Raw genomic sequence first — 72,089 nt, forward strand, 5'->3', positions numbered from 1 at the left:
CCGTTTGAGAACTTTAGACGGAAAGGACTAACGTGGACTAAAGATAAGTGACCGGAATGAAATCTAAAAGACCATAAAGGATATTTAGCCTAAATGAATTTATTTTGTATCACAAACTAAACATGTTAGTTTAATACAAATATTATCTCTTTTAATAATTTTATTATATTTAATCTGTCAGCAAAAGTCTTAAACTAAAATCATTTTGCAAAGTTAAGAGTATTTAAACAACAGAAGCAATCAAAAGAAAGTCAAAACAAGCAAGCACATACAGAGAAAGAGAGACTCGTCAATCAATCAAAAGAGAGATGCCGGAATCCGGAAACCTCGGCGTAGTAGTAGTCGCAGTAGACGGCAGCGAAGAGAGCATGAACGCTCTCCGCTGGGCGTTACAAAATCTCAAGCTCCGATCACCTACACCCGATTCCACCAACGCCGGTTCTTTCATCATCTTCCATGTTCAATCTCCACCGTCGATCGCCACCGGTCTTAATCCCGGTTCCATCCCTTTCGGTGGCCCCAGTTCAGTACATTTTCTTACTTCCGTTTTCAATTTTCATTGTTCAAACTTTTTTGTTACTGGAATTTTGGTTTCGTCAGGTGATCTCGAAGTTCCCGCGTTCGCTGCTGCGATCGAAGCTCATCAGAAGCGTATTACTGATTCTATACTGGATCACGCTTTGGGAATTTGTTCACAATTCAATGTAATGTAACTCTAGGCTTTCTTTTTCTTTCTTTTTTTTTTTTTTCTCATTTTTTAAAATTTAAATTATTATGTGATCTCATTTGCAATCGCTGGAATATGTGAAAAATGTTGTTAGCCTATGTTTGGTAACACTATCAGTAACACTTTTAAGCTATTTTCACAGTGATTTTGAGAAGCTGGAATGTGTAGCTTCTATTCAGCCGTGATTTTCCATAGTGATTTTCATAACACATTTAATTGATCCAGAAATATTTAAAAACTGGAATATGTATAAAGTTTAATTGGCATGAAACAGTTTAAAATTTTACACTTGCATGCATTCAATCACATGTTCACATATTAACAATTGTTTAGGTAATTTAAAAACAAACATTTGCTTTTAATTAATTATTTGGCTTTTTCCTAATTTTTTTGCAAGCTTACATGAGGAAAGTGACATACAAATTAGTTCATAATAAGATAAAGGAAAATGGTTAATTATTTTGTTTTTTTATTCTATCTAATTTTTATTTGAGGTTTTTATTTAAAGAAAATTTTGGTCCCCCTATTTTATGTTATGTAGTCTATAGGATTTTAATCTCATATTTTTAATTTTGCAATTTTGATCAACTAATATTTAGACTTATGAAATGGATCTCACAACCAATTGTTTTCATGATGTGGCAAATTTTAATTTTACTTGGCAATACTATTATGTTTATATGGCTTTGATCAATATGTTAATACTTAATTTATAACTTATTTTTATCTTAAAATGGTTTAGTGCCAAAATAATTTCAATTTAGTGTAAGCCAAAATTATTTCATTTTAGTGTGTAAAAATTGGTTTAATTAACTGTTAAGCCAAAATAATTGCAATTGACTTTTCTTTATCTATAGCAGACTAAGGTCAGGACCCATGTTGTTGTTGGTGAGCCAAAGGAGAAGATTTGTGAAACTGTACAGGATTTGCATGCTGATGTGCTTGTGATGGGGTCACGAGCTTTTGGCCCTATTAAGAGGTACAAATTGGCTGCTGACAAGTTTTGATAAATACAAGAAAATTAAACCAGCAATTGACATGATTTATGGTATTTTTGAGCCTGATTAGGACATTACATATATAACAAAATGCCTAAACCTTCTGGATAACTTTTTATCCTTTATATATGATGATGTTGACAAGTGGTTAGACACTATGGTCCTAGAGTGATACTAGGGAAGAAATTGGAAAATTTCAAACTGATATGTATTAGGAGGGAAAACCAGAGTCCAATATTGGCTTGATATATTATAATCCAAAATTTAAATTGAGTTTATTAAGCTTAGGCAATTCTAACTTGTAAGTTGGTTTTGCGGTGTTACAAATTTAAAATAGACTCAAAATCAAAATCTAAGAAGTAGTGTGTTTGGTTTGGCGTTGAAGCCTCCAAACGCACGGCAAGTTGTCTTCTGGACGTGATTTTTCAGAAGCTACAACATGGAGCTTCTACGCAAACGTGGAAATTTGACGTGATTTTTTAGCAAACGTGAAAAAGCTGACGCCAATCCAAACACACTAAAGGTGTAGTTATGTTGATTTCTAATTTCCTTTGCAATATGATACAAGTAAATAGTAGTTAACAGCCATAGCAGAGTGGTAAGCAGAAGAGGTCTCCTTATAAATGGCAAAGTAGTAATTAACAGCCATTAATTTGTTTTCTTTATCCTGTCATTTATCTGCAGATTCCATTTAAACTTTGGACATTAGGCCAAATGCTCTAAATTTTACATCAATATCCTGTAATTTTTCATATTTTATTGTTTTAATGAATTTGAACTTTAAATATGTCTACCATATGGATTCGCCACTAATAAAGCTTCTTTCTATTTTGATTGCAGGATGTTCCTGGGAAGTGTTAGCAACTACTGTGCCCACCATGCTCATTGTCCAGTCATTATCATCAAGGGAAAGGAGAGCGTCAATAAGGGAAACTAATACACTTCTACCATGATATATTAATTAATTTTATATGAGTAAGTCTCACCATACTTTTATGTTGTCTCTCTCTTATAGTCTTTATTTGTTGAATATATTGTCTCTCTTATAGTCTTTTATTTGTTGAATATATTGTCTCCCTTATAAAAGGGAAACAATATATTTTGATTCTGCCATTTATTCTTTTAGGTCAACCACCTAGAATTTACCATTCTTTTATGTAAGACACTTTCTAGAAATGGATTTATTTCAAGGAATAATTTGAATTAATATGGGATTTCTATCCAATATATAAGCATGTCAAGTCAACATAATCCATAACGGCTAGGAATCACCCGAATCTGCACCGACTTTGACAAGGAAACCCCACTTTGACCTGGTGTTATGCGGGTTTGTGTTTTTCCCAATAATCAAAGCTGGGGGTGGGGATGGGAAAAACCAATCTCTGTCGCGAGTGGGGGAGACAAAACCAGCTCCGGTCCACCTCATTGTCATACCTAATAAGAAGGTTTCTATATCAGTTTTTCTCAATAGAAATAGTTTTCTTCTGATTTTCCTAGTTTTAATGCTATATAACTGAATTTCTATATAACTTGATTTTTTATCTGTTTTTTTTCATCATTTCAGTTGGATGTTTCTTTTGCGTGCTATAGAACTTACATCATAACAAATACAATCCCATAAATAACTTATGAATATCCTCATATATAGATCAAACGGGTTTCCCCCCTAAAAATGGTAAAATTGAATGCTGAATATCCAAGTGCTACTATTTTAATAATTAGAGCCTAGATTGGACCGTGATCCAATTTGGTATTAGAATGGTAAACCATCTTACTCCTGATATTCTCATGGGAATCAACAATCATAAGGACTAGATTAAAAGGTTTTAAACTACATGAATCTAATTGATTATTTGGTGAAACTGTAAGGACATACTAATTAATTTATAATTGCTTTTGCATCTTAGTGGAACTCTTCTGTTACAGACGATCAGCTGAATCTCTCTATCACTTACAATTATCAATGTTGAGGTTCTGAAATAGGTTTGGTTTCATTGTTATGGCTTCTTTTAGGCAAGTTGCCACATTTCAGGTGCTGATTCTGCGCTTTTCCAATTGATCATGTCGAAAGCTTTTTCATACTCTGGATTTTGCATGTCTTTTGCTAGTCATGTGCCGTAGCTAAGCTTTGAAGTTCGGGTTGCCAATGCTAGTCAGGTCCCGTTACAAGTACAGTTTTTCTCCGATTATAGATAATAGTGGCGTTAAGCGTGTGAAATTCTTGCAGTAAGAGTGATTTTCACCATTGCTATTTATATATTTGGTTGTTGTCGCAAGTGATTCAAAGAGAATCGTGACTACTGAAAGTTTGTATTGTTTTTGAATTTGTACAATGTTGTAAACAAATGTTGGATTAGTTTAGCTGTTAGAATTGCTATTCTTTTTAAGCATTTATCTTTCATTAATGTATAAAACATTGATTGAATTGTATGTCAGATGGGTCATGAAATATCTATCGTGTGAGAAATGAATATTGAATAACAGATGGTGAGTGTGTTTGAATAATGTAGCATATACTTGAATAGATCTATGATGGGTGGAACTATTACACTGTTATGAAAATAGTATGGTTTGACTGTTTGAGGATATGCGGCTCCTCATGAAAGGGCATGATGAACAATTGTTAATCTGGAAAGAAAAGGTACTTCCCGTCTCCACTTTTCATGTAATTATATGTTGTGTCAATTAATTTGTTTCTCTTCAAGTGTGTCCTTGAGTAATTTATTTCTATCCTTCTCATTTCTTTTTATATTATTTTTTTCCATTTGTTTTATTTGAAGGAGATGAAATGATGGAAGGAGAGGATCCCGTCCGGGTCTAAACACCCATCACATGGAGAATTGAGGTTTGAATCTTTGTTAAGAAGTGCGATGGGTGTTTAGACCTAGACGAGATCCACTCCCGACTAATCTGGAGAACTAATCTCATCGCCCACTAGCAATGGTTCAATTTAATAAAGAACAAAGTAAATATTCATTGTTAATTGTAGGAATTGTTGTAGGAATTGTGGTTTAAATTCTTAACCTGCTATACATTGTTCCACAGGATGGTTTAGAGCAAAAAGTAAGTCTCCTAAAGAGAAATTTGACCCGCTTTAAGTGAAGAAGAAATAATATTCTGAAAGGAAACATCAGCATGCTACAAGTGCAGGTATGTAATATTGTTGAATATTTTATATTGCAAAAACCTAAGAGAAGTATTATATTTTACTATTTTTAGCTAGCATTATCCTTAGTTTCCTCATCACTATCTTTCAACTAAACCATAAAAACCAAACACTATATTCATTTTTTATTTTACTTATAGACCATAATAATTTATATTAATTTAAATTTCATTGGACACAAAGTGAGGAGCTCAATTTACACATTTCAAAATAGAGATAGAAATAAATAATACTATTAAGAGTCCCACATCGGATAATATATGGCCTGAACGCCGGTTTTGTAGGGTTGAGTTAGGTCCAACCACATTTCTTAACATGATATCAGAGTCTCGTTTAAGATCCGATAGGGCACCTACTATTAGGTTTCTGCTATCGGGCCACCCACCATTTATTTCCACGCTCCAGTTGTCTAGTCCTGGGCGTGAGGGTTTATTTTTTTTGTTTTTTGCATTAATTAAGGCCAACGAGATCCACTGCCATCTCTCTAACTCTCTCAAGCCTTTAAACTTGGAATTTTTGTCTCCATATTCACATCAATCTCTCTCAAAACACAAATCCAATTCAACACTATCACTCACTCGTGCAATGTTCAAAACAATAGTACTTGCATGAGCACAATGTCCATCTGTAAAAATGCATGAATTTTTTAATAGGTTATTATGAATTATTAGGTACAGTTTGTTGAGAATCTCATGCAATAATAAATTAATTACTTCTACCAAAAGCAATCAATTGATTTATCAATTAATTAATTAACCCCACCACTGATGAACTGCTACTCCTTCATCTCTCAACTTTCCATACAAAGCCAAACATTCCCAATAAGCCCTTCTACCTCTAGTCCCTTGTTTCAAATTCAAACCATGTGGCTTGCACTCCAAGAAAAGTTCATCCACCAACATGATAGCCTTACTCCTCATCATTTCTTCAACAACTTCGGCTTCGGCTTTCATCACCACGTACTCTTCGGGTTTTACGTTCTTCGTCAACCAATCTGACATCTCAATATGACCTGCGCTTGTACCCTCAGCGACGGTCTCTATTTTATACATCTCAAAATTCTTGTTCCTTGTTGGATAATTCTTTGAAAACCAATGTGTTCCACTACCTCCGTCTTTTTGTGGCAACCCTACGTCGATGAAAACTCGACGAGGGTAGTTTTCAAGGGTGTCACCCATTAAATCGGGTAAAAACTTTGTACGCTTCAAATACACTCTTGATTTCCCAGAGGCAGCACGTGGAGGCTCGAGGAGAACATCCTCAAGTTTCTGAAGTGCTGCTTTCTTTGCCTCGGTTGCATAGCCGAATAACTTTCGCTGCCCGCCAACTTTCAAATCTGTTTCGGTAATTGGTGAAGTTGGTACCTTCTTCATTGCCATTACTACTTTCTCAAACCTTCTCATGTATGCCACTTTATAGTTTGAGGGTTTGTGAAACGCGGCGGCATTTAGAATCACCACTGCTGCAATGCCATTTACTTTTAGAGCTCTGTCAATGAATTTTGATGAAGTGGGGAAGTCCGACGTGAAGATAAAATCAACAGTTTTATCGGGAATCAATTTCTGTTTCTTCACATCGTTCAACGGAATGTATTCCATTTTGTATTGATCTTTGAGACTCAGAAACTGATGAAACCCTTGTTCTTGATCTCCAAGAAAAACCATTTTGTGTTGTTTCGAATTCTTCACAAGGCCCTCGTTCGATAGGTCGCTGAAGAGGAGTGATAAAAGTTGCTCCATGTTGATGGGATGATCAAATCCACTTACTTTTTGTTGTTGTGGAAGAATCTTCATGTTTGAGGTTGAATCATCATGACTACTAGGATTTCTTGAAACAAATGAAGAACTAATCAATGGCAATGAAGCCACAAACAATGCCAAAATAACCAAACGGTAAAAAATCTTCCATGTTCCTGATTTAGGGAACTTAATTACAAGATAATAGGCTTTTGGGTTGAAAGAAAATGCACTAGCATTTTTGTTTCTGTTGTAAAGAGAACCTTTTGTTCCAAAGGAAGAAGCAGCTAGATCAAATCCCATGGTGATGTAATATTAGAAAATAATAAGGCAGAAGAAGAATGTATAACAAAATCTAAAAGAGATATGATGAAAATGTTAAGGTAATTATAAAAGGGTGCGAAAGAAAAGAGGAGGTGTGGATAGAAACTAGGTAAAGTTTTTAGCGAGAGCAGAATCTAGCTGCAGTGTGATTACCACCAACAAGGCCAACTCGGTTATTTTTGAATGCTAACAAGAGTGATAACAACTCTCTCATACGTTGCATCTCCATTTTGTGATCAATCTCTTATGATAATCCAGGTCGATGATGGTGTTTGAGGGTTGATTAATTGTATATTTTAGTTTAGGAACTCGTCTCTCTCTCATTCACCTTCATCGATCAAGAATACAAGGAAAATGTGAGAGGGGGAGACACTTTTTTTGAGAGGCTTTGTTGATGATAATAATAATGATTAATGATTAATAATTGAAGGTTGTGATTATTTGGTTTTAGTATTTGAATTGGGAGAAGGATACGGATTTGTTTGAGGATAATTATGTGGTAGAGATTGGTTTGTGAAATGGTTGGTGATGCGAAAATTGTGTGATGCCATTCATTATAATTTTCTTCTCTTTTATGTCTTATGATATGTTTGTTTTTTAAGATTAGTTAAATTAATGCATGAGTGTAGGGTGAATTTATCCTATTATGGGTGTGTGTATAGGTTGGTATTTAGTTTTGCTACTCAAAGATAATGATGTGCTATTAATGGAAAACTAATTATCATAATTAAAGGTTAAACAGGTCGCATGTGTCTATCATTTGCGAAGCTGTCCCAAATTACTATTGGATATTAGTATTTTTTTTGGTGAAGTCTAAAGTGAGGGCTCAACTAAATGCCTCACCGGTGAAGCACGTGAAAATTACCGTTAGATTTAATCAACAGTCTAGATTAATTAAAAATAAAAATGAAAACAAATATTCATATCCACATACAATACTTGCCTAATATAATTTTTTTTATAAAACACATCATTTACCATTTAACCCATCCCCAATTTATTAAAATTCTACTGAAATCAAAATTGAGATGTTAAGGGTAAACAAAATCAAATATGTAATGTTAATGAGCGTAAGTAACAATGTACATATCATAATAAGATTGAATGAAGACAGTGACTCAACTATTTTCTTTTTGTTTTGCCTGGTTTACATTGAATCAACTTTTTAAATCAAAGAGCAATGTATTTCAAAAGTCAAAAAGCAACACCTAAAATTGTATCAAATTAAAATTTAATGCTAGTTTTTTGTGATTCAATATTGAATTCTTTAAATTAAATTCTTAATAGTACTTGTAAAAGAACAAATTTACCATCTTTAAATGCAAACAAAATTAAAAATGATAAGAAACACATCTAATTCCAATCCAAAAAAGTGAATTTCCTAGACACCATCTTTTATGTTGTGATTAATTCATCTTCATTGCAAGAACTTTTATTTACCTTCCTAGTTAATGCTACATTTAATCATTAACCTGTGCTTTGTTGTCATGCTAAGTTAAATTATAGAATAAAACAAAATAAAATTGTTAACTAGTAACCTCCATTGAATATTTCTTCTAACTTTTCTTTTATAATAACATCTCAAGTTTAAAACTTTGAAGGAACAGTTTGAGAGAATAATAATTATCAAACATTTGAACTCAAATCACATTAAATTAGTCAATAGTTTACAGTATAATACTAATATTGGTGATGGGTAGTTATTGTTGAGAAGAAAAACTGTTTCCACGATTGTTTATACCGAGATAAGTGGTACAAGATCTTGTGTGTCAATATACAAATGTTCTCATTTTTATTTTCAAGGTATCCACACCATTAATTAAAGGGTTAAATATGCCAGGGGTCCCTATAAATATGCGACCCTGCAATTTTAGTCCCTCTAAAATTTTTCTTCAATAAATGGCCCTCACAAACTTCTCCGTCCCCAACATTGGTCGACCCTCCCGTTAGTTTCCACTAACGGAGGCTGACGTGGCACGCCACGTGGAAGATAGATTGACAAAAGTCTGAAAACATTTGAAATTGAGGGGGTTTTAAACCTCCTGTAAACTAACAAAAAAAAACAAAAATCTTGGTTCTGAACTTTTATCAAACACCTTGCAAACAAGTTCAGAAACAAGATTTTGTGAAACACACTCAATCATGTGAAACTGCAAAGCACATCAGTGAACAACACAGATTCTCCAACTGTGACCACTCTCTCTTCTCTATCTTCGTTTCTTTCTCTCTCTCTATTATCTATCTTAAATTTCCTCTGCAAATTGCTTATTATTCCAACCCAAATAACAACCTAATCATCAAAATCGAACAAAAAACATTCCAAACAAACTAAAAAGGAACAAGAAAAGACCACAATTATGAGCTAAAAAAAAGAGTTATGAGCTAAAATTGTTAGTGGAACTTTGAAATCAAGCAATTATAAGCTAAAAAAAAGAGTTATGGATGTATACAGAACATCTTCACAACGTAGTTTAAGGGGAATCAATATAGTTGTGACTTTGTCCCTAATAATTGATGTATAAACTTGTGAAAGTCAAGAACGATGGCTCAAAGACATTGATACCGAGAGTGAAAGATTTGTCCTTCCAACTAGTGTGAAGTTTCTCCAAGACATTAATTTATATTGACTTTGATGAATAGAATGATTGTTTTGTCCTTTTAGTTTGTCTTTAACAATGGTGTGCATTTTCCATTCAAGCATCTATCACTCTTATGCTTCTTCCAATTATTGATGCTAGTTGTTGTGATACTATGTGAAATCAATCATCTACAGAAACTACACAATCAGATTAGTTGATCCCGGAATTGTAGATGGTGATTGCTCCACCATTCCCCGGTATTTCTTAACCGCAACCAATCTTGACTACCAGCGTGATCCATATGAAGTCGTGGATGGTCAAACTAATTCTGGGCATGTAATATACTTGAACTATAGCAAGCCAGTGAAGAACGATCCTATTTACGTGGATACATCTTCCTGTTTCAAATGGCATTCCAAAGGCCATGTATATGCTATCGCTGCGGACATTAGCACTGGGAGGTTAAATGTTGGTTGTGACGTGAAACTTGTTGCTATGTCATCAGCTTCTCCTTTTATGTCGTATTTCTAGGATGATACAACAAGCCCTCAAAAATATTTTTCATACAAGGAAATTTATGGAATGCTAAACTATGGATTTGATCTTTCATGGATTGGACATAACGTTTTGGAACAACGAATTTAGGAAGACGAGCTTGTCCTTTGAATTCATCCATCTTTGAACACAGATTGATAATTCGAAATGGCAAGTTATATAAATTGTTCAAATTGTTCTAACAGTCACACTTTTTCAAATTATTTGGAATCAGTTATCTTACACTTTATTTCATTTTAGCCTGAAACCTTGCAAGCAATTCTTCCTGATTGTGGACACTTACATCACTGAAGCCTAGCAAATTCAGCCAAACATTTGTACCACTCGTAAGAGATACTTGCCGCTCTGATGTGTCACTTCCAAAAATGACAAACACTTTTCGATCTCCTTCACAGTGGGGAAATGGCTTATTAATCTCTAAAGATTTTGATCTTCTTGGAATCTGACCTGATATACTACTGGCTGATATACTATGGCGAAAGTTTGTAACGGATGGGGAGAGACGAAACTTATGTGTGGTCAAATTTGCTTTTTTTTTTGGGTTCATTTAGAAGGGGTTTAAAACCCCCGCAATTTCAAATATTTTTCAGATTTTTGCCAAGCTGTCTTCCACGTGGCGTGCCACCTCAGCCTCCGTTAATGAAAACTAACGGGAGGGACCAATGTTAGGGACGTAAAAGTTTGTGAGGACTATTAATTGAAGAAAAATTTTAAAAGGACTAAAATTGCAGGGTCGCATATTTATAGGGACTAAAAACGTATTTAACCCTTAATTAAATCTAATGGTATTATTTTGTGGTTCACCGGTGAGGGACTTAATTGAATCCTCACCCTAGATGCTACCTTTTTTTTTTTTTATATATAATGACATATAATGTTTTAAAAGAGTGTTCACAATATACTAATATAATGCTAACTAGTCGTCCGCACGTGTGAAACACGGACATGTATTATTGAATAAATATTCAAAACAAAAATTACATAAAATTAATGTATAAATTTAAGAATTTAATTGGTATGCACCGACAGTGTAAAGTAGTTTTACACCGTCACTAAATCGTGATCGTTAAATGTTTATTAAAATTTAATTTTTATTTTAATTATTTATAAAATAATATTTATGAATGGTTGTGATGCACTGACTATGTAAAAAAATTTATGCTTCTCTTTTTTTCGTTAAAATTTTAAATAAATTTTTCTCGTGTCAACTATAATATATGTATATAAACCTTCCTATCAATATTTGAATTACACTACCTTCTCAAAAATATTACTCCTATTTCAACTTATAGTTCCAATTCTAGATTTAGAAGATCGAAAACAGTAATCTTATTAAAAAAAAAAAGTAGTGTCTACATAGATAATTAAGTTTTTTTTTTTAATATCAAATAATCCTAAATATATTGAAGGACAATTTTAAGGTAATTGTTTTATTAGATTAATTAAATTGATTTATTATTATTGAGATGTTATTGAGAGTGTTTGAAATTGAGAAATAATAGAGTTAAAGTTTAAAAGTACTTCTGATATCCCTAATAGAGTTAAAATTATTAATTTGTAAAAGAAAATTGAAAAAGAATTGCAATGAAGTTCTCATTGGGTGTTCTATTTATGGGGGATTTTTTTTTGTGTAAGCAATATGGAATTAAAACGAGAACAAAGGGTTCTCGAAACCTGTTTACACAGAAGAGCAGGAATAAAACAAAAAACCTGCTAACAAAGAGAAATTACAAACCAACTAGAGTTATGAGAGGTAAAACAAAGGCTCTTTGCTAAACTCATAAAAACTATAAATTGGGTGCGTAATTTCTCCAAAAAAAGACCACTTCCACAATAAGGACTTGATATTCCAATCACATTATCAACAACCCATCCTTCATTCCGGAAGCAAAACCCGTTTCTAGTTAGCCAAAAAGTCCACAAAATAGCTAACCAAACCAAACCACTTTTTCCCTCTTTAACTTTCTTTTTTTTACAAAAAATATACCAATCCATAAAACTATGAAGACACTCTTCTTCCATATTCCCCACCGGTTTACCAATCCACACGGCTATTTCCCTCCACACCCCCCTCACCAAAGAACACTTGAAGAAAGAATGATCACAACTTTTCGGAAAAATCCCACAAAAAACACACTTTAAATTTTCTTCCGACAAAGGAACACCCCTAAAAGATAGTAAATCCTTTGTTGGGAGCCTATTTACAAAAGTCCTCCAAGCAAATGCCTTAATCTTAAAGGGCACTTGAATCTTCCAAATTAAATCAAAAGCCATATCATATCTACCCAACGGACCAAACGGCAAGCGGGAAGAAACCATCGACTCATAACAAGAAGCAACGGAAAAAATACCTTCCGCCGAACCGGACCACGAAACTTTATCCCTTCCCTCCATCAAAGGCTCACGGCCAACCAACAAATTACGAAGCGAAACATCCTCCGCCACTACAATCGGATCAGAATCAATATGTAACACAACCCCAAAATTCCCCCACTCCCATTCACCATTTAACCATCCTCCCATACTAGCCACCGCCACCCGTTTCAACAAAGAAGCCGCGTATAAATTAGGGAACTCCTCCTTTAAACAAATATTTCCCACCCACCTAGCCTCCCAAAAAGGTGTGATAAAACCATTCCCCAAAACAAACCGACAATTAAAACCCAACGGATCTACTCCTTTAACTTTACCAAGAGTAATAATATCCTTCCACCACACCGAGGCTAAAGAAAGAGAAGAAGGAGAGAGAGAAGATAAAGGATTAGAAGACATACCTCCACAAAAGGACTCCATTGTAAAATCCCCATAACGAGCTTTTAACAAATTGAACCAAAGAGCTTCTTCACCTTTTAATATCCTCCACCGCCATTTATTAAGGAGAGCACGGTTGAAATCACCCACTTCTTTAATACCAATTCCTCCCTTTATATACGGTAAGCAAACTTGTTTCCAACTCACCCAATGAATCTTCCTTTTCTCCTCCAAACCCCCTCCCCACAAAAAATTACTTTGAAGCCTAGCCACCTCCTTAGCCACCGTAATCGGCATCCTATAAAACGACATAGTGAAAATAGCAAGAGAGCTAAGGCAAGATATCAAAAGAGTTATCCTTCCTCCCAAACTTAGAAAACGATTTTTCCAACCCGATAAACGGTTCTTAATCTTTGTTAAAAGAGGAGTCCAAGATGAAGTTTTCCTCGGATCACAACCCACTCTAATACCAAGAAAAAGAAAATTGCTTCCTTCAACTTTACAAGATAAAACATAAGCGGCCGCCTCCAAGAAATTTGCACTTACATTAATACCAATCAATTTACTCTTGTGATAATTAATCCCAAGGCCCGACACTAATTCGAAAGCTTTTAAAACCGCTTTGATAGCCCAGTCCATAAATTAATTTTAGATTTCAGTTTGGTTCCTCCATTCCGTTAATTTGGCTGTAAAAACGTTTTTACTGGACTGAGCACAAGGATTATAATACATTTGTGACTCGGCATGACATTATATTGCAAGTTCATTGTTTCTTCAATAACCATTTTCATCTATTAAAATGATAGGTGGTTACTATTTTTTTTAATTTACAATTTAATAATAATTTAAAACATGATGGCAGTGGGAAGTTTTAAATGAAATTAATAATTATTGTATTTATTATTAATTAATTAAAGAAAAAGATTTTGGCGGGTAATTTTTTATGGAAATTATAATTAAGTATGATGATATATATTCAAGAGCTTTAGAACTAAGGGTTAATGGTGTTTTTCAATTTAATAAGAGGTTCTTTATTCAATTTAACCCTATGATTAGTTTTATTTTATGGGTTCCTTAACAATTTCTTTAGTACACAAATTTAAGTTAATATTCTTTATTTAGTACTAAAGTCCATAAATTAATTTTAGATTTCAGTTTGGTTCCTCCATTCCGTTAATTTGGCTGTAAAAACGTTTTTACTGGACTGAGCACAAGGATTATAATACATTTGTGACTCAGCATGACATTATATTGCAAGTTCATTGTTTCTTCAATAACCATTTTCATCTTCTTTGCATAAATTAGGGTTAATATTCATCTTCTCCTTCATCCTTCTTCTTCCAAATTTGTGAGAAAATCATATTCATCTAAACCGTTTTCGTCATAAATTATGCTAATATGTTAATAAATTCTAGTAATTATTCAAAATCAAACAATCAAAGTTGTGGGTCATTTGGATATGTGGTGATAAGAAACAAAAGGATGGATTGTTGGTGCCAAGAAGAGTGTATAATGCGTACTGTTACAAATTTGAACAGTGTCAATGTTGGTAAAAAGTTTTGGGGTTGTAGGAATTACCTAAATGAATTTGAGAAGGGATGCAATTTTTTTAAATGGGTAGGTGATGAAGTTGTTGATGGAAGGGATTTGAAGATCGAAAGGCAACGGAAGAAAATATTCAAGTTGAAGAATGAGGTTTTGAGCATAAGAGGAACGTTGAAAAATGCAATAGTGTTTGACATTATTAGTTTAAGGTTTAATTTAGTGTTTGTAACCACATATTTAAGATAGATTTGTGGGCAACACAACATGTAATTTTCTGTTATAAAACTATGTAATGGATTCATTGTTTTAAATTCAATAAACTGTTTTGCCATTTCAGTACTGCTATAGTTTAGTAGTCTGTAATATTGTAGAAGATTGATTTAAGCGAATGAAATATATTAAATAAGGTACTTAAATGGAACAATGCAATAAAATAGGGATTGTGTTATTTATCTAGTTCCATGTTATTTATCTTCGTTTGCAGTTTTATCAAATATCGCAAAAGTTTTAACTGGAACAATGCAAATAAGAACACGATGATGAATATTGCTTTCTCAAAACATATTGCATTATAAAAACATGTGTTCATTGACATTAATACCAAAAGGCCATAATTGTAGGTTCATTATCACTAAGACAAATGGCCATATTTTGTGTTCATTGATGCTAATACAAAAAAAAACTAATTTAGTTCATTAATACTGATACAAAAAATTCTAATTATGTGTTCATTGATACTAAGTTACACAAACGGTAAAACATAGAATTGGTAGGTGATCAGGCTGCAGTTCCTTTAGGATTGGTAGATACAATCTGACTTGGTCCAAGCTGAGTTGCGCTTCATGCTGACTTGGTCCAGGATGAGTTGCATCATGCTGAGTTGGTCTAGGCTAACTTGCTTCAGGCTAACTTGGACCATATTGACTTGGTACACGTTGAGTGGTCTGAGTTAGTGCTAGAAGTTTGTAGGTTGCTTTGTTGTACCCCCATCACGTGGCATCTACTGCACAAGGTTTCAAAGTTAACTCGCTCTAGTTGTGTCTCATTTGTTATACTCTCTGATGCATTTGTAGTCCTCTTCTTCTTTGGCCTTCCTGGTTGCCATTTGATTGGTGGTGGTTGTAATTTAACATACTCTTTTTTCTCCCATAGAGTTTCCCCATTCACTGGAAAAATGAAAGGTGCATAGCATGCCTCATACAGTTGTCTTTTGTAGCAATCAGGCACATAATTATCAATCTCCAATTGTTGAAATTCCATGCAAGATATTGCATGACAACATGGTAAACCTGTCAACATCCATCTCCTACAAGAACACTCCTTGGTGGACAGATTCACAGTATACTTTTCTCCATTATATGAGATGTGTCTTACCTCATAATCATACTCGCCTGCACGCCTGGGTAACATATAAAAATTTAGACACACATCTTAATGAACAAATGTAAAACACACATCTTAATGAACAAATACCTCACAATCCAACTGTTTATTTTTTTCAGATTCTTTTGCAATCATTTTCTTGATATTGGGTAGAATATCACCTTTAAAATTGGCAATTTTCTGTCTGTTTCACTTCCACCATTGCATGAGGTACACTTTGATCTCTTCAATCATTATTATGACTGATTCGCCCTAGATGTCACAAAAACATAGTTGAAAGCCTCTGACATGTTCACCGGGGTATCACATAAAGGATTGGTCTTGAAGAAAGCCTTGCTCCAAAACTTTGGTGGTAGCTTTATCAAATGCTTGAAAGCATCTGTAACAACCTTCATTTCCAGCATGGATTTTTCAAAGGCATTCACATAACTGGTTGTAGCATTTTTTCACATCAACTCCTCGAGTTTAATTCCTGGATATTTCTTCCTAAAGTTGATGTATAGATAGATGCCTTCATTTACAAAGCAATAATGAACATTCATTTCAAAAATATGCCTAAATAAAAAATGAACAATGAGTTAGTTTTAAACTAGGATTCTCCCTCAAATTGTTCTGAATCTTACTCATGAGCCATTTGGATGTGAGAAAATTCACCTTATAAACACTATTACACGTGTATTTATCAAAAACCTTCATGAGCTGCCATGTATCTTCATTTTTAATTTTGGCATAATATGCCTTCCATGGACAACTTTTTTTAAAATATCACCCTCATCCATGTCTTGTCATTTTCCTTGAACTTCAAGTTTCCACCATTGTGTATGGAGTATGTCCTAATACCATCCTTGAAATCTTGGTTAGAAGCAAAGTATGTCCCAAATTCCCACTTATTGTCATCCATACTTTTAGGCATTTTGAAAGTTTGCCAAAATTCCTATCCAACACATTCATCTTCACTATAATACTCTTCAAATCCATCCTCACTATTTTCATCCTCAATGTCACTAAAACCCTTCAAATTTAAAGTTGTTTCTTCTTCATCTACATCACAATCTTCCAAAATACTTATTTCACCCAATGCTTCAGACTTATTTAGTTTCTTAGGTGGTCAACTTTACCTTTTTCCTTCCCCTTTCCCTTCCCCTTCCCTTTACCCTTACCTACCCCTTTCTCTTTCCCCTTACCTTTACCTTTACCTTTCTCCTTCTCCTTCTCCTTACCTTTACCTTTCCCCTTTTTATTCCCTTTTTTAGATATTTGTTCTTCAATCACATCATCTTCAGAAACTTCATTTTCAGTAATTGCAATGTCTTCACTTATAACCACATCATCATCAGAATCTTCAAAATTTATCTCCAATGCACTGTCATCACTGCCACCTTCTATTCCCTCATCCACCTCTATGTTACAGTTCATTCCCTTGTCTACCTTTATGTTACAGTTCATACCCTCATCATGTCCAACTTCAGTGGTCCCCTCATCATGTTCAACTTAAGTGGTCCCCTTGTCATTTATGTCTTCTTGTTTCACATCATGTGCAACATCTGTGGTCCCCTTGTCATTTATGTCTCCTTCTTCCACACCAGCTTCAACTTCAATGCCTCATTCATCCATAACATTCTCAACTTCAGTGGACCCCTTATCAGTAATGTCTCCTTCATCCATAAATTCTCAATTTCAATGGCCCCTTTATCCACAATGTCTCCATCATTCTTTACATTCTCAACACATGTGGTTCCCTCAATATTATTCTCACCCAAATCAGTTTCAGTGGCACCTACCTCCACATTGTATTCAAGTGATAGTATTGGTTCCTCTATTACATCAATTTGTAGTATAGGATGCATATCATATAAATGCATTTTCCCAGTCAACTCAGCAATTGTATGCATCCTCTTATTTCCATTGTCATCATTCAACAAAACTATGCTATTGCACTCCATTTGATCATAAAACCAAAGGCTCTCTACAGTTGGATAACCTAAATCCTTTAACCCACCCAACACTTTGAAATAACTCCAAAAATCGGGATCAACATCCCAAGTTTCCTCTAAGCCTTTATAATCTAATTTCGTGAACTCAACAAACTCACCCCCATGATGAACAATGCACCGAAAGCGACTATTCATGACTTAGATAAAGTATCTGAATGAGAAATATAAACCAGGAAAAGGAAAAACCCTAAAAAATTGTGTTTTTATAGACAAATGTTTGATTATTTGTACCTTATAACAATATATGGACAAAGTTCTTCTTCCTATCTGTATTGTAAGAAGTATCAATAAGGAAGATTCCACAAATCCTAAAAATGAAGATTAACGAAGTTCTGGGTCATTTGGAAGGCGAACAAAGATGTATGATACGAACAAACCAAAAAAAGGAGGTAGATTAACATACCTTTGTGAGCGTAAGAGAGCAATGAAGATGGTGTGAAGATAGTTTCGTTAGGATTTTCTCACAGAGCTCAAGTGAACTCAAAATGAAACAAGTGAGCTTAAATGAAACGTTTCAAAATAATTTAATTTTCATTCAAAATGTATTAGCATAAATCTATGTCAGCTAAAAAAAGCCCAAGTGGACTCCCACCCTTGCAAAAACTAACGGAAGTATATAACTTTTAACTGAAAGGGACCTAAAATAAATGTTTACTACATAAGGGACTTAACTGAAATCTTAAATTAAGTTAAGGGACCAAATGATGCATTAAGCCTATCGTTTTTTATCCCTGCAATATGGGCGCAGACTCAATTTTAGTCCTTGACTACAATCTATCAAGTGTATTAGACCATGACAGGTATTATGAAATATTGAATACAAATATTGAAATGTGAAGTATATTAAACCATCGCAAGTACCATGAAATATTGTACACAAACATTGAAATTAGTGTTCTCGGTTAAATAATTTTATTTGTCTGTTTTGTCATTCTTATTTTAGAAACAAATGCGCATAACACACCATACTCGAGTCGCACGAGTAATCAGACTAAAATACGTGCAAGCGTACGAGTTATTAAATTTTTATACAATAAAATAAAATATATTTAAAATAATATATGAATCCAAACACTAAAAAACTGTGTCGATTTTAAATTATTTACCTTACTAATATTTTTATCTTAAAATTATTTTTAATTTAAGATATAATATTTTTTAAGATAATAAATGAAAAAGTAAATTATTTACCTTACTAATATTTTTATCTTAAAATTATTTTTAATTTAAGATATAATATTTTTTAAGATAATAAATGAAAAAGTAAACTACATACTAATGATGTTATCATTTTATTGATATATGTTATTAATAGCAAATTTTATTTTAAAATTAATGAGTAAATCTTAAAAAAAAAAATTGTAAATGAGAACAATTTTTTTCAAATATTTAAATAAGTAATATCAAAATAAAAATAATATTACATACTAGAAAATATCTTGATTATCAAAATATTTTTATATATAAAAAAATTATATTTATGATCTATATAAACGCTTTTTGTAAATCAAATTTTAATTTTTTATATTTTTATTATTTTAAAATCAAATGCGCGTAACGCACCAGTATCCGTGTTAACGCAGATATCCCACAATTTTAACTTTTTAAACTTTTACTTTATCAAACTTTTTTTTTATTGATGTACTACGTTGATTAATTTTTAAAATGTCTGAAAACAAATTACTATATGTATCCTCATAGATCCTATGGTACCCCCAACTGATACCATAGAACATGTCATTCATGCAATCTTAAATTTGTACCCTATGATTTCAGACTTATATGCAGATGCCAGCTTAGGCCATACAAGCTAGACTTATATGCAGATGCCAGCTTAGGCCATACAAGCTATAAAGCACCGACACCTCTAAAATCAGGCGTGTCCGTGTCCGTGTCGATGACGGACACCTGCACCGACACTTACAATTACGTTTAATTTATTTATTTTTTTAAATTATTAACGGTGTCGCCGTGTCGGTGTCGGGGTCGTTTTAGAGGTGTTGTGCTTCATAGCATACAAGTCACTAATGCAGTTTTAACGTAATAATAAAATAAAACCATCATACTCATCAAGGAGCCAGAAAAAATCAGCAGCATATTATGTAATAAATTATTTAGCTTATGTAATGGGGATGGTTGAACTGTGCCCTATACATCCTATATTTTGGGCACATAGAATGCTTCTTTGAATATAGGCCTTCTTTGGGTATTTCATAAACCACACAAAACATTGTTGAAGGCATAATGCTCTGGTTGGACAAAAACAATGCTGAACAACTGCAGTGGTTTCCTATCATCTGGAATTTGCTGTGCAACAAAATATATGACCTTAATCAACATTATGAGTCGGGTAATGCCTTGCCGACCTTCCTCTTTTTAAGTATTGTTGTGAAAATTCATTCTGAATATCTGAGTGATATGGCTGGCAATCTGATTTTCTCGGTTTCTCTGAATATCGAAGTGAATTATCCTCATTGCCTCTAACATTCTCAGAGATTGATGGAAAATGATATGGCTGGCTATCTGATTTTCTTGGTTTCTCTGAATATCGAAGTGAATGATCTTCATTGACTCTAAATTTCTCAGAGATTGATGGAGAATGACAAAGCTGGCTATCCGATTTCCTCGGTTTCTCTGAATATCGAAGTAAATGATCTTCATTGCCTCTAACTTTCTCAGAGATTGATGGAAAATGATTTTCAGATCCTCGAGACCTACCAGGAGATATAAGAGGTATGTAAAAATCACACCCTCGAGATTTATTGGGGGATAGATGTGGCGACTGACGTTCGTTTCCTCGAGACCTTGGGGATCGAAGTGGTATGTGAAAGTCAAATCCTCGAGACTTGTTTGGAGATGGAGGTGGTAGCTGAAGTTCGAATCCTTTTCCTTTATTCATGTTTTGGAGATCATTTGTAAACTGACTACGGCGATCCTTCAAAAAGTTTAGTTTGGATGTCAGTCTTGTCATTGCAGAAGTAGGGGAGTTTGTTCCCTGCTGTGAAAGAATTTAATGAATAAGTTAGTTTAACTAAGCAAAATTTCAATATAATATGGTTATTTCTGTCAAAAGCATATGTCTAATTATCGACGTGCTGCCAAAAACTTAGCTGCTTTCAGGAAACACCTTTGGTTTATTGTGTGTTTAGATCAGATTTTGCAAATTCTGTTTGCTTGAACTTGATTTTCATAACCCTGCTTATTAGAAGTGATTCTTGTCGACTAACTTTTATTTAGAAAGTGATTTTGGTCAAATACTGTTTGAATTATGATGAAAATCACGGTATTTGTATAGTTATTAATAAGGGTATCTTAACGGAATAATATACTATTAACTTCAGAAATATTTGTCAATATAATATACATACAAGTTTTCTGTTTGTGGTTAGGCATCAAAACCATGGCATGGATGGTTTTAATGTAAATTTGATTTTGTTCCTAACCAACACCGAAATGTTCACACTAATTCAAGACCATTTTTTTACTTTTTAGAGTCAAATGTATCTCATGGCTTGCATATCATTATCTACCACCGTAACTACTAAAATCATGATGATGTATCACGGATAAATATAAAATGTATACAGAGTAATTAAGATTCCATTTATATTAACTAAGCAATGAACTTTTTTCTCTACAACAAAATTATTGGTGCTGATTTCACAATTTAAAGAAAACTTTTATTTTCATCTAGATTCATAATATAGTCTACGAACCTTACCTCAACTCTTGCACCAGATTTCTTGGAACTAGGTGGATGTTTGTTTGGTAAAAGTGTTGACTCTGGTTTTCTCTCATTCTCATTTTCTGCTCCACCAAAATGATTGTCCTGCTGTAAAATTGTAAAATACCAGATTCAGATGATAGTTCATTCCAAAGGGGGAATGCCTTTAATTTTGGCATCAGAATGATGATAATTAATGGATTAAAGGTAGAGATATGCTGTAAATGAACCAATTCATCAGTCTTGTTCATCCAAAACTGACAGCATAATCTCCAGGCATCAAGCTGACTGTGACATTTGTAACTGGCAAACACTAAAGCATTAATTCTTAACTGAAATATTAGATATACCTTACTTATTGATCTATCATATTCTGAAATGGCTGCAACTTCTGGATCTGGCTTACTCTTCCTGCCAAATAGATTCCCCATGTGGAAGATAAAAATTTATCATCAATACATAAATATTTTATGTGCCCAAAAGACCTACAGAATTTTTTTTCTTCATGAAACTATATGGATTGAGTCTAATATTGCAAAAGTAGGAACCAAATGGTATGCAGTGTTTCTCTGAAGTAATGATTAACATACAAATTTCTTTCATGGCCTGATATTCGTTGGGTTTGATCGCAGAAATTCGGCATGGAACCATAATTTCGTTCAAGTAGTGCACTAAGCCGTGTCCCAAGCTCATTAACCTTCAATTCTAAGTTGGCAAGATCTACTTCTATCGTCATTAATTCCTCAAAATCTGTCTTGGTCTGTGGAAAGTGGGCAGATTACGATTTTGCTGCATAATGAAAACAAATTATGAACAATATATGAATGAGATAGACTAACCTGTTCATCAATATCAAATAATTCAGATAATGTCCCTGGAAGAAACTTAAGTCCAGCTTCAAGAGTTTCCCTAAGGTTTTTCTCCTTTAGCAACTGTTCCTGTAACTTGTCCACCTGCAAGGACATGCTAGTTAACAGACTGTCAATTTACATGAGTATGGAGCAAGAGGGGCACAGGGAGTTGGTATGTTCTCTCATAATGAGCTTACATCTCGCTCAAGAACCAGACGGCGCTCTTGCAAGGCTTCCTTTCGTGTTTCTACATAAGATTGCAGCTTTGCATTTACTTTGGCTTCCTTCCGCGTTTCTACATAAGATTGCAGCTTTGCATTTACTTTTCCCTGAAAGGGAAATTGAAAATGTATAATTGATTCTAGCAGATTGACAAGGCTAAATTGAGAAAATCAAATTTTAACCTCCGCTGCAATTTGGCTTTGCAATTCTGTCTTAACAGCTTCGAGCCTCTCCACTTCAGCTCTAAGTATTGCGAGAAACATAAATTAGTGGACAGAGTAAAGTGAACAAAATCAGAAGAGCCGTTTAAGTGACTGCTCCACTTCAAACGGTACTGTAACATTGGAAACATTCTGTGAGATAATATAAGACACTCTAAGATAGTGTTAGATATCTTATACCTTTGAACAGTCCAATTATATATAGAATTAGAAACTCTAAATACATGACAAAACATGAAAAGGAAATGTTTCATGATATATCAGTGGGTTGGGTTACATGGCTTTGGTTTTATTTCATGTAAAATCCTTATCAACATATTATTATATATGTTCCTGAAAGACTCTTCGTGGACAAACATAAATAATTTGATAAGCATACTGCGTAGCCTTGTAGTTTATCGCTCAAATGTATCATACTCGGATCGATTATGTTGCTAAAAGACTCTTCATAGCCCAAATATATCACACTCTGATCAACCACGCACACAGAGTCCAAAACCACCAGGCATATAAGAGTTTGAAGAACCACAGCCCAAAGGCAATGAATGAGTAACAGTACAAAGATACCAATTAAAACTTGAACTAAGAATTTCACAGTTCTTAGATATCAATTACATACTCGTTTTCGTCAAGAAAATCAATGGATTCCATGGAAAGGTTCTTGCTTCCCTGGACATAATACAAAAAGAAGGTATTATAACTTGGACTTTATAGTTATAGAATAAAATCGGTTAAGCTGGAAATGTAAAAGCTTTAGACAATTTAGGGGAAGTGGTAGTGACAGACAATTGCCAAGATAAAAGAAAGTCATGTGATTAATCATGAGAAGATTTACTCACAGAATTTCGCCCCAAAACAGTGCGGCGCTGATGCGTTGTTCCATTGGGCGTGGTTATAGATTTGTTCATACATGAAGAAGAGCTAGGAGAATTTAATCTATTCATTGTAGTTAGGTCAGGGGATAAGCCTTCAATTATATCAGAGACCTTAGTGGAGTCATTTGCAAAAGAAGTTTTATTTTGGCTTGTGAAATTTTCACAGGGCTCGTTGGATTCATCTGCACAAGAACTGTTATTTTGGCTTGCAAAATCTTCACAGCTTTTGATATCTTCAGACAGAGGCAATGAGACTTCAAGTGAAATTGTTGACAACCTTTGGTCGACTGCAAGATAATCACTTACTTCTGAGGACTTTGAACTTGAATATGAAAGAATATGGTCCTATACATCAGACAACATTAAATGAGTAGGGCATGCCGAATAGCATGGATAGGAAGATCCAGACAAGCATGAATCATATCAAACTATATATAATGTGTCATACAAAATAGTATTGTACTTTTTTTCAAACATGGAGGGTGAAATGTATAGCATTGCATCTTAATATGTCCACACCTGATTTGGATGTAAAAACATAAGATCTCTACATTAAATTTATGAACAACATCAAACTATATATAATTAAAATACATAATTCAAATGATTAAGGAATTTATAGAGTTTGGATTGGGAAAAACTTGTTTGACAATACAAGGGTTATAATAAAACTAAGGTCAGTTATACTTGAGAAAAGGATGCAAGACTTAGAGTAAAACCGAAATTCTTCAATGCTGAACTACACATTTCTTCTTCCATGAAAACTTGAGTTCTGATCTTTTTCATAAACTAAATTTAGTCCAACAGAAAGAAATGGATATGCCCACTTACAAACTTATTTGCTATAATTTTATCAAATTGTCATGACATAAATAAGACTCAAACCTTATCATCATATTCATCATTGACTGCAGAGTCTCCAGTCTTGCTGTTGGTTTCACCAACAAGATCATCATCTGCATCTACATCTGACCCCTCTATTGATCCGTTTTGTTCATCATCATAATAATCATCATAGGACAAATCATCATCGGTGGCCTCCTCACTCTCAGATTCACCATCTTCTGAATCCATGTACATATCAGGGCCGGGAGATGAAGAACCTTCCTGATAGAACACTTATAACTTCAAAATATGTAGAGACAATAGTATAGAGAATTTCAAAATAATATAATTTGAAGAAGCATGCACTTTTCAATCAATGACGCAGAGAGGCCCCAGCCTATTAAGTCCAAATGTTCAAAAAGTTTAAATTGATTTTAGTTTTATTGCATGGAGTCGAGATTATGAATGAAAACCGCATTATAACATTCTATGTTGATATGAGGAATAGCGTTCTCATCAAAAGGCGCACCTTATTTTCTGTTGAAGTTATGGGTTTTAAATAAAGAGAAGAGAGAAACAAATAACAAGAGTTTGAGAATTATCGAAAATAACTTGACAATAGTTTGATACAAAAGACTAAATACTAACCTATATTCATAGGGATACATAGACTCAAATTATATAGGAAATAATCTACGCTATTCAAATATAATATAGAGATGTATAAGATATTTCTTATATTATAACAGTTGCAAATTGAGAAATCCCAATGAAACACATGCTAAATATTTTTGTTAGAATTAGAGTTTGACCTAACTCACCCTTACAAAACAGACTTGTTAGGTGGCCTAATTGGCCCGAACAAATCCGGCTTGTTAGGTTGGGGATGACACTCTTTATAAACTATTTTTAGACTATCTTTAACTAATTTGGGACTTGGATGGTCTGTGGGTATGAATTGCTGATAAGTGGGACTTGGTTTTTCTAATTCACCCCTCACACCCAAGATTATTGGGCTTGGTGCGAGGAATAAATGGTGGGTGGCTTGATTGATAGGCTCTTGATATCATGTTGGAATTAAAATTTGACCTAACTCATACTTATCAAACCGACTTGTTTGTAAGATGGGAGATGTCACTCTTTATAAACTATTTTTAGACTCTATCTTTAACTAATGTGGGACTTGGATGTTTCCCAATAATTTTAAAAGCAACCCATTATGTCCTCTAACACAAAAATGAAATCAATAAATGAAGTGAAAGGTTACCAAAAACTATTTAGAAAAAGCTTTCAGAAAAACAAGTATGAACCAACACATTAACATAAAACACTTATACTTTGTTATTGATGTAAGAAAAGCATGCACTATGAACGCATGTGTTATAAAATGAAAGCCGTGAAAAAAGAAATGTAGATTAGAAATAAAACTACCTCAAATATGGTGTTATATTCTTCTAATAAAGTAATAACAATTGCTTGAGCATGGTTAGCTGCAGCAGCTGCTTGTAAGAGTTGAATGGAACCATCTCCACCTACATCAAAATCATTTTCAACCTCACAATCTCCAATTAGAAGGGGGCGAAGAAGTAATGGTGCCATGCATGCTGCCACAGCCGATGAGCTCATTCTGTTCTCAGCTTGTAGGGAAGCTACTGTTTGCATCATCAAGAGTATTCTGTAAAATAAAGAAATGCATAACTTACATAGTAAAAAAATATATATAGGAACCATGGAGAACAAAACTTAACCAAAAAATAAAAAATAGCCAATTGTCTAACCATAAGTTAACAACTGAAAGTTAGTTCTATTCATGGAATATACTCTACTCACAAGTTACTTCTCAGACATTGCCAACAGAATAAAATGTACACTACCACCCATCTGTAGAAAGATCGAAAAACCATAACTGATATCATTTCCGAAGATATGATCCAGTATTCTCCAACATCTATATCTCAATTCTTATTTGAAGTATTGTTGAGTTTCTTAACATGGTCAGGGCCATTTAATGGTAGCTGATGCTTTGGAGCTTATGGATTCAAATATATCAACAGGCCTGTCTCCTATGTGTTAAAATTGGAAAAATTGGTATAGCCCCTCATATGTATGTATATTAATGTTAGCACATAAGATAACAAAATTAGCAATAAATGGTTAAAAATAAGTGTAGCAATCAATGAGTTTTTCGGAAGAAAAAGATATCATAAAATGAAAAGTAATTAATCAAAATTACCTTTGCAACAAACGGCGGTTTGGTTCAGGAAAAGTGTCCCATATTGCTGCACGCATAGCAAGAACCCTATTCGCACGTGCAGTTCCTAATAGATGTGACAAGATCAAATGATGAATGAAAATTAATCTTCAAAAGAAATACATAACTGTAAAGAATATAAGAATTTTGCTTGATTTTATCTCTTATGATGTAACTGTACACATTGGAAACTGAAAAAAATGTGAAGTGCATGTATTTGAAATTTTGAATATATTCCACATGATAGAATAGATATAATGTGTCACCGCGCGTACACATGTATATGCCACTGTATATGCCTTGTGTTATAAAATTAGTTAGAGGTTTAGCTAGTTAGCTATGTAAGCTGTCACATTCAGTTAGATTAGTTACTATCATGTTAGTGGCAGTTGCTGGCTGCTTTCTACTCTGTCCCTATAAATACAAGTCTCTATATTCAGAGATCTCAGAATATCAATTACAGAATAAGATTTCTCTAAATCTAACATATTTGAATAGGTACAATTAGATCTCAGTTATATACTAGACTAGGTGCGTCAGTTACAACTGTAAGACAACTAAGATGGGCAGGCTTCCCAACTCAGGACCAATGTTACAAAGCAATTACTCTAATACAATAAAATATAAACAAAACAGAGATAAACAATATAAACAGAGACTTATCTCAGCATTCTCCTCTCAAACTCAGTGGTTGGTCAAGTGCGAACTGTCAACTGCTCTAACTCTAAGTTTGTCACAAGCACAGGGAACTGAACTGCAGACAGAGGCATAGTGAGTACATTAGCCTACTGATCTTGACCTGGGACATGACACATGATAAGGCTCTTAATCAGCACCATATGTCCAGCTGCATGTGCTTAGTGCGAGAGTGCAGACACTTGCGAGACAATTTGTACATGTTCTAAGTTCTCCATTTATTTTTCTGTCTATTAGGCAGTTGACTTAAATCATCTTCTCGACTAAGGCACATATCTTTCACTATATTTTATGTTTTCTTGTAGGACCAGAATGCAGGTGAGACGGTTGCATCAGATGTGAGTCTAATGGCCTCTAAAATCACTCCCAACTACCCTCATATTTGCACTGCTGCAGATTCCACCCTTCTGATACATGAGCAATTGGGTCACCCTAGCCTTGCAAAGTTATGAAAATTGGAGCCAAGACTGTCAAAGTTATAAAATTTGTCTCGTATTCACGTCAATTTGGTAAACACACTTGTAGTTTGTTTCCTAATCATATATCCATAGTCAAGCTAACTTTCCTTCTCCTTGTGTTTTGGCATGGCACTCCTTGACATCATACATCTTCGGGAATACTTGTTTTTTACAGCCTTGCTCCAGATCTTGATAAACAATTCACTAAGTTTCTCAAAGGTCTTTCTGGGTTACACTATTGTACTACATGTATCTAGTCTTGGCTTTTGTTATTGTCTGAGTCTATACATTCTCTGTCCCATTTAACAAACCTTATGTTGGTCATTTTACATGTTCCTCCAATTGTAGTTTAGTATACTCCACCGCCCATACCCATGTTCAAAACACTCCTACTGATAAATCCTGTACATTCTCTAACTCCACCTATTTTGAACCAACCTTTTGAAACTGACCTTGCTATTGCACTCAGACATGTATACTGTCCACTTGTATCCCCTTTCCAAGTTATAATACTCTGAGCTATCATTGTTTGTCATAGTCGTAATTCTCATGTCTCTCTTCCTTGTATTCTATGTCTATTCTTAAGTAAGACTACACAGGAAGAAGTTTCCCTTGGGTGAAACTAGGCTATGCTTAAAGAAATATTTGCACTTCAGAGAAGTTGGTATGGATAGTTCAATAACTAGAGGTAGAATGAAATCGGAGAAAACTATAAGTTAAATAATAAGAGATTTAAAGCTAAATAGAATATCGTCGGACTTGATACAAGACAGAGAATCATGGCATTGTTTGATCTATGTATCTAACCTCAGATAATGGAAAAAAAACTTGTTTGTTGTTGTGTGGTTATTTAAGTATAGCTGGTCCAGCAGTAAGATCATGTACAATAAGTACTGGATGACTTTTTAATAACATTAAATGAATTAAAAACTAAAATAATACTTACGAGATGCTTCTAACAACGCCTTGCAACAAGATGCTGGGACTGGAAAAGATCGCAGTTCACGAATTACAAGCTGAATTTTTTTGAAAAAAAAAGTAAGAAATTACAACTTTTAGTATATGCGCTGGATGAAGGAAAGAGCCATTCAGTTTATCATGATACCTTAACACAATCAGCAACAACATGTGCGTCCTCCTTCTCAGAAAATTCAACTTTTCCTGCAACCATAGAGCATACACGTGAACATAAGATTTGATCAGTAGCTGACGTAAAAAAAGTATAGTGTCATTTTATGACCTAGAATAGAAAAACCTTGTATCTAATTCTAGTAAGAATAAGGGGCGCACTCAATTTACTATAATGATCTAGCAATATATACTTGTGAAAGAATTCTGATTATTTGCATGGAAAGGCCAGAAATATGGTTGAAGATATGCTAGACAAGTGAAAATGATCTTCACCATACAATCTAATCAAAGTGGAAGCATCCCAAGGAGGAAGATGTACAACAAAAAAAGAACAGCGGAAGGATTTTTAAGGATCAGAAGTACAAACCTTGTTCATATTCTCGCACTCGATTTTCAACATCTTCAACATCAGCTGCTTGCCGCAAGATCCCTTCTACTTTGGCTCCTATTTTCTAGCATTAATTAGCTTCGCATGAAACACCTTACCGGTTTGTGTCATATGTAAATAATACCATAAGGGTTATAAAAAACATATACATATTCACTACTGGCTTCTTCCCTGCCCCTCCCCAATACAAAAAGTAGAATCCCCGTATGAGACTTTTGTTGCAAGGTCAAAATGAAAGTCAACCAAAGGAGAACTGGAAAACCTAAAGTTTAGAAGAAACTACTGAAAAACATTGCTTTAGGAAATACATAGTTATGCAAGTATATCAAATTTGTCTTGTGCAATGTGAGCCATGTCAACTACATAAACAAACACGTAGTTATTTCCTAAACTAATCTTCAGTAAACCTAAATCTCCTTTGGGAAATACTCTGTCACAATCATTAATGATTATCTGCATCATACTTGGTTATTTTTAATGAACAATAACAGGTTTGAATTGTTTACCATTTTTCAGCAATTTCACGGTGAAAAAAAAAAAATACAAGGAGGTCCCATTTCTACTCTGCAAGGATGAAATTTCTATTTCAACAATTCAATATGCCAACAAGGGTAAAAATTAGTATACAAAATAAAGAATTGAGGTATAAAAAAATCGTCAACAGTCAACACTGCATTCAGGATAGAATGGTTCTTAGGATACTTTAAGCTGAAGCACGTATTAAATTGAAGAGCGAAAAATAATTCAGTAAAAACAGACTAATGTAGACATGCAAGGGAAAGCATTGACATTTTTCCTTTTACAGTTTTGATAGATCAAAAGGATGGACTCATACTTCAAAACTCAACACAAGAAGCATGTGTTTCCATTTATATGATTGTTTTTGCGTGAACAATAACATAGAGAAAAGAAAAGTAAACCTACCATGCTCTTCTATGAACCTCAGGGCTTTTTCCAAAAAAGAGGGAGTTCCATCAACTTCCTCCAAAGCAAGTAAAATTGGCCGACCAAGGACTTCATATTTTACTGTATCTCGATCCTTCACTATAGAAGAAATGCAGAAAAATCATATGAAAGCAAATCAAGCTATAATTTTTGTCTTCTAAACATCATTACGAAAATGCATGGTTTAGGAAAACATTATACTGATTGGTGTGAGAGAAAAATGACAAAACAGGTTAGACCTAAAAGATTTAAAAATAATTACCCAAGCGTGATTCTACAACGGGATATGTAATACTTGAATTTCCTGTCTTGAGTAGTAGACGGAAATTAGTACTGGATTTCTTGAGATTGACTCTCAGCATCATGAGTTTTAATTTTAATATGTACATTGTAAACCCCTTTACTATAGGGAATGAATCCATTAATTACAACCAAGAATCTTTCGTAATTTACTAATTACATTTATAAAAAAAATGCATACCTAAAGAGGAAAATTAGGATATAGCATATTTACATACAAGAAATAAGAGGATTCGAATTAGCAAACCATATCAGTTAGCATTTATTCTACATGCTACTATAAATAGTGGCAGAGTGTAGTCTGATTTGAACACACATAAATCATAAATTAAATAAAGTACAAACAGAGTCCCTCAACTAAAGGGATTAAATCAGCTATAGCCAACAAACTTTCCTAATTGACTAATAGAGTAGGAGAAAATACACACAAGGAAAGAGGGAAATAAAGAAAAGGAATATTTAAATAAAGGAAATACTGAAACTCTAAACTAAACACGTGGAAATAAGGAAATAAGAAAAGTCTCGAGTCTCGGCAATAATATTGACATCAACCATCAAATCATAAAACCATTAATATCATATATTTATTTATATGTACGGGTTTGTGTGTGGATGGATTCATGTATGTTCAAATAAATTGTTTAGAATTAGAAGTTATAAACTTGGAAACATTCATAGAGTGCATACAAGGAGACACAATCTTTGAAGGAGATTAACATGAATGAAGCACAAGAGTAGCAAGAGCATACACTGGTTCAAATAACTATCGAGTGAGTCGGCCTGTCCACTTTTAAAGATACCACTTTGCCCGGTCACATTTGTAGCACTTGGTGCATGTGCCAAAACATTCTCAAGTGCAGTTTTCCATTCATATAAATCTTCAGTAGTTTCAGCCTATAGCATTAACAAACGCAAAGAACATCAGCAAAAGGGAAGCATTTCTAATTCACATTTCTTCCTATATCTTGCAACTCATTCTGTGTCAAAGCATTGAGCATACCAAACCCAATACATCTCACAAAACATATAGCTTTTTTCATTAACGATGAAATACAGTAACTTGAAGGGAATTTACTGAATATTATTTTTTTATAATCATAATACAAAACATCCTTTGCATTATAGAATAATGTCGCAAATGTTATTATTAACTAGGCTATAACTATATTATACAGAATAAATCTGTCCCGACAAGTCGATAGCATATTTATAAAAATAAAATCTTTACAAATTCAGAAAACAATGCAAGAGCAAACGAGTAATACATCACAGTATGTTTAGAGTCTCACATCGGATAATATATGGCATGAGCATGTGCTTATAAGTGGAGCAATCCTCACCCTACAAGCCGGTTTTGTAGGGTTAAGTCAGCCCCAACCCACACATTCTAAGATGGTATCAAAGCCTGGTTTAAGATCAGTTGGGCCACTCCGCTATCAGACTACCCACCATTTAGTTCCATGCTCCAGACGTTCATCCTGGGCGTGAGAGGGGGTGTTAAGAGTCTCACATCGGACATTATATGGCTTGTGCATGTGCTTATAAGTGGGGCAATCTTCACCCTACAAGTCAGTTTTGTAGGGATGAGTTAGGCCGAACCCAAATTCTGAGATGGTATCAGAGTCTATCCTAGATCCATTGTTGGGTTTCCCACATCGTCCACGCTTCGGGCTCATTGAGGCCCAAGCGTGAGGGGGTGTGTCGGACTTTCCGTCTTAATTGCGGTCCGCCCCTAGTCGCCTTAGTTGCGGCACTTTGTCTTGCCTCATTGCAGCCCCCAACACCTTCATTGTGTTGGCTTTGAAGGGGTGGATTTAGTCCCACATTGCTTAGAGATATGGCTTGTGTTGTGTTTTTAAGTGGGGGCAATCCTCACCCTACAAATCGATTTTGTAGGGATGAGTTAGACCCAACCCAAATTCTGAGACACTATTAAGGCAGGAAACAAAAACTCTCAAGGAGAGGAAGACGCCAACATTTATAGCAAAAATAAATTTGAAATATTCTTGAACGGAATAAAAGTGCTGAATTTAGAGGAAAAGCAAAGCACCTTAAGTGTGAATACTCGTCCATCACGAGCATCGGGAAATTGTACAGTCAGAAGTTTCTTATCTTCTTTGATAGAAACACTACAAAATTTGACAAGATACAGGTCAAGAAACTTCACATTCACATACTACTTAGCAAGATTATGATGAAAAACAAATTGCCAATAATGAGTACTTGTTAAAAACAGGCCAACCTGCCTGAATTGTTAAGGTCAATGCCACCAAGGGTCAAGTTGACTTCATTTCCCTTTTGAGAAACAACATTCTGAAAATAGAAAAATGATTGGGAAATATACTCAGGCAGGTACAACACTTCACACACTTAAAAAATCAGGCCCACATGTTGAATTGCAGGAACATGTATTTTAATAAGAATTCTTGTGTTCAGGCACAAAAATTATGATAAAAGTTATGGAGAGTCAGTAAGTGAACCTAGTTCTAAAATAAAATAGACGGAAAAAAATTATTAATCTACATAATAAAAGATAAAGCATCGTACTTTAAAAATTTAAAACTAAGTTCCAAAAAACAAACAAGAAAATTAGCAGTTGGTACATAACTATATCATGTATAATCATATTTGGACAAGTACAGCAGGATATCTTTGTTCCTTGGAGATAAAATAATGGAAAAACATTCTGGTTTCCAAAATCTAATAATGAGAAATATATTTTACCATAGATAAATTTTGAATCTTTTAAGAAAATAACTTGAAAAAATATGTTTAAATGTGAGTGAACCTATGTGTATTCTTTCAATTAACTCCCAACTTCATTGTTTTCCAAGTAGAGTTTTATAAATAAAACAGATTTGCTTGCACTGTACAGGGAACACGGCAGAAAAGAATAACAAACCAGATGATGTTATAGAAAAATCACTTACTGGATCACTTCTGAAGAAAACAAGTGAAGTTTGTGTTAAAATAAACCACCTTTTCTTCCAGGATGTCCATCCAATTCCTACACATCACAAAATAATACTGTGTAATAAATAATTGCTTCACAAAATGCGCCATTTTGCCAAGAGTTCGATTGTAGGTTAGCAATCCAGTATTTTATGAAGTAGAATACAGACTGCGATTGGGGAGAATTCAAAGATTATAAGAAAAGTATTTGTTACTACTCTGGTTTAGTTACCAGTGCCAGCTGTCAGGGATAGCTGCAAAATTAGTTACACTTACACCAAACCTGTGCACTGTGCAAACTATTTTGCAAGAGCTTTTTGTCCCGTTTCTCCGCATGTGATTTACTGCGATAACCAATCAGTTGTACTTCTTGCTCGCGTTCCCGTTCTTCATCAAGGAAAAAACACATGGAGAATGATCTCTTTTTTGTCAGAGAAAAGCTGTTGGCCGAACAACTCATAGTGACGCACATCCCTGGTACTTATCAATGGGCTGATATCCTTACCAACTAAGTTTGTCTCCAAAGTCAAGTTCCTTCTCATGAGTCCCAAGCTCAATATGGCTGACTCTTTCACAAGTCAACCACCTTGAGCATGAAAGGGGTGTATAAGAGAAGTATTGGTTACTACTACTACTACTGATTTAGTTACTAGTGCCAGCTGTCAGGGACAACTGCGAGTTAGTTAGACCTAACCTGTGCACCGTGCACTGGATTGGAGTCAGTTAGTGTTAACTTGCACATGTGTTTCGTATTAGGAATCCTATATAATATAATGATGTGATTATTTACCATTATGAATCAATGAAAACATAACATTCCAAAACAGAAATTTGTTATGAATCTTTCTCAAATTAACAAACATGAAAAAGCTGAATGTTATTTCGCTTATTCTAACTATTTACAAAGGGTATAATCTATAGACTATAAAGTATGGAATTTTATTATGGCTGTTAAAGCTATGAGTTAAAAGAAAAGAAAGAGAAAAGAAATAATAGACTTTAAAACAATGGTATAATATTATTGATAGTAACTTAATACTGACTAACTTTATACAAAAGACTAAGCACTAATTCCTATTTATACAAATATATAAGACTCCTAAATACTAATTGAATTGGGGGGAAAAGCATGATAGTAACCAATTAATATGGAGGAAAAAATCAAAATCTTTAATGACCGTAAGGGTGAATAAAAACATTGGACTCGTTTATTTTCTTTTTCTATGCTTTAAAACATTTAAAGACTTTCTATTTTACTATAGGTACAAAACAACACTAGAAGCACCTTTACTCATAGAGCCGTTACATAGGCGTAGCCTAATAACAAAACGTAATAGTTCTTTGGAACCATGTGTAAACTAGAGTAGTAAAACATACCTTTGGAAGATATGAAAAGCGGCCCACTCTTGAAAACCTGTAAGAAATGAAATCACAAGAATTCAAACCACAGTAAAGGAGACACATTGACTAAACTCCTTAAAAAATCTAGCTCTAAATCATCCGAAGCTTCCATCAAAGTTGCTACTTGCAACTCCCTCAAGAAGTCTACTAGACTCATGCTTATGCACCTTAAAACACCTGCCTTATGTTCCTAATAGGTGCCTCACTTGTTCTCTTTACTAATAACTAGGGGCTAGATTCTCATTACCATTTGGGATTTGGTTCGTTAGAGCATAAGATCCCATCGCAAAATCAAAGTAAAACACTCAACAAGGACTCATGCTTATGCAATGCACCTTAAAATACCCTACCTTGTTGAATATTGTTCTATTATCTTAAAAATAATGTAAATCAAATTTTATATATGAAGTCTAAATTGGAAACACCTAAATTGAAGGCTTAATGTGTTGTATTAAACATTTTAGTTAAGCACCTACAGCCCAAGCACAAGCACTTCGCATATAAGTGTTAATGTCTAACCTATTCTTATAACAAAAGATAAGACAAAGTAAAATTGTTTTCAAATTAGCTATAACTTATAAGTTGTTTTCACAAATTATCCTCGAGAACTTATAGACATATCATAAGTTATTTCAATAAGCTCTCCTAAACATTCTCACAAGTGTTTATGCCAAATAATAACCTCAAATAACTCAATCTAAACATTCAGAGTCATGCTTTAAGCCAACTCAATCAAACAACAACAAAGTCTTATCTCACTAATTAGGATCAACTACATAGATCAACTTCTGCCATAACTGTAAGCCAATTGAATCATACAATTATTTATCTTGATTTCAGAAAGAAAGACAATTAATTACCTTATTGTGAGAAGAAAGACTTTGTGAATGTGCAGGCTGAAGCTGAGGATTAGAAGGAATAGAAGAATCACTAAATACCTACAAAACAAACACATAATCCTAGTTACGTAAATTGTATAATTCACAATTCACCATTTGAACGAACCACAAACCCTAATTCTACATGTAAAATCAAAGAAAATTACCTGATCCATTTCACCAGTTACGTAACTCACATTCGCGGTCATATCCTCTCCTACAAACTCAAAACCCTGTCATTCACACACATGTAACAAAAAAATAACAATGCAGGTCAATAATTATATCGATAAACGCGGAAACGATAGATTGATTACCTTATATAGAGAAATGAAGCATTTGGAGAGTAATTGAGATGAAAGGGAAAGAAGAAAGTGAAAGGAAGAGAGAGTTTCCTCGTCTCTCGATCGCTTCCACTCTCTTTGATCCGAATGGAATGTGATGTGAGAAGTGAATGTTTTGTTTTGGCACGCAAGGAAAGGAGGGAGATGAAGCGGGACACGTCGTCGTCGATATTGAAACCCGAACCCGTCGTTGATGGAGGGAAAATACGTAACAACGCTGTGTTGCTCTTTTTAGCGCTAGAAATAGAAAAATGTTATTAAATGCTCTATTTCTCGAAAGAAAAAAAATTGTATATAACTTAGCATGAAATTAATTTTTTTTTTCTAAATTACCTTGAAAGGTGAATTCTAATATGAGGGCTTAATTAAGTCCCTCATTGGTGGACCAGAAATTACCCACCTTTAGATTTGTTGAATGGTGTAGATTTGTTAAAAGTATAATTGAAAATACCTATACACTCCAACACACCATAATCATTTCAGTTTTTTTTTTATTTACGATACTCTCTCTAGATCATGTTACATGGATGATGGAATGAATTAATGGAAGAAAAAAAAACTTCCCTTTTCTATCTTTAAACTTCCCTCGGCCCTCGGACATTAGTTTGATCTTTAAAAACTAATAACAATAATCATCTATAATTTTTTAAGAGTTCTCCAGTAATGCTTTTCCATCCATGAAGGAAATAGTTGAATTGAAAAAGAAAAAAAAAACTATGTAAATATGCTTGTCAATGGTGAAAAGAGAAAAACTTTGAACAGAAAAGAGTGATAAAGTTTTTAAGAAGCTTTCAACAATAGTAATAGAGAAAGTTCCAGATATTTCATTTTTCACACTATATCAAGCATTTCCATGAAACAAATGTGTAAGTCATTATCGTCATCTTATCTTCAATATTCAATCCAACATCTCAGAAGTTCAACCTCTCCTCACTAATATGATTTTGACTGAATTCCATTTGATATCTTTGAGTTCTCGATTAACATTATCGAGGCATTTTCATCCTAGGTTTTAATTTCACAAACAAAACAAATTAATTTCTTACTTATGTGAGGATCTATAATATCCCTAAATAAAATTCACCATAAAAGAACATGAGAAAAGGGGTGATGCACTGACAGTGTAAAATATGTCAACCAATCACCACCCATGTATTCAATTAAACCATTTTTTTATTTAAAAAAAATTTAATGACATGGCACATTTATGATTTTCTATTTGATGACAGTGTAAATTTATTTTACACTGTCAGTGCACTACCTTTTAACTCAAAGAACATTACTAAAACGAAAAATTATGTTAATGCAACCGATATAGATTGGAATAAAGGTAGACATGATTGAGTGTGGAAAAGTTTACATGTTACCATTTTAATTTAAAGTAATCTAAACCGTCAATTAAATCTAATGATGAAATTTTTATGTTCCACCGGTGAGGGACTTAATTAAACCCTCACCTTGGATGCCACCTGAAATTAAAGTTTTTCTTTTTTTTTCTAAATTACCTCTAGGGTGATTTAAGTTATTTAATTGTAACGATTTGATACTTTATATTATTTTTGCTATAAATAGGTCATTTAAGTTTTCTCATAAATTTGGTTCTAAAAAAGATGATATGTCACTAATGTTGCTGAGGTGTCCGTTAACGTTGTTGAGGTGACACTAACGTAGAATTATTTGCTGACATAGAATTTTTTTTATTTAATTATTATTTGCTAACATGGAATTTTTTATTTAATTATTTTAAAGATTTATTTCTAACAATTAAAATGAAACTCTTGGGCTTTAGCACATCCATTACAAAGCTACTTCATTCTAGTCCAGAACCTTTTTAATCATCTAGTTTGTTTAATCAATATATACATTAAATTTTTCTATACATAAAACGATGTGGGACTATCAATATTGGCCTATGTAAATATCTCTGTCAAGGAACTAGCAGGAACGCCTAGATAGAGATTGGCCTAGAGCAAGGGCTTCTGATATTCTCACCATGCTCACAGCCAAAGCCAAATCATAACAATTATTATCATAATCACGGGAGAAACAGAGCATATTGTACACTAGTAGCCAAAGATGTAAAAAGTGTAGTCCATAATGAAGACCTCGTTGGCCTTAGTTGTAATTTTGTATGTTTGTGTGTAGTTTCATGGGGTGGTTAATTTTGACTTGAATGGGAAGTAAAGTACCTGGAGATCATTAGCACCAAATTCTACATCAATAGCAGCACGAGTCGCACCAACTGGACAAATGAGAGAATGAAGCACAAAACAAACAATATGCTACGGAAGAAATGAAGCACACTATCATTTACCAAAGCATGCAAATATATATTAAAGATTCTATATACCATCAATGACCGGGAATTAAAATTGGGGAGCCTATTTTAATTCCAGCAAAAATAAAATAAAATCTTTGGCTATATAAATAAGCATCATAATGGCATAAATTAATAGTTTTACCGGCCGCACCAAGTTTCTTGGCTATATCTTCTATCAACTTGTATTTTTAATTTCTACACACAAGTGTTTTGTTATATTTTTCTCGTTATCATTATCCTGACTATTCCTTAAAGATATTTATTTTTCTTTCTATAACTTTTCTTTGCTATGGAGTTATAGGATAATATAAATCGTGGTAAATACCATTTACTTCACAGAGATTTTCAAAAATATTATTTTCAAATTCTCCTCCATAATCACTTCTTATGGTTCAATAATCAAATTTTTTAACTTGCACTTATTTTTAGAATATTACGAATACACAATGAGACCTGGCATTGTAACTTGGGATTTTACCCATGTTTATATTGTGAGATATTGGATCGAACTCTAGTATGGTCGAAGGGTAGCTTCTTGGTTCGACAGAATTACGCATGAAGTCGAAGGTTGCTCACATGCTTGTGTCGAAGATGCTAGGGTTGTTAGCATGTTAAATTAGGTTTTAGTGTTTAAATCCTAATTTGTTAAGTTAGCTTGTTTATTAAGTTGGCTTGTGTAATGGGTCTTGTGGAAAAAGCCCATTAGTTAGTATGTTAGGTTTTATTATAAATAGCATACTAGTCTCTCATTATTGCTAAGCTGCAAATCCTAATTTAGGGTGAGAGAGGTTATTTGTTATTCTTGTAAACTTGTAATCTTGTTTTAAGAGAAAGTAAAAGAATAGCAGTTATAACCAATTCTTGTGTTCTCCTTATCTCTCCTAATTCCCTTTTATATTTTGTTCTTGACATTGTTTTTCACAACAAATTGGTGCGGTGAGCATGGAGAAGATGCCTTCAACAAAGTATGAGATTAAAAAGTTCACCGGAGTGAATGATTTCGGTCTGTGGCGCTTGAAGATGAAAGCCCTATTGGTTCAGCAAGGTTGCTTGGAAGCATTGAAGGGAGAGGCAGCCATGAATGCAGAATTGACGGCAGCGGAGAAGACGAATATGATCGAGAAAGCACACAGCGCAATTTTGTTGAGCCTTGGTGATAAGGTTCTCCGGCAGGTATCAAAGGAGACGACGACATCAGGGTTATGGGTGAAACTTGAAAGTTTGTATATGACCAAATCGCTGGTAAATCGACTCCACCTGAAGCAAGCTTTGTATTCATTCAAGATGATTGAAGACAAAGTGTTGGCTGAGCAGTTGGATATGTTCAACAAGCTGATTCTTGATCTTAAAAATATTGATGTGAAGATCGATGATGAAGATCAAGCGCTGTTACTATTGTGTTCTTTGCCTCGATCACATGCTCACTTCAAAGAAACTCTCCTGTATGGAAGGGAGTCCCTGACCTTTGAAGAAGTTCAATCAGCCCTGTATTCTAAGGACTTGAATGAACGAAAGGAGCATAAACCTTCGACTGTTGGCGAAGGTTTGACCATTAAAGAAAAACTCTTACGAAAGGATGGTAAGTTTGACAAGAAGAAGGGCAAAAACCAGTCGAAGTCTTACAGTGGCGAAGCATCTGGCATTCGATGCTATCATTGTAAGAAGGAGGGTCACACAAGAAAGGTGTGCCTTGAACGCCTGAAAGATCATGGAGGTAAGGATAATGACAATGCAGCCATTGTTCAAGATGATTTCGAATCATCTGATGTTCTTGTGGTTTCAAGCAGTGACTCGAGAAGAGAGTGGATTATGGATTCAGGTTGCACTTGGCACATGACTCCAAACAAAGACTTGTTCGAGGAATTATGTGATCAAGATGGTGGATCAGTATTGCTGGGAAACAACAAGGCTTGCAAGATTACAGGTGTTGGATCTGTGAGATTCAAGCTCCATGATGAGTCAATAAGGTTGTTGACTGAAGTCAGGTATGTTCCTGATTTGAAGAGAAATCTGCTTTCTCTTGGTGAATTCGACAAGAAAGGATATGTTTTCCAAGGAGAGAAAAGTATCCTAAGAGTCATGAAGGCTTCGAAGGAAGTCTTGAGAGGCGTGAAGAAACAAGGCTTGTATACCCTTGAGGCTGAAGTTGTAAGTGGTTCAACAAATGTTGCATCCACGAAACCTTTGTCGAAGATAGAAATCTGGCACATGAGATTGGGCCATGTCAGTGAAAAGGGTCTGGTCGAATTAGGGAAACAAAATCTGCTTGGTGGAGACAAAGTCGAAAAGCTGAAGTTTTGTGAACCCTGTGTACTTGGAAAATCTTGCAGAGTGAAGTTCAACAAAGGCAAACAAAGAACACATGGATCCCTTGATTATATTCATGCTGATCTGTGGGGGTCTACAAGATGTCCATCACATTCAGGAGCAAGGTATTTTCTATCCATAGTTGATGACTATTCTAGAAAGTTATGGGTATTCATCCAGAAGACTAAGGATGAAACTTTTAAGAATTTCAAAAGTTGGAAGACTCTGGTTGAAAATCAGACTGGCAGAAAGGTCAAGAGGTTGAGAACCGACAATGGCCTTGAATTTTGCAATGAGGCATTCGATAATTTTTGTGCTGCCTCTGGTATTGCAAGGCACAGAACTACTGCAGGTACTCCACAGCAAAATGGTTTGGCTGAAAGGTTTAATCGAACTATTTTGGAGAGAGTCAGATGCATTTTGACTAGTGCGGTGTTAAATAAGGTGTTATGGGCTGAGGTTGTTTCGGCAGCAACATATCTGATAAACAGATGTCCTTCGACAGCGTTAGATATGAAGACACCTGAAAAAGTTTGGTTGGGACATCCACCAGATCTCGACAAACTGAGAGTATTTGGCTGCGTAGCCTATACTCACATTAGGCAAGACAAGGTCGAACCTAAAGCTCTGAAATGCATGTTCATGGGATACCCTGAAGGAGTCAAAGCTTATAGGCTATGGTGCCTAGAGCCAGATCACAGGAGGTGTATCACCAATCGAAATGTAGTTTTCAATGAAGCTGAAATGGCTTTTAAGAAAACTAATGTTGGTCAAAATGCAGAAACATCTGACGAAGAGCTGGAACAGGTAGAGATTCTTGTTGAGGTGGAGCATGTTGATGTTGAATTGCATATCCCTGATGAAGTCGAAGAAGAAGCAGAAGATGATGAGGAAATTGTCGATGACTACCTATTGTCAAGAGATAGGTCGAGGAGAGCCATTAAGCCACCTCAGAGACTTGGATATGCAGATCTTATAGCTTATGCCTTAATCTCTGCAAGTGAGGTTCTAGACGAAGAACCTAGAGACTGAAGGATAGAAAAACACTTAGAAAGGGGGGGGATTGAATAAGTGTGACTTTAAATCTTGGACGATAAAAATAAAATGCACAATTATTTTTATCCTGGTTCGCTGTTAACGAAGCTACTCCAGTCCACCCCCGCAGAGATGATTTACCTCAACTGAGGATTTAATCCACTAATCGCACGGATTACAATGGTTTTCCACTTAGTCCACGACTAAGTCTTCTAGAGTATTCTGATCACAACTTGATCACTCCAGGAACAACTGCTTAGTTCACTCCTAAGACTTTTCTAGAGTCTACTGATCAACACGATCACTCTAGGCTTAGTTCACTCCTAAGACTTCCCTAGAGTATTCTGATCAACCTGATCACTCTAGTTACAAACTGCTCAGCCAACTGCCAAGACTTCCTAGAGTATACTGATCACACGATCACTCTAGTTCCTTACAACTTAATGTAATCTATTCAAGAGTTTACAAATGCTTCTTAAAAGCGATAATCACAACTGTGATATTTCTCTTACAGTTTAAGCTTAATCTCACTAAGATATTACAACAGCAATGTAGTGAGTTGATGAAGATGAAGATTCTGAGTTTAGATTTGAACAGCGTTTCAGCAAGTTTGATATAAGTTGTTTTGGTGCAGAATCGTTAACCTTGCTTCTCATCAGAACTTCATATTTATAGGCGTTGAGAAGATGACCGTTGAGTGCATTTAATGCTTTGCGTGTTCCGTACAGCATCGCATTTAATGTTATACGCTTTTGTCAACTACCTCGAGCCTTGTTCACGCTGTGTCTACTGACGTTGCCTTTAGTAGCTTTAACGTTCCTTTTGTCAGTCAGCGTAGTCTGCCACGTGTACTTTCTTCTGATCTGATGTTTGTGAATATAACGTTTGAATATCATCAGAGTCAAACAGCTTGGTGCATAGCATCTTCTGATCTTCTGACCTTGAAGTGCTTCTGAGCGTGATACCATCTTCTGATGCTTCAGTGCTTCTGATCTCATGTTCTTCTGATGCTTCCATAGACCCATGTTCTGATTCTGCTTCGACCATCTTCTGATGTCTTGCCAGACCATGTTCTGATGTTGCATGCTGAACCATTTGAGACACATCTTCTGAGCGCTGAATTATGCGTACTCTTTATATATTTCCTGAAAGGGAAATTGCATTGGATTAGAGTACCATATTATCTTAAGCAAAATTCATATTATTGTTATCATCAAAACTAAGATAATTGATAAGAACAAATCTTGTTCTAACAATCTCCCCCTTTTTGATGATGACAAAAACATATATAAATGATATGAATTTGCGATCAGAAAGAGTAGACGGCAAAAGACAAATTACACAGCTATAGCATAAGCATATGAATATGTCTCCCCCTGAGATTAACAATCTCCCCCTGAGATAAATAATCTCCCCCTGAAATAAATACTCGAAGAACTTTAATAAAAGACTTCCCTGATTATTTCGGTAGAGACGATCATATAAGCTTCTGCCTTCAGAAAATTCATAGCTTCTGACTTCTGCTTCCATTGGACAGCTTCAGAACTTGAATTTCTTTAGATCCTTAGAACACTCACAGCTTCTGATTCCTGCTTCCATCGTGGACAGCTTCAGAACTTGAATTTCTTTGATCTTCAGAACATTCACAGCTTCTGATTTCTGCTTCCATTCAGGACAGCTTCAGAACTTGAGTTTTCTGGATCTTTTAGAACATTCACTTCTTCTGATTTCTGCTTCCCTCGGATAGCTTCAGAACTTTGAATGTCTACCAACATCACTTCATGCTAGATTTGTATCAGAACATTGTTGAATGTACCAGAGCATCATCAGAGCATCTCTACATCCTGAAATGTTACAGAACAAAAACTAAACGACAAAAGTCAGCATGAACGAGTTAGAACATAAAATGTATATTCAAATACATGATATGTATCAGAGCCAAATGTATCAGAGCATTTAGGCTAAAAACATGTATCAGAGCAAATAATGTATCAGAGCCATAACATTATATGTATCAGAGCAAATAGAATTTTGTCAGAACAGGATAGACAATGATATTCAAATTCTATTATCAGTGCTTCTGATTCATTCTTCTTTCTTGCTTCTGATCCCTGAAGCTTGACAGCACTCAGCTTGCTTCAGTTTCCATGGTTTTGCTTCTTGTGTTTGCTTCTGAAGATTCACTTCACTTCTCTGTACCTGCAAAACACTTAAACCATATAGAACTTGCAGTTCTTGTTAGTGAATGTGTGGGAGCTTTACCCAGCAACTGATAGATTTAATCAAATCATATATCATTTATCTTCTCCCCCTTTTTGTCATAACATCAAAAAAGAATATTTAAAAAGATTCAGATGCTTAAAACGACAAAAGAAAACATTTACAGGAATGTAAAACACAAAGAAACTTTTCATTGATAATCAAAAGATATTACAAAAGGTTCCTATGTTTAACAAGATGAAAAAACATTCCTAGCAAATACAAAGTAGAATTTCCAAAGAGGAAATGACTACAAAAATAAAAAAAAACAACATTCGGTCAAGAAACTCAACATAGAAGTTGAGCATATCTTCCTACAACTCAAGAAAGTCTACTGTCTTTGGATGAAAGTTGATAACAACATCAAAGAAGGATCTGACTTGAGAGGTATTAGAAGAGCCATCCCGAGATGCACAGAGATCTGTCGCCTTTGAGTCATGGAGCTTCAACAGGCTTAGGGTGAACGCTAGGTTTTGAGAGAAGATATGAAAAACGAGAGAGAGAGAGAGAGAAAAAAATCTTTAAGGGGAAAACAAAGAGATAGGAAACCAAAAACCATTTTGAAGAGTATTTAAAAAGAAAAATGAAACTAATGATGAAAAGCATTTAATGTTACGTGACGTGAGGAGAGATAATAAAGACAAATGAGGTGACTAGCACAGTTACCTATGGTCGGTGTCCCTTCAACTGCACGCACGTTTATCCATGAATAGTAACGACAGGTTTACCATCCCGAGATAAAACGTAACAGCTGTTTTGCTTTAAAAGAGGTTCTGAATCAACTTAGACAATGAAACGTTAGAAATAACCGAATCATAATTTCTAAAAGATTTCAATCAGAACTTCTGATATAAAAAATAATCCATTTTCATTTCAGAAGATACTCATACATGAGAACTTCTCATCTTCTCATTCTGGGCATAAATCCATACTGATGTTCTTCAGAATGAACTTAAACCTATCTTCAGCCAGGGGTTTTGTAAAGATATCAGCCCATTGATGGTCTGTATCCACAAAGTTTAAAGAAATAACACCCTTCTGAACATAGTCCCTTATGAAATGATGTTTAATCTCAATATGTTTAGCTTTTGAATGAAGAATAGGATTCTTAGATAAACATATAGCAGAAGTATTATCACAGAATATAGGAATGTTACTCTCAGATATCTGATAATCTTCTAACTGACTCTTCATCCAGAGCATCTGTGTACTACAGCCAGCAGCAGCGACATATTCTGCTTCTGTTGTTGATAGAGCAATAGTTGCTTGCTTCTTGCTGTACCAGGAGATCAAATGACTTCCAAGAAATTGGCAACTTCCTGAAGTACTTTTTCTTTCAATTCTGTCTCCAGCATAATCAGCATCGCAGAATCCTACTAAGTTGTATTCTTTAGATTTTCTGTAAACTAAACCAACATTAGTAGTACCTTTCAGATACCTTAGAATTCTCTTAACAGCAGTTAAATGAGATTCTCTAGGATCTGATTGGAATCTAGCACACAAACAAACACTGAACAGAATGTCAGGTCTAGAAGCAGTCAAATATAGAAGAGATCCAATCATACCTCTGTATAACTTCTGATCTACCTTCTTACTTACCTCATCCTTACCTAGGATGCATGTTGGATGCATAGGAGTTTTGGCTTCTTTGCAGTCCAGAAGATTAAACTTCTTCAGAAGTTCCTTCACATACTTGGTTTGGTGAACATATGTTCCTTCTGACGTTTGATTTATTTGTATTCCAAGGAAATACTTGAGTTCTCCCATCATGCTCATTTCAAACTCAGCCTGCATAGACTTAGCAAACTCCTTTCCAAGTGTAGCATTAGATGTTCCAAAAATAATATCATCTACATATATTTGACAGATTAAAATATCCTTTTCAAAGGTTTTACAAAAGAGAGTAGTGTCCACTTTTCCTCTAGTGAAACCATTATCTAGAAGGAAAGAACTTAAGCGTTCATACCAAGCTCTGGGAGCTTGCTTCAATCCGTATAATGATTTCTTTAGTTTAAACACATGATTCGGAGACATAGAGTCTTCAAAACCAGGAGGTTGATGGACATAAACTTCTTCATCTATATAACCATTTAAGAAGGCACTCTTAACATCCATCTGATAGAGAGTGATGTTATGTTGAGTGGCAAAAGAAATTAATAGACGAATAGATTCTAACCTGGCCACTGGTGCAAAGGTTTCTGTATAATCAATCCCTTCTTGCTGACTATAACCCTGAGCCACCAGTCTGGCTTTGTTCCTTACCACTTCACCTTTCTCACTGAGCTTGTTTCTGAAGACCCATTTTGTACCAATTATATTGAATCCATCTGGTCTAGGAACAAGATCCCAAACATCATTCCTTGTAAACTGATTCAGTTCTTCTTGCATAGCAATTATCCAGTCTGGATCTTCTAGAGCATGATCAACAGAAGTTGGCTCGACCAAAGATACAAGACCTAATTGACAGTCTGCATTGTTCTTAAGGAATGCTCTTGTTCTGATTGGATCATCCTTCTTTCCAAGAATGACATCTTCTGAATGACCAGAGATGAGTCTGGATGATCTTCTGACAGATGGTTCTTCAGAAATACTCAGATCCTCCAGAGAAGCTGATACTTGATCTTCAGATTCTTTGCTTCTGAGAAGCTCTGCTTCTGATGCATTGCTTCTTGGCTCAACAACTTCTGATATGTCAATATCATAACCTGCAAAATTATCAAACTGCTTTGGTTTTTCAGAACCAAGCTTATCATCAAACCTGATATTGATTGATTCTTCTACAACCAATGTTTCAGTATTGTATACTCTGTAGCCTTTTGAGCGTTCAGAATATCCAAGAAGAAAACACTTTTGAGCTTTGGAATCAAACTTACCAAGATGATCTTTAGTGTTCAGAATAAAGCATACACATCCAAAAGGATGGAAATATGAAATGTTGGGCTTTCTATTCTTCCACAATTCATAGGGAGTCTTATTTAGAATAGGTCTGATAGAGATTCTATTCTGAATATAGCATGCAGTGTTTATTGCTTCTGCCCAGAAATGCTTAGCCATATTGGTTTCATTGATCATGGTTCTGGCCATTTCTTGCAGAGTCCTATTCTTTCGCTCTACAACCCCATTTTGCTGTGGAGTTCTAGGACAAGAGAAATCATGGGCAATACCATTTTCTTTGAAGAACTCTTCAAAGGATCTGTTCTCAAATTCACCACCATGATCACTTCTGACCTTTATGATTTTACACTCTTTTTCAGATTGAATCTGAATGCAGAAATCAAAGAACACTGAATGAGTCTCATCCTTGTGTTTCAAGAATTTTACCCATGTCCAGCGGCTATAATCATCTACGATGACTAATCCATATTTATTTCCTCTGACAGATGCTGTTTTGACTGGTCCAAACAGATCAATGTGCAAGAGTTCTAATGGCCTTGAGGTAGAAACAACATTCTTAGACTTGAATGCAGGTTTGGAGAACTTGCCCTTCTGACATGCTTCACAAAGAGCATCTGATTTGAATTTCAGATTAGGGAGTCCTCTGACAAGATTCAGTTTGTTAATCTGAGAGATCTTTCTCAAACTAGCATGACCTAATCTCCTGTGCCAGACCCACTGCTCTTCAGAAACAGACATAAGACAAGTCACCTTCTGACTCATAAGATCTTGCAGATCTGTCTTATAAATGTTGTTCTTCCTCTTGCCTGTAAATAGGATTGAGCCATCCTTCTGATTTACAGCCTTGCAAGATTCTTGATTAAAGATTATATCATAACCATTGTCACTTAATTGACTGATAGATAAGAGGTTATGTGTTAATCCTTCTACAAGAAGTACATTAGAAATGGAAGGAGAGTTACTAGACTTTATAGTTCCAGAGCCAATTATCTTGCCCTTCTGATCTCCTCCGAACTTGACTTCTCCTCCAGACTTAAGCACCAGGTCTTGGAACATAGACCTTCTTCCTGTCATGTGTCGCGAGCATCCAGAGTCCAGGTACCATGACATGTTGTGCTTTGTCCTTCTTGCAGCCAAGGATATCTGCAACAGGAATAATCTTATCCTTAGGTACCCACATTTTCTTGGGTCCTTTCTTGTTAGATTTTCTCAAGTTCTGATTGAACTTGGGTTTGACATTATAAGCAATAGGAGGAACAGCATGATATTTTTTAATATGAGTTTCATGATATTTCCTAGGTTGTGTCACATGCTTCTTGGTGTGTGTTATGTGAAAACTTTGTACATGTGAAGTGTGCCTAATATCATGAGAGTGGCCATACTTGAACTGATCATACAATGGCTTGTATGTGAGTTTCATTTCATCAACAGGTTCAAGTTTGTATGGGGTTTCACCCTCATAACCAATGCCAACTCTTTTGTTTCCAGACACAGCATATATCATAGAAGCTAGCTGACTTCTGCCAATACTTCTAGATAAGAACTTCCTGAAACTTAAATCATATTCTTTCAGAATATGGTTTAGACTAGGAGTGGATTTTTCTGAATTAGAAGGAGATCCAACATCATTGGATAATTTTAAAAGTTTATCTTTCAATTCAGAATTTTCCAATTCAAGCCTCTTTGTTTCAAATTCAAATAGCTTTTTCAGCTTTTTGTATTTGATACAAATCTGAGACTTGGATTCCAGAAGTTCAGTTAGACCGGAAACTAACTCATCTCTAGTAAGTTCAGAAAATACCTCTTCAGAATCTGATTCTGATGTAGATTCTGATCCGTCATCTTCTGTAGCCATCAGCGCACAGTTGGCCTGCTCATCTTCTGAATCATCTTCTGACTCATCCCAGGTTGCCATAAGACCTTTCTTCTTATGAAACTTCTTCTTGGGATTCTCCTTCTGAAGATTTGGACATTCATTCCTGAAGTGTCCTGGTTCATTGCATTCATAGCACATGACCTTCTTCTTGTCAGATCTTCTTTCATCAGAGGATTCTCCACGTTCAAATTTCCTTGAACTTCTGAAGCCTCTGAACTTCCTTTGCTTGGTCTTCCAGAGTTGATTTAGCCTTCTGGAAATCATGGACAGTTCATCTTCTTCTTCAGATTCTGATTCTTCAGGATCTTCTTCTCTAGCCTGAAAAGCGTTAGTGCATTTCTTGATATTTGATTTTAATGCAATAGACTTACCTTTCTTTTGAGGCTCATTTGCGTCCAGCTCAATCTCATGGCTTCTCAAGGCACTGATCAGCTCTTCCAGAGAAACTTCATTCAGATTCTTTGCAATCTTGAATGCAGTCACCATAGGACCCCATCTTCTGGGTAAGCTTCTGATGATCTTCTTTACATGATCAGCCTTGGTGTATCCTTTGTCAAGAACTCTCAATCCAGCAGTCAGAGTTTGAAATCTCGAAAACATCTTTTCAATGTCTTCATCATCCTCCATCTTGAAGGCTTCATACTTCTGGATTAAGGCAAGAGCTTTTGTCTCCTTGACTTGAGCATTTCCTTCATGAGTCATTTTCAAGGACTCATATATATCATAGGCTGTTTCCCTGTTTGATATTTTCTCATACTCAACATGAGAAATAGCATTCAGCAAAACAGTTCTGCATTTATGATGATTCCTGAAATGCTTCTTTTGATCATCATTCATTTCTTGCCTTGTTAGCTTTACGCCTCTGGCATTTACAGGATGTTTGTAACCATCCATCAGAAGATCCCATAGATCACCATCTAGACCAAGAAAGTAACTTTCCAGTTTATCTTTCCAGTATTCAAAGTTTTCACCCTCAAATACCGGCGGTCTTGTATAACCATTGTTACCGTTGTATTGCTCAGCAGAGCCAGATGTAGATGCAGGTGGATTTGTCGGAGTTTCACCAGCCATCTTTTAAATGAAGCGTTTTTCTCTTCCTGAATCTTTTCTAAACACGGTTAAGTGCTTGCACCTTAGAACCGGCGCTCTGATGCCAATTGAAGGATAGAAAAACACTTAGAAAGGGGGGGGATTGAATAAGTGTGACTTTAAATCTTGGACGATAAAAATAAAATGCACAATTATTTTTATCCTGGTTCGCTGTTAACGAAGCTACTCCAGTCCACCCCCGCAGAGATGATTTACCTCAACTGAGGATTTAATCCACTAATCGCACGGATTACAATGGTTTTCCACTTAGTCCACGACTAAGTCTTCTAGAGTATTCTGATCACAACTTGATCACTCCAGGAACAACTGCTTAGTTCACTCCTAAGACTTTTCTAGAGTCTACTGATCAACACGATCACTCTAGGCTTAGTTCACTCCTAAGACTTCCCTAGAGTATTCTGATCAACCTGATCACTCTAGTTACAAACTGCTCAGCCAACTGCCAAGACTTCCTAGAGTATACTGATCACACGATCACTCTAGTTCCTTACAACTTAATGTAATCTATTCAAGAGTTTACAAATGCTTCTTAAAAGCGATAATCACAACTGTGATATTTCTCTTACAGTTTAAGCTTAATCTCACTAAGATATTACAACAGCAATGTAGTGAGTTGATGAAGATGAAGATTCTGAGTTTAGATTTGAACAGCGTTTCAGCAAGTTTGATATAAGTTGTTTTGGTGCAGAATCGTTAACCTTGCTTCTCATCAGAACTTCATATTTATAGGCGTTGAGAAGATGACCGTTGAGTGCATTTAATGCTTTGCGTGTTCCGTACAGCATCGCATTTAATGTTATACGCTTTTGTCAACTACCTCGAGCCTTGTTCACGCTGTGTCTACTGACGTTGCCTTTAGTAGCTTTAACGTTCCTTTTGTCAGTCAGCGTAGTCTGCCACGTGTACTTTCTTCTGATCTGATGTTTGTGAATATAACGTTTGAATATCATCAGAGTCAAACAGCTTGGTGCATAGCATCTTCTGATCTTCTGACCTTGAAGTGCTTCTGAGCGTGATACCATCTTCTGATGCTTCAGTGCTTCTGATCTCATGTTCTTCTGATGCTTCCATAGACCCATGTTCTGATTCTGCTTCGACCATCTTCTGATGTCTTGCCAGACCATGTTCTGATGTTGCATGCTGAACCATTTGAGACACATCTTCTGAGCGCTGAATTATGCGTACTCTTTATATATTTCCTGAAAGGGAAATTGCATTGGATTAGAGTACCATATTATCTTAAGCAAAATTCATATTATTGTTATCATCAAAACTAAGATAATTGATAAGAACAAATCTTGTTCTAACAGAGACGACAAGGAAGTTATGAGGAGTCGAAATAAGACTGAATGGCTAAAGGTCATGGATGATGAGATGAAATCTCTTCATGATAATCATACTTTGGAACTGATCAAGAAACCTGCTGGGGCAAGGTTAGTCAGATGTAAATGGATTTTCAAAGTTAAGGAAGGAATTGAAGAAGTGATGTCGAAAAGATACAAGGCAAGGTTAGTTGCAAGGGGTTTCACTCAGAAAGAAGGTGTCGACTTCAATGATATGTTTTCTCCTGTTGTGAAGCATAGGTCCAATCGAATGTTGCTTGCCATGGTGGCACATTTCGATCTTGAACTGGAACAAATGAATGTGAAGACTGCGTTCTTGTATGGTGATCTAGATGAAACGATCCTGATGAGGCAACCTGAAGGGTATGTCGAAAAGGGGAAGGAAGATTATGTGTGCAAGTTAAAGAGATCTTTGTATGGGCTGAAACAATCTCCTAGACAGTGGAATAGGAGATTCGACAAGTTCATGGCACGCATAAGTTTCATTAGAAATCAGTTCGACCACTGTGTTTACTTTAGATTTCGACCTGGTAATTCATTTGTTATTTTGTTGCTTTATGTGGATGATATTCTCATAGCAAGCAACAATGTTGAAGATGTGACGAGGGTGAAGGCTGAACTCAATAAGGAGTTTGATATGAAGGATCTGAGAGCTGCTTCCAAGATTCTTGGAATTGACATTCGAAGAGATAGAAAGAAGTCAAAGTTATGCTTATCTCAAGAGGCATATCTACGGAAGATTCTCGAAAAGTTTGGTATGTCGAATTCAAAGTCAGTTGTGACTCCAAGAAACCCTCAATTCAAGCTGAGTATTGATCAGTGTCTCAGTACTGATGTTGAAAGAGCCTATGTGAATAGCATCCCAAATGCTAATATAGTTGGTTCTTTGATGTATGTTATGGTTTGTACTAGACCCGACATAGCATATGCAGTAAGTCTTGTAAGCAGGTACATGGCGAACCCTGGAAAGGCTCACTGGAAAGCATTGAAGTGGATTTTAAGGTACATAAATGGGTCTCTGAATAGAGTCCTAATTTATGGTGGAGCCTTGGGTGAAGATAGTAAAGCAGTAATAGAAGGATATGTCGACTCTGATTATGCAGGTTGTATGGATTCCAGAAAATCTATTTATGGATATGTTTTCACTATGTTTGGCACTGCAATTAGTTGGAAAGCAACACTTCAGAAGATTGTTGCTCTATCAACCACTGAAGCGGAGTATATTGCCCTAACTGAAGTTGTGAAAGAAGCATTGTGGCTTGAAGGTTTTGCGAAGGAGTTGAAACTTCAAGGTCGAGGTATCACTGTTAAATGTGATAGTCAAAGTGCAATACACCTGTCGAAGAATTCATTCTATCATGAGCGAACTAAGCACATTGATGTGAGGTTGCATTTTGTCAGAGGAGTAATCGAGCGTGGAGAAGTCAAAGTGCTGAAGGTTTCGACTAAAGACAATGCTGCTGATATGATCACCAAGACATTACTGAGTTGTAAGTTTTTCCACTGTATGCAGTTGATAAAGCTGCAAGAAGAAAGCTAGTTTGTTCCCTTGATATTGTAGAGTTAGGTCCAAGGTGGAGATTTGTGAGATATTGGATTGAACTCTAGTATGGTCGAAGGGTAGTTTCTTGGTTCGACAGGATTAAGCATGAAGTCGAAGGTTGCTCACATGCTTGTGTCGAAGATGCTAGGGTTGTTAGCATGTTAAATTAGGTTTTAGTGTTTAAATCCTAATTTGTTAAGTTAACTTGTTTATTAAGTTGGCTTGTGTAATGGGTCTTGTGGAAAAAGCCCGATAGTTAGTATGTTAGGTTTTATTATAAATAGCATACTAGTCTCTCATCATTGCTAAGCTGCAAATCCTAATTTAGGGTGAGAGAGGTTATTTGTTATTCTTGTAAACTTGTAATCTTGTTTTAAGAGAAAGTAAAAGAATAGCAGTTATAACCAATTTTTGTGTTCTCCTTATCGCTCCTAATTCCCTTTTATATTTTATTCTTGACATCGTTTTTCACAACATATATGTTATAGTTATCAACAATAAATAGTTCATAGTTCTTCCTATGGATTATCACAAATTTTACTAATCTAAATATATCAATGTGTAAGAGCTCTAGAGGAAGAAATTGTGTTTTTATAATGAAAGAAGTTTTCACAACGCCAAAACATGCCGCAACAGCACCACAACAATGTAGCAAATAGTAACAATACATTTGCATACATTCCACAATGCAATATAATATATTATGCGTTACAAGTTAGTTATACATAGTTATCACAACAAAACACACAACTACAAACCAAACAACACCATCACGTTACAAAATATTTATTTTATGCATCCAAAAATATTTTTATAAAAAATTACATTGCGTTAGCTTTCCAACTCTTCGAATGACGCGTCAAACGGACACCCGAAACTTAAGATATGAATTTTTAAAGTTTTCAAAAAATGCAAACACCGGCATCATACCGCAACATACACTAGCACCACAAAACCTCATTCCACACCAATTAAATTTAGTTCCAGAAACTCGAAACTATTTTTACAAGAAATTACCCTGTATTATATTTTCACAGGTTCAAACGGTGTGTCAAACGGACATACGGATGAAAAGTTATGATCAAAATATTGGAAGTTTCCAAAAAGTTACAGTTTTCAAAGTTACATGATTTTCATCCAAAACCCCTTATCCACCCTCAAACCAATGTTAATTTAATCCAAATTTACCAATATAATTTATCTAACAAGAACAATACGTAGAGCATTATAATTAACAATAATCTATCAATTTTTCTCATGAATCAACTAGATTGCATGGACACAACAATCACACATCAACACACACAAAACCACTCATCCATGGCATATGAAAACACAATTTTCAAAATCTCCACTTCCCACACTTCTCAATTTCCCACACTTCTTCCTTTTAATAGGAAACATATTTCCCTTATTTATGTTATTCCCATCATAACCTCACTTATCTCCACAATCTCCACTTTACCCTTACTACCTTATTATATTATTCTACTCTCAAGTAAAATAATAATAATTATTATAACAACTGAATAATCATTTAATTACTATACTATTATTATTTTATTTAATTAATTTTTAATGTAAATAATAATAACCAATAACACTCTCCCACCACCTCTATGTTTTTACACTTTTACTCATACACTCCACACATTTTAAAACAATTATTATTAAGGCCACTATCCCACACCATATGTAGTTCAAACACGCTAAAATATCAACCGCGTAATAAAATCACATTATCAGATAAATAACTTACGAAAATAAATAAAATTAAATTGGGGCGTTACAGCCACAGAATGAAGACCTACCTTTGAGGTCCTTTGAGTGTTATAAGGACTACCATGAATCAAAAAAATTTAATGATTGTGTTTGAAGTCAAGCTAAAAAACTGTAAAATAGTACTACTGGAAGGTAGATCAGAATAAATTAATATTTGTTTTGTAATTTTTCATTGTGGCAGGTTATCAAATAAAAATGTGACAACATGATGACTTCTATCATCATAAAAGTCTTTAGTGATTCTGATGGATTTTGATGGGTGTGTTTGTAACACCCCATTTTACCCAGAGAATATATTTAAAATCAGAGTTTCAAAAATTCCAACATATAAACAGGATGCAACATTTACTACTTAAAACAACGACATTTGATCGCATGCAAAATAGATACATAACACTTAAACTCGGATGAAATGATAACTACGTAATTTAATCTTCAAAACAAATCAACTTTCAAATTACAGAGCATAAGCTCCCAATTTTTATGCTATGAATGCGACAACGTATGAATGCAACAACAATTCGACTTAGGCATTAGCCTACAACTTGATTTTTCCAATTAATAGAGGCAACATAACAACATTCATCACTACTTGCAAATTTACATCAACAATATTTACATTATAGCAACTTTGTACAATTTTCGGTTTCAACCGAAATATTCCCAGACACTGTATAATTAATCGGGAAATTCGACTATATTCTGCCAATTAATTTTTCTATTACGACCACTGATATCTTCTGCATCTTTACTGCTATTAGAAATTATAGAATATTATTGCTATTATTATTCTGCTAGTTCACTTCCTGCTGATACCTACAGTCAATAATCTTCTGCTATGATTAATCCTCTGCTACTATTGCTAATTATATTCAACTAACCAAATTTTATTTGCCATTACTTAATCACCATCACCATGTGCTCTCATTGTTAATTATCACTAAGTCTCACTTAATTTATTTAGGAAAAGACTTATATATAATGGAACAATGTAACAGGCTATTATAAAAATGCTAAAAAGTATGGTGACACTCACCCCACTACCAGGGGCTAGCGCCCCCTCTCTCTATTTCCTCCAAGGGGTGGGTGCCCCTTTCCTTTCTTCTTACATAGGGGCAGGCGCCCCTTCCTAGGGTGGCAGGCGCCCCTGTTTGTTACTCACTTTAAATTAATTTAATTAATCACTGTGGCACTCGCCACTTAGTATTGTAGCAATCGGCACTATTAAACTGTGTCTCAGAAAATCACCGATTACATCCACAACTCAGTCAATTCTTCCATAATTTTTTTCACTCGATTAATCATGCCAATTCAAAATACCATAGGACAATTTATTCACTTACAGTTTACCTTAATTTTCAATTATTTCCTACAACCACACAACAACTCATAATTTATCCTATATCAGTAACAGATTGTTCAATTGAATTTAACTCAAATCTCAAAGCAACTTTCTTATCACAGGAAATTCATGGATTAACACAACATAAATCACAATCATACAACATATTCATCAACTCAACACAACGTAATAACTACGATTACATAAACAGAACTAAATCCTCACATACCAATCATGATAATTTCCATTATAGAGTCAGAACCCCACTCTTACCTTGGATTGAAGGGCACTTTACGATTTACCAATTAAACCTAGCTTTTTGCCCTAACTTCCAACATTTGCCTATTTCTCTGCAACTTCTCACGTCCACTAAATTTTCTTCAAGACTTTTTCTTTCTCTCTCCAATTAACCTAATTTCTATTTACTTAAACCTCACATTTGGATACTGGTTTGAGCGTAACTTCACCCCCTAATTCTATTGTCAACACTCCAAAAATAGCCCAATATTAAATAAACTTCGCTTTATTATTATTAACATATTATTAATCAACTAAAATACTAATAATAACTATTCAACAATTAACAACATTTTGCAACCTCAACAATTAATTCGAAATAATTAATTAATTTAACAGGCGTTACAGTGTTAAGAAAGGATTAATGTGGAATTAAGAAAAGTGAATAGACTTGGTGCTAAAAAAATTGAATGTAAAAAAAAAAGAAAAAGAAATGAATGAATAAAGAGAAAACGGGTGTGATAAGATATTATCCTTGGAGAGTGGACATGTGGTCTTCTATATTGTACATAGTCTGCGCCATCACTGCCTTGTCCATATCGTTACAACTGCAATTTATTACCAAGGTTTTAGAAAACCTCTATGGTAATCTCATTGGCTTCCAACAATTATTTTTATACTCTAAAATTTCAAATTAAATTTTACCCTCTGTCACTTTAACATTTATAAAAAATTGTAATTCCTTCTCACCGACATTTTCATGCATTCATCCCATTACCCTAAAAAGCAAAATCATTTCTCTCTCGCATTCACCTCTCTCTTTTCATGCATTCATACCATATTCCTAAAAAGAAAAATCATTTCTCTCTCACATTCACCTCTCTCTTTGAAAACTAGAAACGTAACACGTTAAACCATATTTCAACCGCATATATCCATCTTTACATAAAAAACAAAAATGTTTTACTCATTACCTTCTATGTGATCATCAATGGGGTAAAAATAGTCGACCCTTTTTAAGATAACCAAAGCATGATCTAGGAAGAATTCCCATTTATTGACTAATCTAATTTATATATTCTTAACTCATAATTTTTTATAAATAGTGATGCACAAAAAAGGCTCACATGTATTTTTACTGAAAAATCCCTTTATTCTAAGAGGGATTTTATTTTTGACATGGAGGAAGATGGCTTCGGCCTCATTGAATAGGTCAGGCGCATTATCACAATCCATGGATGGAGAAAATTTTGCAAACACCCCTTAACCTACAACAATCAATGGGTAAAGGAATTTTATTCCAACCCCATCAACACCTCACAGGAGAAACTTGAAGTAGTTGTGAGGGTTAAATCAATTCAATACTCTGAGGCAACCTTACATATGATGTTTGACTTAAAGGACCCTGAAGACACCTTCCAAACTTCCTTGAAAAGGATGATGAAAATGACTTAGAAGCAATCAAAGACTTTTTGTTCCTTCCAGGAATAAAGTGGTTGGAAACAACCAAGCCTACTGACAAAACTATTTTAAGGGTGAGTCCAAGACCATTGCCAAAAGTTTCGTACCTGTTTTGGAAGCATTCTCCCATGCCTATAACATACAACGAGATTATGAAAAAAAGTAATATGATATTACTCCATTGCATAACATCCTTCGAACCAGTCAACATTTCAAAAATCATTTGCCAAAGGATACAAGCTTGAACCAAAAGAAAGGAAGTGATGCATTACTTCCCATGTTTGATTACCTCCCTCTGTAAAAGGCAAAATGTGCTTGAGAAAACCATTGATGGAAATTCCAATCCACTAGCATGATTTGACAAAGTTTCCATATTGAATATATTGAAAGTAAAAAATGACAAGAAAATGTATTTAGAGGTGCATCAGAAGTTTTCAAAACCTTCTCCATCTAAAAGCCATGAAGAATTCTTATGGGACCTTTCACTTTAAATGCAAAGAGACCATAGAGTTCTATAAATTTTCCAAGGAACATCATGTGTGGCATAAGAGAATATAACCCCTACACAAAGTAGGAATGATAAACTTACCACTAACATTCCCATATCACATATTGGAAAAGACAAATGTTGATGTTGAAGACTCCAACCCTAAAGAAAACAAACCAAACAAAGGAGAAGTAAAAAGAAACACGGAGAAAAGTAAAGTGGATAAAGACAAAGGTAATAAGAAAAAAGTTCCATTTGCTGAGAATGTGGATCTATGTGCTTGCGGGTATAACAAACTACAACTGATGTTTTGATTATGGTGGTTTTGATGATGGAATCGATGTTTAGTGGAATTCTGATGCTTGATCCTTTGATTTATCATGATGATATCTTTCTGTTTTTTTCTAGATGATGACGCTTATCTTGAAGTTATCTTGAGCCTTATCAGGGAGAAGACCGAGGGTTCCAATATAGTACGAAAGTCAAAGATTATGTAAGCCAGGAACTTGAAGCCTTAAAGTGGTGAAATAAAGGAAGTGTAAAAGCTCGTCTGGTCGATTGTTCACATAGCACAGTGTCAGAGTATTGTAAAATGTTAGAGTAACTCATTAGTTACTAAGGTAACTCTAGCATACTCACCAAACGTTTGTTAGGCCCATCTTATTTTGGTAAAACCAACAGAAAATGCTTTGCACAAGTAGCTAGTTGGTTATTGGTTCAAATAATCCTTTACGAGTGTAATTTATACTAGATAGTCAATTAACACATTATTGTTAATCAATTATCCCATTTGTAATGTATCATACTTGATTAGCAGGACTTTTTAGTTGATTAGTGACAACACTATTTAAAAATCTTTCATATTTAAATTACATAATCAATAATTGATTATAATCTTTAAAAGTCTCATGAACTCTTTCTATTTTTTAACCATTTTTTCTACTATAAAAAAGGGTGTCTCCTCACTTTTAAACACACTAGATTTCAATCATCATTTACTCAATTTCACCTCTCTCTTTTTTTTACTCCCTCTGGTCCTTAATATAAGAAGATTTTTGAAAGATTTTTTGGTCCTAATTATAAGAAAAAGCACAACTTTTAATGTCTTTTTTCTCTTTAAATGTCATTTTTACCCTTAATGATAGTTTTTACTCTATTAAGTTTCCAATGCAACAACCTTTGAATACAAGCTACATATATACACGCTACATACTTTTTAACCAAAGATTTTTTAAAATGAAAAAGAGATAGAATAGATGTTGTAAGCTAGTGCATGAACTTTTAACCAAGTTGTTCTATAAATACCCATTTTAGAGCTTTTGAGATTTAAGTGTAAAATGAGTTCCATGAAAGAAACTTTTCATGTTCACACTCTCAAAGAAAATAGAGAGCATGCAAGCAAAACTCAGGTGAAGAACTTCTTTGATTTGAATAAGTTACTAGGGGGGTTTAATGAAGTAGCTGAAGAGATTGTTGAGGATTCAATGGACAAAAGTGAAGCAAATTTTTCTGATATGAAGGTGGAGTTTGATGTCAACAAATACCCAAACAAAGGCTATGATTTTGGGTTTGAAAGTGAAACTTTGAACAATGAGATTTTTACTATGCTAAAGATATATCCGGAGGGAGTATTTTCTTTTACTACTAAAAGTTACCTTAGTCGCTTTATAAGTGAAATACATCAGTGAGGTTTTAATTATAGTGATGTTCAACTATTTTATCAAAAATGTAATTCTCTTGAATGTCTCTCTTGTTTAATTGACTAAGTTAAATTAATAAAATTTATGTTTGCAATTTCAATTTTTTAATAGTGGATAAATTAAAATTAGTCTATATGACAAAGGACAAATGTGTTATTAATTTAAAAATTAATTAAATATGCGTATTCACCTTTTTCCCACACTATTTCTTAAATTTATAAAAAAAAAAATTTATCATTTCTAATTAGGAACATAATTTTAATTATCTAATTATAGTTGTCTATGTTACTTGTAAGTTACGGAGGAGTATTATCATAATAATAATAATGGAAATAAACCAAAAGAGAAATTAAAAAAATATGCTTAGAGCAATATAAAGCGACGGCCGAGCCTTAGAAATTTTAGATTTTACATGATTGGATGGTCTGACGGCCGCACCTGCCAGCCATCTTCTCTCTGTTTTCTTTCCATTCCATTCCATCACTCCAACCCAAAACCCTCACGCGACGACAACATTCTATAATTCATAATTAACATTAAATAAAAACTCACGTGCTATTCTTCTCTTTTTTTTCACCTTCATCACCATTAATTAACTCATTAATTTTAAAATAAAAAAACAAAATAATATTCCTAATATTCCTTTCTCTTTTCCTCATCATCTAGGGTTCCCAAATCCCAAACAACCAAACAGACCCTCAATTTTTCATTCCCTCCGAACCGGAATATGGAAGCTATTCTCTCCGATCCAGAACCGGTTCGGGTCAAGAGGAAAACTCTTCAAACCGTTTTGGAACAGTGTCAGCGAGCCCTTGAACTCATCAACAACGCTTCCGATCAAGCTTCCGATCAAGACGGCGATGTTTCTGATTCTAACGATGATAATCTCCCTTCTACACCACCCGATCCAGAAGCCGATCAGGTAACTATTTCCTCTCCCTTTTTGATTCATGCAAATATTATGAAATTTCAATTTTTCTTCTGTTATAGGTTATGTGTTTTTTGTTTATTCCGTGAATTACTATATGAAATTGAAATTGAAGTTAGTTTTTCATCTGTACTGCATGTTAGTGGATTCAAACACATTTATTATAAGCTCCTTTTGCACATTTAGGGTCTGTTTGGATAAACAGCTTATTTGCAGCTTATTGCACAAGCTGATTTTATAACAAAAGATAAAATCCATTTAAACTGGTTTATATATGTTAGTAGGTGGTGTATTTAATGTATGAATATTCCTAAACTACAATAGTATTATCTTCAACTCTGACTTTTCATCTCCCAAGACAGTATTTAGCCGTATTAATTATGGGTATATTTGAAAAAAATTAATAAATGGTTCGTAGTTTGGAATGGACTTGTTATTATGTGCAAAGATAGAAATATAATAGTCTCATGCAAGTTATTAGAGCTGTTGATCCTTATGGTCACCACTAGTGTTGGGCGTGCTTGATTAGAAAACAACTGCTTCATTGTTGGAGATTATTATTAATGTTAGAATCGTTTAAAATGTGACATTATTTGTTTGTCCTTGTGTAGTTGTGTGATTTGCTCAAGTCTAGACTTGAGTGCCCTGATTTCCTTGAGAAGTTAGAGTGTGCACAGGCGTCGGTTTATCAGAACACAGGCGGTATGCAACGGATCATCTTTGTACTTGTGTTTCAAATGTTTTTTTTTCTTCTTTTTTGGGTTTTGGGATTTTAATAAGATTTAGCTTGCTTGGATTGTTGTTGCAGAAGAAGGTAGTTCTTGGGATCTGGTAAGTGAAAATGATCTTTGGGAAGGTGTTGACTCTGATGAAGAAGATTATGTTCTTGTTAGACAAGATGATATAGTCGATGGAATCGCTTGCTTTATGGCGGCCTATTTGTTGTCCCTTAAGAAAACCAAGGTATGTATTGTTATCTGCATGTTCCTTTATTTTGTTGGAGGCTCGGCGCCATACCTAGGAATTTAATGTGGTATATGATAGATTTGTGCTATAGTCTGAATTGCTACAATGATTAGACCAATGTGAAAATCTAAATGTATGATCGTTAGTTGAGCTGTAAATTCCTCACTGAAATAATTCCTGTAGAATTTTGAGGAGGGAACTATTCTACCCTAACCTTTTTAAAGGTTGTCTAACTTGTCCTAGCCGGGATTAGTTGGTATTTGAATGTTTTTGTTTCTTTGGTTCTTCTTACCTTTGTGTAACAATAAAAACTACGAAAACCTTCAATTGATGTCAAAGAGTATTGCTGCCCTCTTATGTAAAGTTATTAAAAAAAAAGTAATATCAGGTCATATATTTTCCTTTTCCATGGCATGACTGTATGTAGGTTCTTTGCTTTAGTGTTGTCATGATTGTGAATTAAATTGTAAACTCACACATTTTTACACTCATGCTTCCCTTGAACAAGTAAGATTGCATGCAAAATTGTGTTATGAGTGGGATCGTAAGGAAGATTGTTGAGATCTGTCTATCTCAATTTCTCAAAACGATCCCAAAAATGGTGATTGTCTAAGCGACCTCACAATCTTGCTAGAAAAAAGGAAATTGTATCCTACTAACAATCATTGATTCATTCCTACTGAATGATGTTTTTAGCTTTATTAGGGGTATTTTGGGGTTTGAAGTTTTTGGAGGTGGGAAGCTGAAGCATGAGGAATATGTGTGTTTTTAAAGATGGTCTATAGGGGATGCTTCTTTTCTTTCTTGTTTTATTTTAAAACAAGTCTTATTTTATGCTTCTTTTCTTTTCATAATTTAAGATAAAACAAATCCTACTAACTATGTCTTGACTTTGATCAATAACGGGAAATATATTATATCTGATGCATCTGTTTTATTTTAAGTTTCTACTGTTGCCTGTCCTTTCTCTAATTAATCACTTTGTTTTTTTCTGCAGGATTTGACTCCAAATCAACTTCAGGATGGTGAGTTTGATTGCTTCCCTCCTAATATGACATCTTTTTCTTAGCTTACATTTTTATCCATATGATATTTTGTGCTCTAGTTTCAGACAGTTATTGTTAGTTACATATTAATTGGGAATCGATTTCTGAAACTTCATTTTGCCATATTCATCAGCACTCAGCAAGACATTTTCGGTGAAAAAGAAAAAGGGAAAGCTTCGAAAGGCCTGGGATGGGAGCAAAGTTATTTATAATGTTGCATCATGGGGGGCTACAGCCATTGGGTAAATGACTGATGACTGACTCACCTCCTACTCTCTTCAAATGTTTACGAATTGATTAATTTATAATCAGATCAATACTATATGGCTGAATTCTATGTTTAGTGTTGGTTTTACAGAGGTTGTTAGAATTGGTTTTTTCCTCTTTAGTTAACAATTTCATTCTTGACAGGATATATCAAAATCCTGTTATTCTAAGGGCTGCAACTAAAGCATTCTGGACTTCTTGTCAAGTGATATCAAAGCTAATCTGATTTGGCAATGCAGCTTGGAGAAACATTGTGATATAGTTATTTAACTGTTGTACTTTGCTTTGCTTGCTGCTGCAACTCAGTTTGATGTACAGTTCAATTTGTTTGCACTACAGATCAATTGATCTTAATGTAGTTCGATTTGATTTCGATCTTGTAAATATCTCTATTCAAATGCTCCGAGTGCAAATAAGATTCACTATTTCAAGCCCTGAAACATGACCAATGTTAATGTAGTTTCATTTGATTTGATTTGGATCTTGTAAATATGTCTATTCAAATGCTCCGAATGCAAATAAGATTCACTATTTCAAATCCTGAAACATTACCGATCTTAATGTAGTTTGATTCAATTTGATTTCGATCTTGTAAATATCTCTATTCAAATGCTCCGAGTGCAAATAAGACTCGCTATTTCAACTCCTGAAACATAACCGATCTTAATGTAGTTTGATTTGATTTGATTTTGATCTTGTAAATATCTCTATTCAAATGCTCCGAGTGCAAATAAGACTCACTATTTCAAGTCCTGAAACATAACCGATCTTAATGTAGTTCGATTTGATTTCGATCTTGTAAAATAAATTCACTATTTCAAGCCCTAGCCCTGAAACATAACCTGCATTTTTCTCAGGAACAGTGTCACCAATGCTTATTTTAAATCTGCAGTCTTGTCTTCATTAAATTTTAGTATATTTCAGTTCTCCACAATATATTGCAGGTTGCAAGAGTAGAGCCTATTTTAAAAATAAATGTTTTAGTTCTCTAAATAATATATTTTTTAAAATGTAAATAGAGCCTAAAAATAAATAATATTTTAGAGAAATTAAACTTCAAATTTCATGATTTTGTTGAAACTATGCATATTTAGTCCTAAAATTTGATGTCATTTTTATTAGATTAATGGGAACAGTGTAAAAAGTAAAAGGTCAAAAATCAGTTATTACAAAACGGATAACTTTAGTCTTAAATTAGAATATATGTTATTAACACCAAAAACATGACACAATTGACAGACATACACATTTTTCATAGGTGTCGGTGCTACTTGATACACCTTTTAATACTCTAGATGAATGAGATAAATAACTATGATGCACGGTATGAACAATAAACCATCAGAACAATTAAGAAGTTAAGCAAAATTTTAATTGCATTTCTTACAAAAAAATAAGGTATGAGATTAGATTAATAGAATGCAAAAAACTAGTAAAATTATATGTTCCTACCAATGTTTAAAAAAATGCACTATTTCCCATTTCTCAGTAAGTAAAAATCATATGAATATTGGAGTTCCTTACTCCTGCTACAAAAAATTGGTACCTTCATCATATTATTTACATGTGTATTAATTAGCCTAATAGTAAAAACTGTTGTCCTTGTGATTAGGGGCATCTTTGCACAGCATAGATCGAACTTCCATGATGCACCTAGGTGCCTCCATGTCTTTCTCTTGTATTGCATTTCCTAAAAGCTGTTGCATCTGTGAGGCAAATGTATCATCAAGAACCTGCACACATACATTCATGTTACAATTCATAAAATCCGGATGCCGAGCGCGCATTAAGAGAGGTTGTTACTTACAGAAACAGCCACCCTTGAACCCTTGTACCATGACCTATTCTCTTTTCTGTTCTCCAAGAAACTCAAAATTTCCTGTTACATAAGGAATACATGAGCAAATTTTCATAAAATTTATCAAATCTAATGATGCTATGAGACGAAGGTAAAGTAGTTACCTGTCCCATTCGATCCCAATAACCTCGACAGATGGAAATGAAAACATGAGTTTCGCAGACACTGTGAATGTGACTTATGGTACTGGCTAACTGCTCTTTCAGTGGCTGCATTCTACCTTTTAAATCAGACTCTACCACGGTTTCCTTTGAATCTTGAAGAATCTTCTTTAACTTGGTAGCATTTTGTAACTTCGTCTGAAACAAAATCGAAAGATACACATCAGCACTATTTGACAACACTTTGTACTAAAATGTGTATCGGGGAACAATAGCTTTTGTTCAAATTCGGCTAAAGCTATAGTAGCTATAGCACTGCTATTTGACAACAATGGTCCCCGTGCATCAGTATTAGAATAATAACAACAATAAATTTGATTTCAGAAAGCTACTTACATTCTCGACGAGTTTCTCCACAATAGCCTGCAGGTAGTTTCTGAACTTTGCTCTCAGCATCACTGTCACTTCGCTGAGTCGCTCACCAGGTGCTGTATTTCCGGCATTTGGCAAGCAAGAACCCCATGATTTGAACTGTGATTCAATCCTAGGACGTAAGGTGTCGAGCATTCTCTTCAGAGAATTCAAAAGAATTCCAACCTGATAAAAGGTAACATAAGTTTCAATTGTATGAGCAAAGTGTTGTCCAAAAGAACTTTTTTTCCTGAAATTCAGCTCACCTCATCAGGAACCACATACGCGCATGTAGACCGTTTTGCAAGCTTTTGGACATACTTCAACCCAAACTTCTTTGGAGTCATGCTTTCTTTAAGAGGAGCTAATACATCCGCATATTGTTTATCTAAAGCTTCAATAATGGCCTTTTCAATATCAGCTATTGCCTGTCATAATTTTCTTCTATTAGTTAAAATCGACTAAATTAAGATGACAACAAGAAAATAGAATTTTGGCATCATCTAAGATTTTCACAAGAAAAAGAAAAAATCAGGATGAGGAAACAGGAAAGTGATAATAAGATTTGACGTACATTTTCTAAAACCATTATATATTCCGGCCAACGGCAAATGATGACCTCGTAGTCGGTCAATGTCTCCTTCAGCCGCTCATACATGTCATCAACAAAGGGAGTAGTAGAATGCTGTGTTCTAACTCCAGACCACTTCACCTGCAAAAACAAAGCATTTAAACATCCTCGTCAACACAAGGAAGTTCTATCACTTAACGGATACTGTCCAACACATGATTAATTAAGTGCTTCCGTCAAAAAGTATCATGAAAAAGCGTCGCAACAATGAAGAAAAAAAGTGTACCTTGTCTAATTTGCATGACTCAAGCAAAGATTGTCGTTTATCTTGGATCCAAACAAGAATATACAAATGGAACAGCTCTTTCGCGTCGACTCCACCTTTGATAGGACTGAGAAGGAAATAAAGCATGACTTGCGTATTAACGAAAGGGTTTCATTCTTTGACTACATAATTAGAGCTATGCTTCTAGCCAAATGCTAACACTAGTATAGACACTTACTTGATATTCCAGGCTGAAAGATCTCGTTGAAAATCTGATGTAGCAATAAGAAGTTCTGCTACGGGTGATGATGGACCTGTCGGTGGACAAGATATGAGGAACGCTCGTAACCTGTTGCAAAGCTCTGTGCTGTATATGGAAGCAGAAAGATTTGGCAGGTCTACAAAGCTGTAAAGTGATCCAAATGATGACTTTTATTAGTCAAGTTTCAAACAAATAAAAAAGTAACTATACAGAGAAAAGTATGTTATCACGTGCACATTAGATAATAGATATTGTTAATGTGACAAACTTGCAACAAATAAGCGAAATTCAAGATGAGAAGCAATGTGCAAGCAAAGTAAATACAAGATAGTTTGAGAAATGAATGATACCTGGGAAGTATATTTTGGTTATGAATTTGGATATCCGTATAGATTTCATTCCTAAGATTTGTGCAGAGAGTTTTCATCTTCTGGTAAGCAATATTAATAGTCATGTGATCCATCAAACAACCTTCATTGTTCTGTGTAATATATTCATCTGTGTCAGAAAGGTGTCTTCTAGCCCTCTTTTTTGCAGCAACCTGAGGATATATTGATTGTCAATTAAACCGAAAAGTGTATTCAATTAGCAATTGTCATAATCATCATCAAAAACTCGAATTTCTCCAACCTGGAAATAATGACAGAAAGCAGTTTGGGCCTCAGGAGATAGGATATCATGGAGAAGCTTGTAAAGTTTAACGGCAGGTTCCAAGGCAGGCGCTGCACGATCAGATGCCGGTCTGAAAACATCGATGATACCAGAGAAAGATGATTCATCAAGTGACTTGTAATTCTCAAAAGTGAGGGAGAGTATCTGTTCAATTTCTTCCTTGTTTTCTCCTAATAATCGGTTCTGATAAGATGAACAAATTGAGCCGTATTAGATAAGACAAAAAAAAGTCAATCTACTTGACAGTAAGTAAATGCAAATTAAAATTAGGATAAAGGTGATCTTTGAAAAAAACTTTAAAAAAAAATTACAAAAGTATAATCAATCTAAGTTACATTAGAGGAATCTTTGGATTGACTTATTTGAGATTATTTACCGGCATAAGTTCCTGTGAGACTGTTTGGGAGATTATATGAAAACAACTTATGACATGTCCATAAGTTTTTTTCTGATATTGCCATAAAATCTCTGAGATAGCTTATATGTTGACTTAATTTTTGTTATAGAAATAGATTATACATAAACACTTATACACTAAGAGCTTAATTAAACCATTTATCCAAACAGAGCATATATCAATCTAATAAAAGAGATGCCGAAGATACCTCCTGATGGCTCAAAGTCTTGCTATTTCCCTTCATGATAACAGGTGTCAGCAGATTATATACCAAGTTAAGGCAGTCGGCTGTTGGTGTAGCTACATCCATTACATACGATAGGTACCTATTCAAGTAGAAGTGCAGAATATTATGAGTATATGACTAATGCAATAATTTAGATAAAGTTTAATAAATTAAATATTGCTGTAGAAAATTGCTCATCAACTTCTCAGTACCTCAGCTTGGTATATATCTCAGATACGCCATAATATGAAGCAAACTCTGTCAAGAGCCATTTCCACGGACCATCTAACAATAGGTTCCTTTGTTGGAAGCCTTGAACTTTCATCGCAACTTCTAAAACTAAGTCGTACGCAACTGTCTCTGCTACAGAACCACACTGTGACCACAAGAGACAAAGTGCGATGAGAAATATTCAATTTTGAAACTCGTTGGTAAAACAGAAAACAAGCTACTGTTCTTCGAAACTAACCTTAAGATGACTATTGTCATCTGCACTTGTAGTATAATTTATAGAAAGTTGTATCTTGCCAACAAGCTCATGGTCTGGCTCACGATAAATAGGCCACCAGCGTACTTTGTCCGCCTGTTTTCAGATTGAACGTGAATTATTATATCATAATGATCAACACTCGGGACATGCACTAATAACTTTCTGAAAAATAAGTTCAACAAAATATTACCGGATTATCAGTTATAGCAGCCACTTGGACAAGAACACGGCCAAAATGTTTTCCCTTCGAATCTTGAACTTCAATAAGTAAATCATCTCCAAGACTATCTGGAAAACTGTAAAGGTAGGCAGGCAAGAAATATGTTCAACCACCATAGTTGTGAACGTAGAAAAAGACAAAAAAGAAGAAAAATAACTTACAACATATGGGTTTCACCAGATCCAGGATGCAACTTAATGGCATCTTCTTCAACTAAGCTTTTCAGTCTTAACGAACACGAGAATGTCTCTGATGATAAACACACAGAAAATAAATTTGAATGAAATAAGATGAAGTTAAAGCCTAAATAAGTGAAATTATAATACCATAACATCATACCTTGCACAATATCATAGGATGATGAATTGCTCCGCAAAGTTGTTACACCAACTTTCAGGAGTCCAGAGACTTGCTGTATATAGCGAGTGCTAGCATGCACATATGCCAAGCTTTTGTGTGTGAAGGAGCCATTAGCCGGCAAATGTGGTACAAAGCGAACTTTCCTAAGAGCGTGCCAACCAGAAGATATTTTTGACTGTAAATTCGAGAACTGGTATCGTACTGATTCCATTTTAATTTTGTCTGTCACTATTGATGACATGCTACAGCCAGTAGGAGGGTCGACACCCCTTTTGACTTTACGTACTGAAAAGTGAAGAATGTCTCAAGTGACTCACTATGGAGAAGTTGAATAATTTGAATAGTAAAACAATAACACGAGATTATACCTTGCACCTTCATCTTGCCAATAAGTATTTTTGGTTTAGGTACAACACCCTCGCTGGAAAGCTCCGTATTGCATTTTACCAATAATTCCTCTTCGGGTTGAAGTAGCACTTGTCGCAATCTACGTATTAAAAATAATTGATTACATCAACACTTGAAGGAGAAGAGAGTAGTGATGGAAGAATCTGGAGTCTTACTCACCCAAATGCATCCCTTAGTAGAGAACATTCATTTTCTAAGAACATAGGAGCTTCCATACATTGCATTGCCCAAGCATGAAGGCAAAGACGCGCGCAGGCATCGTATGCAATTACTGCTTGCCATGGTCCAAGAGCACTGAAATGAATTTACGTAGTTATATATTATATTACCGTAGTATTATATTATCATGCGAAAGGAGAAAAATATTCAACATGAACCAGAAGTCTAAATATTGATACCTTGCATGAAATGTTGGTAGGCGTGGTTGTGGATTAGAAGATGCAGCACCCTCAGAACCAGTAGCAGTTCTGCAAAAAGCCAAAAACACATCAAGATTAAAGATGATATCGAATTAAGCGTGTTTGGACTCACGGTAAGTTAGGCAGAATCATGATATGACACCGTTTTTTTGCAAAAGCTCAATTTGGAGCTTCGGCAAGATTATGGTGCCAACATGATTTCTTAAAATTCCCAGCGATTTCAACTATACACTGAATTAAAACTACTATACATTTGTATATGCTGTATGGTTACAATGTCATGTATGTTTGATGAAAATTAAGAACTCGGTGTTGAGAGGCATGCAATTACTATTCGATTAAATATACTAACCTAACAAATTGTTCCGAGCTTGCATCTCCGTGGTTCTCAAACTTATCCTTGGTTACAGATTTCAAGGTACTTGATTCTGCTTTATTTGGAGTACTACGAGCTGTAGAAGTTGAAATTTGCTCATTAGTTGGTCTTATCTCTTGAGTAGAACCACAAAATGGTGGTGCACTCGGAACGTCCTCGTCGTCAGATAATCGTCCACTCTGAAAATTACCATAGCACAGATCACAAAGTTAGGCAAATCTCAGCCAGCCAAAGAAACTTGTAACAACTTTAGAAGAGGAATATTTGAATGTAAACAACATATGTTGGTGTTATGTTAATGTTGAACGAGCCTTCAATTTGAAGTGTTGGTGCTACTTAGTATTCATTCACCAACGGAAAGCAGTAGCAAGCTCTGTAGCACACCTCCGAAACTAACATAGACACTTGTGATTACGTTTAATTTATTCATTTTTTCAAATTATCACCAGTGTCCATGTATCAGTGTCGTTGTCGTGTTTTTTGTGTCCGTGCTTCATAGATAGCAACTAGCAAGTGCTTACAAACAAAATAGAGAAATTTTTATAAGGAAAGTGCACCTTTTCTGCAGAACTTTGTTGATTCATCCTTGAAGGTACACTGGAAGCATACCCTGCTGACACATAAGCCCTACTTTTCGGAAGAGTGCCATTGACACTTCCTACTTGTGTCGAAGAGAATTCTGAGCTGGCCGCCGAATCCGACGATTCTTCCTCGGTGAAATCATTCTGCCTAACATTAGAACCAGCTCTCATCATCGGATCCCTCGTCAATCCCTGTCGCCCTGACAGTGTTTCTCGAGACGAACTAACATCAGAGAACGCGTAATCGCTCGCATATCGTGATCGTGGCATCTGGAAACCATTCCCGTTTCTCCTAGCAGCACCATTGGGGATTCTACTGTCTTGTGGCGATGATTCCAAAGAATACTTGTCACCGTAAACTTCCTCATCCGAATCAACGCTAACGTCCATATCAGTATTCGAACCACTGTCGAACCTCTCAGTTGCTGACACAGTGAATGCATTTGCTGGAAGATGGCCACTTCTAAATTTTGCTGGTGGCGGTAATCCAAACCCTCTTCCTCCACCACTCATCATTCCATTAATCGGATCGTTTCGAGATCTCATTGTCGAGTTTGAGAATGGTACCTCCTTCTAATCAAACACCGAATACAAAAAAATCAAAAAACCAAAAAAAATTAGATTTTCATAAACCTCAACATGATCTCAATGTAGTGTTCTCCGAATCCAATTTCCTTCTAAAATCATAACAACAACAAAGAAAAAAACACACAAAAATAGTAACAACCTAAAAACATAAAAATCAGAACTTTACAAAGCAGTAACACAACAAAAGAAAAATCACAACTTTATTAGAATTCAAGTGAATTAAGAGAACCCCATTGTGATAAAACCCAAATTAACAAAGCTGGGCAAGCTAAAAAAGTGGAAGAAAAACAGTAATGGTGAAGATTACCTCTCTGACCCAACGAAGAGCGTTTTTGTCAAGTCCTTCAGTGAACATCTTAACCTAAACAAATCTGAGAGAACCAAGCTGTCAATGTGGATGCACTACCAATTGGGTAGGTTTTGACATAAAAAATGAAGCTTTTTTTTTGCAGAAAAATGGACAAAAATGGCAGTGTGAAATGTGAATAAAAAAAAAGAGGGTTTTAGGAGTAAAAGAAAATATAAAGAGAGAATCAAAACTGAAATGGGTGTGAGATTTGATTGAGAGTGTGAGAGAGAGAGAGAGAGAGAAAACTAAAAGGGTTTGGTTTGCTTAATCAAAAAGCTTCCTTTGTTAATGAGCTTAACTGAGAAATTAAAGAAGAAGAAAAAAAAACAACAAAATTGAAAACAAACACACACACTCTCTCTCTAGTAGTGTTGTTTTGTCTTCTTTGTTTGATGGTTTTTTATTACTTCT

The 72,089-nt window shown here is 34.8% G+C and overlaps 5 protein-coding genes across 9 annotated transcripts; 2 read left to right on the forward strand and 3 right to left on the reverse strand.

Moving 5' to 3' along the window:
* Positions 1–227: 227 nt before the first annotated feature.
* Positions 228–4,176, forward strand: LOC131641604 (universal stress protein PHOS34-like). Of its 2 annotated transcripts, none has more exons than XM_058911904.1 (5): positions 228–522; positions 601–704; positions 1,585–1,706; positions 2,566–2,700; positions 3,739–4,176. In XM_058911904.1, the coding sequence occupies exons 1-4, from the start codon at positions 309–311 to the stop codon at positions 2,660–2,662; spliced, it is 537 nt and encodes a 178-aa protein (XP_058767887.1). In that variant the 5' UTR covers positions 228–308; the 3' UTR covers positions 2,663–2,700; positions 3,739–4,176. The 2 variants fall into 2 exon arrangements, with proteins under 2 accessions (XP_058767887.1, XP_058767888.1); XM_058911905.1 differs by having other exon boundaries at positions 231–522; positions 1,588–1,706.
* Positions 4,177–5,517: 1,341 nt separating this feature from the next.
* Positions 5,518–7,375, reverse strand: LOC131641603 (uncharacterized). The gene has a single exon (XM_058911903.1). It carries the CDS (start codon positions 6,928–6,930, stop codon positions 5,644–5,646), a length of 1,287 nt encoding a protein of 428 aa, XP_058767886.1. The 5' UTR covers positions 6,931–7,375; the 3' UTR covers positions 5,518–5,643.
* A 12,457-nt stretch (positions 7,376–19,832) lies between these two features.
* LOC131641606 (rho GTPase-activating protein REN1-like) lies at positions 19,833–36,454 on the reverse strand. Of its 4 annotated transcripts, none has more exons than XM_058911908.1 (24): positions 36,194–36,454; positions 36,044–36,093; positions 35,859–35,936; positions 34,975–35,011; positions 33,576–33,652; positions 32,888–32,958; positions 32,696–32,774; positions 31,395–31,539; positions 30,325–30,444; positions 29,380–29,457; positions 28,987–29,042; positions 28,828–28,897; positions 26,710–26,794; positions 25,908–26,151; positions 24,537–24,758; positions 23,616–23,996; positions 23,396–23,445; positions 22,738–22,798; positions 22,531–22,662; positions 22,322–22,435; positions 22,073–22,242; positions 21,833–21,893; positions 21,480–21,590; positions 19,833–20,756 (listed from the first exon to the last, which is right to left on the reverse strand). In XM_058911908.1, the coding sequence occupies exons 2-24, from the start codon at positions 36,083–36,085 to the stop codon at positions 20,088–20,090; spliced, it is 3,153 nt and encodes a 1,050-aa protein (XP_058767891.1). In that variant the 5' UTR covers positions 36,086–36,093; positions 36,194–36,454; the 3' UTR covers positions 19,833–20,087. The 4 variants fall into 4 exon arrangements, with proteins under 4 accessions (XP_058767891.1, XP_058767890.1, XP_058767892.1 ...); XM_058911907.1 differs by having other exon boundaries at positions 36,044–36,109; XM_058911909.1 differs by having other exon boundaries at positions 19,833–20,753; positions 36,044–36,109; positions 36,194–36,453.
* Positions 36,455–60,340: 23,886 nt separating this feature from the next.
* Positions 60,341–63,599, forward strand: LOC131641602 (uncharacterized). Its single transcript, XM_058911901.1, has 6 exons — positions 60,341–60,839; positions 61,457–61,547; positions 61,654–61,808; positions 62,809–62,836; positions 62,991–63,099; positions 63,269–63,599. Exons 1-6 carry the CDS (start codon positions 60,645–60,647, stop codon positions 63,348–63,350), a joined length of 660 nt encoding a protein of 219 aa, XP_058767884.1. The 5' UTR covers positions 60,341–60,644; the 3' UTR covers positions 63,351–63,599.
* Positions 63,600–64,463: 864 nt separating this feature from the next.
* Positions 64,464–72,053, reverse strand: LOC131641601 (uncharacterized). The gene is made up of 22 exons (XM_058911900.1): positions 71,637–72,053; positions 70,718–71,314; positions 70,137–70,339; positions 69,764–69,832; positions 69,525–69,659; positions 69,326–69,444; positions 68,937–69,242; positions 68,759–68,846; positions 68,568–68,673; positions 68,357–68,470; positions 68,100–68,263; positions 67,870–67,987; positions 67,223–67,447; positions 66,943–67,133; positions 66,569–66,736; positions 66,352–66,457; positions 66,069–66,206; positions 65,761–65,922; positions 65,480–65,680; positions 65,087–65,281; positions 64,932–65,003; positions 64,464–64,857 (listed from the first exon to the last, which is right to left on the reverse strand). The coding sequence occupies exons 1-22, from the start codon at positions 71,682–71,684 to the stop codon at positions 64,705–64,707; spliced, it is 3,678 nt and encodes a 1,225-aa protein (XP_058767883.1). The 5' UTR covers positions 71,685–72,053; the 3' UTR covers positions 64,464–64,704.
* Positions 72,054–72,089: the final 36 nt, after the last annotated feature.

The sequence above is a fragment of the Vicia villosa genome, unplaced genomic scaffold (assembly GCF_029867415.1).
Source record: "Vicia villosa cultivar HV-30 ecotype Madison, WI unplaced genomic scaffold, Vvil1.0 ctg.003872F_1_1, whole genome shotgun sequence".
Taxonomy (NCBI): domain Eukaryota; kingdom Viridiplantae; phylum Streptophyta; class Magnoliopsida; order Fabales; family Fabaceae; genus Vicia; species Vicia villosa.

Bases quoted from the DNA above. Each gene is read 5' to 3' on its own strand.
- LOC131641602 (XM_058911901.1), top strand. From the start codon at position 60,645: ATGGAAGCTATTCTCTCCGATCCAGAACCGGTTCGGGTCAAGAGGAAA. The intron at 61,809-62,808 runs GTATGTATTGTT...TTTTTTCTGCAG, and splicing joins TGTCCCTTAAGAAAACCAAG to GATTTGACTCCAAATCAACT. The intron at 63,100-63,268 runs GTAAATGACTGA...CATTCTTGACAG, and splicing joins TGGGGGGCTACAGCCATTGG to GATATATCAAAATCCTGTTA.
- LOC131641601 (XM_058911900.1), bottom strand. From the start codon at position 71,684: ATGTTCACTGAAGGACTTGACAAAAACGCTCTTCGTTGGGTCAGAGAG. The intron at 66,737-66,942 runs GTATCATTCATT...ATCACTTTACAG, and splicing joins AACCAAAATATACTTCCCAG to CTTTGTAGACCTGCCAAATC. The intron at 66,207-66,351 runs GTACACTTTTTT...TTGTTTTTGCAG, and splicing joins AGTCATGCAAATTAGACAAG to GTGAAGTGGTCTGGAGTTAG.
- LOC131641604 (XM_058911904.1), top strand. From the start codon at position 309: ATGCCGGAATCCGGAAACCTCGGCGTAGTAGTAGTCGCAGTAGACGGC. The intron at 705-1,584 runs GTAATGTAACTC...CTTTATCTATAG, and splicing joins GAATTTGTTCACAATTCAAT to CAGACTAAGGTCAGGACCCA. The intron at 1,707-2,565 runs GTACAAATTGGC...TTTTGATTGCAG, and splicing joins GCTTTTGGCCCTATTAAGAG to GATGTTCCTGGGAAGTGTTA.
- LOC131641603 (XM_058911903.1), bottom strand. From the start codon at position 6,930: ATGGGATTTGATCTAGCTGCTTCTTCCTTTGGAACAAAAGGTTCTCTT.
- LOC131641606 (XM_058911908.1), bottom strand. From the start codon at position 36,085: ATGACCGCGAATGTGAGTTACGTAACTGGTGAAATGGATCAG. The intron at 32,775-32,887 runs GTTGGCCTGTTT...CAAATTTTGTAG, and splicing joins GACCTTAACAATTCAGGCAG to TGTTTCTATCAAAGAAGATA. The intron at 22,436-22,530 runs GTAAGCTCATTA...ATGTCCTTGCAG, and splicing joins GTCTGGTTCTTGAGCGAGAT to GTGGACAAGTTACAGGAACA.